A 72,089-nucleotide genomic window follows, 5' to 3' on the forward strand; every position below is an offset into this window, starting at 1 on the left:
CCTTTAATGTTCTAGTTTCTCAACATTCATATGTAAAATGCTTGAATTCCTTTTACAAACTTCTCTCTAGAACAGTGAAAAATGCCACAGTAATTTTTTCCTTATTCCAAGACTTACAGTACATTTGGCAGTTGAAAACTTTGAAGGACCAGTCATAAGAGCCTGTTCAGTTAGTCATGCAAATGATAATCTTTGCACGTAGAAGAAGATACAGTTTGACCATACCAAGGCCAGTAATCTCAATCTGGCCTAATGATGAGAGAAGCATCACAGATTTTCAAATTGTGCAAAGATTAGCATGTATGTGGGGAGCAAGTTGGAGAAGAAATCTTGATTACTAACTGAAGCAACACACATACAACTACCCTATTTAGCAGAAATCAAGTAGAGAGAAATTATGGCAGAGCCAGGGCTGAGAAGTAGCACCTTTGCTTCATGCAGCTCTCAATTGGTAACAAAAGGCAACAGGAACGGTGATCAAGGAAAGTGGCTTTACACAGTCCCCATGACCTGACACAGCAGTGAAATTTCAACAGCCTGTCCCTTTAGACTAGTGTAACTGAGCCCTTCTTGAACATTACAGCATCTATAGGAGCTCATTCTTCTTATAAACAAATTTAGCTAATTAAGGGCAGCTAGCTATTGAGTGGCTAATTCTAACATCTGTGACACTAAACAGAAGCTAGATAAGTTTGTGGCCCCATGTGTCTTGTTTTTCCTCTCTCTGGATGATCATTTGAGTTTAAAAGAAAATTACTGTTTAGTTACCTACAAAACTGCTTTGGTTTCAGTGCCTGCAGTGTTCAAGGCAGGGCAAGCTCTGAAACTCAGATGACATAGAAAAGTTAGCTGCTTACTGTGAAATATCATGGTTCATGTTGGAAGGATCATAATCTTACGAGTCCAGTAAAAATGTTCTGAAAGGATTTTAGATCAGGTTCTAAATAGTGACAAAATGTAAGTCCCATCTAGGGGGAAAAAAATCCTGCCAAGCCAAAGGGTATGTAAAATTTCAGAGTTGTAGAGACTTCAGTATTGTGCAAAGATTCACATGTATGTGGCTTTTTCTGAATTGTCTTGGCATCTGTGAAATGAGAAATTGCTTTTATATAAAATGGTGGAATTGGCTCTAGCCTGAAATACATAAAGCTCTAATTATAAAAGCAGAATATTCATATCCTTCCCTACATGTGATCCTGGGTTCCCTTTGTTCTACTACTCTATATTTTTCATCACAAAGATTGTTTAAAGAAAAATCTTTCAAGTAGAAAAATTAAATGGCCCAACCTCCTGATGGCTTTTTATGTAGGGAGTCTTTCTTATGTGAGGAAGTGCCAATAGGTCAATGAGACCTGTGTGCACAAACACCAATCAGCCATGTCATTACTCCTTGTATGTGGATTTTGAGAGATCTACATCTTCTTAAAAAAAAAAAACCAAAACCAAAAAACCAACAAAAAAAAAACCAACAGAAAAGAGCAGCTGAACTGATTCCTTGCAAACAGAAGTAACTAATGCACTTGATTACTTCAGGAAAAGTGAAGGAACCCTATGGCAAGATAAGAGGTTAAAGAGCTTTATGTTCGTTCTGAGGCAAAATTAAAAACATCCAGCCATCTCCTATCAAATTTAAATACTGATGATGTTCTTCATGTATTTTAACAAACAGTTAATGTCAAAGATCTGTTCCCTGCTTTTCCTCTGCCTGTTACAGATCACCTTATACTTACTGCCAGCTGTTTCAGCCTGTGTGATGCAAACCTGATGGATCAAATAAATCTTTGATGTAAAATTCCTAAACTGGGACATTTAGGATTGTACCAAGGATAAAATATAATTAATATTATTCTTAAATTCTTCTGGAAATTTAAAATGTGCAAAGTAGTGTTGTAATCATCAGTTATGTAAAATGCTTTGCCAAATTCACTTCAGACATTTTTACCATGTGGGTTATCAGCTTGACACCAAATCCAAATCTATCTTTCCCTAGCTTACATTACCTTGTCAATAAAACACACAGCATTCTTCTATCATTATTATCTAAGCAGTGCTTGTAAAACACCATTTTATTGTGGTTCACATTTTACGAAGCAGCATGGCTTTGCCTGAAATGAGCTGGAATATAGGTTCCAGGCTGAGCCCCACCAGTGATTGGGTTGATACAGAATGCTGTGTCACAAGAGTCTTGGTAGCCTTAATGCTTTACAGTAGGTATAGGATCACCTTATGACAGAAGGGTATTATACAAATGCAATTGCCAGACTTCTGTATGGTAGCTGGCTGTGAATGGCATGAAGCCACCAGATGCCCCCAATTTGGATGCTTCTTTACCAAATTTCTGTCCAAAAATACGAGATTTGAGTTACTGGTGTATAATATTAGCTTCACCATGGTTTATCTCCAGTGAGTCAGTGGCAATAAAGAAGTTGAGTTAATATTTACCACTTGTATTTACTAAAATCACATACCCTTTAATGGCAAATGATCCGTGAAATGGGCTGTAAAGGGGCCAGGAGGAACTGTTCTTTTTGCTAGTACAGCTGCAGCTCTTGTGCCACAGGCCCCAATAAAGGGAAGAGTTATTAATCCCCATATGTCACTGCAGGGGGAACAGTTATAATTTGTGTCCTTGCAATAGCAATGATTCAGTTGTAAGTGATCAACATATTCGCAACCTCCATGTCAGTCTGAGTTTCCTTCTGAAAAGTTACCGTGCATTGCTTCTGAAAACCTCAGTGTTGCCAAACTTGAATATAAAAACTTCATTTAAATGCAAATATACTTTCCTTGTCAGTAGCCCTGCAATCGTTGCAGGGGATTGAAGCATTCAGTTCTTTCTAAGGAGCGTAGTCAGCACTCTGTGGAGAAGCCAGAAGCAGCAGCTCTGGTTAGTCACTGGCAGGAACTCTGCTCCCCGAGAAATGCAAAAGGCATGGCAAAAATGACAGAGCAGACAAGCAGAGGTAAGAAAATGGCTAGGTACAGAGCAAGAGGACTGGGCTTCCCAGTTCTTTGAGTAACAAGAGATGTGCTCTTGTTTGTCTCAGGGGAGGATCCAAGATTGCTGATAGTACTTTCTCTACTGACTGGAGCATAAGTGGATGGTGGCTCAATGTATTATTTGGTTTGTTCTATCTGTTCCTTCAACACAGTGTTAACATGTGTTTTTCATGTTCTTCCCAGGCCCAGAAGAGCTAAATGGGACTTGCAGGGGGAAATCATGCCTTAGCTCATCCCTCCTGGCCACCCTGGCATGCCCCTGAGCCCCCCACATGTAGTAGACAAAGGCCTGGGAGTTGCAGTTGTCAGCCTCACCATGAAGGTTATCTTTGGCATGTAAGTTTTATGTGGTTCCTGCTGGTTTTGCACTGTGATGGGAATAAAGGGATTCTTTCCTAGGGTCAGAAAGCGTACTCCTGGAGTCCTGTTCTTCGTTCTGGTTTCATACTGATGTCAACAAAATAGGTGCCTTGATGGCCTGTGTGGGAATGGGAAAAAAGAGGACCGTTATTTTAAAAATAATGGACTCTATCTCAGCAGCATTTGCATTTGGGTTTTGACACTAATCTTCATTTGGGAAAAATAAAAAGTTTCAGCTTTCCATCTATATGCTTTTTCTCCTGGTCTTCATAGCCCTTCCCCATGCCTGCCATAAATACTGTGGCCTGAACAAGAAACCAGTTTGAAAGTTACCATGGGAAACTGCTGAATTTGAGTGCAACTATTACACTGTATTTGACTTCAGACCATCTTCATACCTATAATGTCATGTTCTGGTAGTTTGTATCGTCTGCTAGATATTCTGCTGGATTACTGTGTAACTATTTGGGTGGCGGTCAGCAGGGAAGATGCATTGTGATTAAAAGGAAAAGCAGCAGAAACCTTTTACTTCCATCACGGGTGCCATGAAGTCTGTCGGTTCTGTATTCCAGCCAAAATGGCAGGCCTTCAAGAACAGACTTTACCTTCCAGTAGTGCCCTGCCTCAGGTGTGACTGACAATGGAATTAATGGGGCACGGACAGTGGGAAAGGGGTAACATGAACTCATGTTTCATCTACTGCACAATGCTCTCACCTGCCAGTGCAGGATTTTCTTAGGAGCGACAGCAGCAGCAAATCTCCACCTGGCAGACATTTGCACCTGCAGTTCTGTAAGCGACTTAGTAAGTGGCTCCTAACTGTGCAGGGGGAACCTCTGAAAGAAGCAGTGGGCCAGCATTAGAATACTTAGCTTTGTAAATGACACAAAGCCGGGGAAAACAGTGAGAAAGATGCAGCTCTCAAGGACCTGCTACTGTCTGCCAGCTGGATAAAAGGGCATGCGTATTTCTCAGGGAGGGCATAGATAGACTTTACCTGAGGACTTCCAACAGGGGTGAAACTTAAATCTCCTTTAAGCTGTATTTGTGCCCACCTACTACTGGCAATTGCTCTGGCATTAGTGTATACCCAAAAGGGTACGGAGCAGTTGAGAGTGTGGGAATGTGTTGTTACTTGTGTTTGATTTGCTGGTACTAGTTGAGTGGTAAAGTGAAGCAATGCTAGGTCAGCTTTTGCCAACAGAGCATGTAGATCTCTAAAAGAGACCCTAAATTTACTGACATCTAGCATCTGTGATGATATGTAATAACTGTCCTACAGTGCAATGTAGGCCAGCTCATGACTGAGCCCTCTACATTTTTTTATAGGTATGTCATAGGGTATTAAAGCACTCTAATAGTACCAAGGAATGCTTTCACAGCAGTGTAATTTAGGAGGTGAAGAAATTAATTGTGGTCTACATTTGGTGGGGTTTGGGCACTGCTTCCTTTTGCTGTTTGGAGAAACTACCACCTCTGTGTGCATAAAGAATAAATTAACTTTCCATGTCTGACTGGTGCAATTAAATCCCATCTGTGCAGTAGGGGTGAGCATTTTGCACTTTGCGGACTAATGCCATTCCTGGTCTGTTGAAGTGGTAAATCTCTGGCCTTTTTTGTCAGATATTTTGTGTACACTTCTTAAAGGGCATTGCCCTCCTTCCAAAAGATTTTGTTCTACATAAAATGTACATTATACCTGACCTTACAGTATTTTTTGCTCCTACATTTAGAAGTTACCATTATGCTTGCAAAGGCAACACTTTTTCTGGAGCTGGGGGACTGTACTGATCCGTAAGCCAGAGAAAAGGTGAGAAAGAAGATAATGATTGAGTGTTACTAATCAGACGTTATGAAAAAGTATTCCTGCCAAAAAAAGAGCAGCCATGTAGAGGGTTGGGGGGGACCTATGTTGAAGAAAAGAAATAAGATATGAACAGCTCTCTGCCTCCACATGAAGCAAGAGAGAGCTTGTCACCTGTGCTGTCAGAAGACAGGAGTTTGCTGGGTGCTAATCATGAACCACTGAAAGAAAACTGAATGAAGCTCCACCTTTCAGGGACCCTGCCATCAGTGTTTTGTTCTCACGCCAAATTCCTGGACTATAAAAATCTGCCTATAAGCCAAGAAAAAAACACTTCCCTGGAAGGATTTTCAAGTTACCTCTTCATGGCAAGATGGAAATAAATAAGGGGAGGTCATTTTGGATCTTCTGCCTAATTTGGAGTTGTTGCAAGGGCAAAGAACCAGTTCAAATAGGTAAGAAAAAAAAACTATTTCTGAGATTATTTGTTCACACATTGCTCTGCACAGGTAATAAGTAGAGTTGTCAAATGAAAACGTGTAACATTCATGTAAGAGCCATATGTATGCTGGATGCTGTTTAACATTCCACATTTTCATCTTTAATGTCAAACCATTTAAATATTTTACTTTTATTCTTTTCACTCCTAGGTAGTTTATCAACTGTTTTATGTCCTAAATAACTACTCTTACAGAGGAGACTCCCTGGATACACTTTGCATCCTAAAAAAATGGTGTTACCATAGTGCCTGCTAGGCTTGATCGACCAGTATGAAATACTGCATTAGGAGTAATTACGGTTTTTGTGCTCTGCTGCACTGTTACCTCCTGGTTTGGTTTTGAATGTCTTACACTTTTCCCAGTTGCTTAATACACAAGCAATTGATGTGACAGTTATTGCTGTTCTAGTAATACTAACAACCCCACTTCCAAGAACAGCCAAACTTTGTCATTTACCTTCATTATTGTGTAGAAAAGTGCAAAATTACCCTACTCCACTTTAGTGTTGCCTATGGCAAATTTACCTATGGCAAATTACAGTCCCTTTAAAAAGCTGTTTCTGTAAGAACTGACACTTAAGTTTGTGTTCCGCACTTCTAACATCATGACCTGAATTTTTCAGTGTTCCCTTGGTGGTTCTTAGGTAGGAGTATTTCATAACATTTTAGAATTCCCTGACCATTTTTCACTTGATTTGCGATGAATGTTTGTGTGTTGATTTTCCTAAACATGCTACATAACACAATACGCCGGTTTTCATTTGTCAAACCTAGAAGAAATGCTAAAAGCATTTTGTAGCAAGCATATAATTTAATTCAAGGTGATTCATACTGACTTTGCACAGCTTGATGGTATGAAAGCTACCTTCTGAAATGATGTCTTCTGTGCACTTAAAGTATGTATCAATACCTTTGAAATAGGTACAATTCAGAGGTCCAAGACATGAGTTTTGGTTGAGATGAAAAACAAGTAACTCTGAGCTGATTGCTGAAGCTGGTGGCAGCCCCCATTTGCTGAGGAGTGATGCCACCTATGATATCTCCTGGAAGGGATTCAATTCAAGGCTTTGGATCAAAGTAGGATTTCAAAAGTACAAATGAGATTTAGACAGCCAGAATGGATTCCATTCATTTCACTTTAGATATCTCAGTGTAAATGTATCTCCAGATTAAATGCTTTCTATAGGCAATGGAGAGACACATGGATGCTTGGAGCATCTTTTTCATAGGTATATATGTAAGGTAGGAAAGCTGAACCTCTTCTGCTTTTCACTGTTAACTTCAAAGTAGTCTGGGCTCATTACTGGAGGTATCTGTTGTATGGACTTCTTCAAACACCCTCTTTTTGAAGAGACAAACTCCTTCCCACAAGCTAGTATCTTCCAGGGGTTAACATTTTTGCCTTTGAAAATATCTTCATTAAAATTCTTCTACCAAAAAAAAAAAAAGTAGAACACCTCATGTGGGATGATTTTCTAAGCTCCCTTCTTATGACTCTTTCTTTAGTCCAGGTGTCTACTGTCAGTAGGAGTGAATGTGCCACCTGGGGCAATTTCCACTTTCATACATTTGACCATGTTAAATTCACTTTTCCTGGAACCTGCACATATGTCTTCGCTTCACACTGTAATGACAGCTACCAGGACTTTAACATCCAAATCAGGCGCAGTGACAAAAATAGCTTCCTGATCTACTTCACTGTCACCATTGATGGAGTGATCTTGGAGGTGAAGGAGACAGGCATCACAGTGAACGGGAACAAGTGAGTAAAGACCATACTGTTGTTTTCTTGTGCAGCAGTTTTATTGTTATATACTAAGAACAGGTGGTTTATCTACAAAGAATTCTTATTCTGCAGAAGTGCAAATGGCTGTGTATGGTATGTTCATAGCACTTTGAACAGGGCATTGCAAAGAGTCTGCTCCATATTGGTGGAGGAGGGAAGAAGCACATAAACTATGTCTCCCAGTTATCAACACCAACATGTTAAGCAAAAAGCAATTCTTATGTTACCAAAAAAAAAAGTTGTAGGTTTCCTTAATGCCCCTTTGATTTGAGAGTGAAAGGTGGATGGAAGGAGGCAAACCCAGTGATTTATTTATCACTGGTTTTGATTTTGTAGAAATGATATTTCTTTCTCAAAACTTTATTTCTGTGGTACTAACCTTGCAAGCAGAGATGCATTGGTGTCAGTCAGGTGGCTAAGGTAGGATTGACACGCTCATGACCAAAATACATTGTGTTGTGGGTTAAGGTTGGTAAAAGGTCACATGCCTAATATCACTGTAGAAGGTGATCATACCCTATTTCAATGCATTGTGTGGATAAAGGCTGACCTTGAAAATAATGTTCCCATGACTTATTTAGCTCTTTTTGACTCTAGTTTTTCTTCCTCTATCCATGAGAGGATTTGATTAGTCTTTTTTCCAATGTAACCTGTTTTGTTCTTTCCTATTTCCAGGATCCCCATGCCCTTCAGCTTGAAGAGCATCCTGATTGAAGACACTTGTGCTTACTTCCAAGTCACTTCCAAGCTGGGCCTGACACTCAAGTGGAACTGGGCTGACACTCTCCTAGTATGAACAGCCAGTTAGTTGTTTTTCTTTTGGTGAACCTCATCAGTGATGAAAAGCAGAGTTGGATGCAGGAACGGTGTTGATATGAGTTTGGAGGGGAGGAGGGAAGGCGCCATTGCATCTGTAAACTGATAGGGATATGCCAAACTAGGTAATAGTTTCATGGGGTAGGGACATGGAGTCACAACCCCCAGGCATTCCAAACCAATTTTACCACTAATTTTATGTGAGGAAAGGTACCACTGTTAAACATAGAGACAGCTGCTCTGTAGTCACCTGCTTCCTGTACAGGACACTGGCAGCAGCACTGCTAGTCCTCGCAGCCCTGTCCTGTTAGTTGCTTGGGAAACTAATCTGTGTGGCCAGTTCAGACCTTGGCATCTCTGATTCCAATGCCTTCCTGTGTGGGACTTCCTCTCTATGCACTCATTCAGAAATACACTCTTCTGCAACACTGTATTTACACTTCTTGGTGTGAAAACTTTCCCTCCACAATCAGGACGGAGATTAAATATATCAAAGTTCTATGTCATGTTTTGCAGTGCAGAGGGACAGCAAGAAGGTAGAAGGTGAACAGAGTTAAAAAATATAATCCTGTGGCAATCAAATGGCCTTCAAATTCTGACCTAATGAAGTATTTGTTTCCTTCTTTCCCCTGTAATAGAGTGGACACAATTTTAGGGTGACACACTCGTAGGAAAAGCATTGCCTTTTTTTTGTGGATCTGAATAATGGCAGTACTACCCTCCAATCATGTAGGAGTGATTAGGTGCTATAGTTCTATCTAGCAAGGCAGTAGTGTGCTAACCTGACACTTTATTGCCCTGTTATGATCAACAGACCCACCCCTAGAAAGGCCATGGACTGTGAAAAGCTTTAGATATGGCTAAAAGCTCACCAGAAGCTGCTGCTTCACAGCCTACAGGATCAGACCATGGTTATCTGACCTGCCCAGAGTGAAGTTGTGGTACCTTGCAAGAGGTACAGTCTATACTGGGAGGCACTTGTCCAAGTTGTAGTCCAGTATTTGGCATGCTACAGTTAGCGGTTTTGAAGGTAGGAATAATAATTGCTAGAGGACTGTCTTTCCATTTAAATTCAGCCTGTCTTCAGCTAAGTTTATGCCAGGTTTGTAATGCAAAAGGAGACTGCTCTAAATTGATAATGAGCATTTCTGCTAATGTGCTTTTCTATTGTGAAGCGACTTTTAATATGTGCTGCTGATGGGGGGAAAATCCTTTTGAACTCTGTGTTTCTTCTTTGCTTTTGTTTTGTAGCTGGACCTGGAAGAAACGTATAAAGAAAAAATATGTGGTCTATGTGGGAACTATGATGGCAATGAGAAGAATGATTTGATTTTGGATGGTAGGCCATGAATACCGAGTATTCCACGTAGAACAGAACTGTTAGCACATGACACAAAAACTTGATACTTTTCCACTAAGCAGGGTTTCAGATTTCCAGACAGACACTCTGAAATGCATTAACATTTCTATGAACAGATGTATTTTAAGAGGTTCTGGGATCATTTGTGTTGCTCTGCTGTTTGCGAACTTGTACGAGTCTCAAACCTCTTTTACCCAAAGTAATTGACTGACTGGCTATCGTGAAGCAACATTGCTGGGTTTCCCACTAATATAGAAAATGTTAACTAACTTATAGTCTAAAATTAGGCATAAATGTATTTTTTAATCCTTCCATTTACATCACTTTACAGTCAGGCATTAAGTGTGGCTTTTTTTGCCTCTCTAATGAAATGAAAGTATCATCTCTGAGCCAGAGAGATGTCACAGAGAACCTTACAGAAGCCATGGTGCCATCCACCGCCACCTTCAGATATTGCACTGAAGTGGAAAGAAGCCAGCACAGCCAACAGCTGAGGCTACAACTCTACAGCAAGTTCTATGAATAGAAAGAAACCTGCATCCTGGGGTATTAGCTGCCAGATTGAAGCCAAAGTAATAATGTGATCCCTTCATATAATATCCAGGCTTCTTGAGTCACCAGAAAAATATTGTCATCTACCTCATCCATTCAGAAAGAATCCTGAGATTTGATTTAACATACCACTTGTAGTGGTAGATCTGGGGTTCATCTTCATATTTCATATTAAGCTTTTTGAATGCATCTCAATCAAGTAGTAGTCAGTCTGCCTGCTCATGCTATGACCCACTGTGTAAGGTCCAAAATTACTTCTCACATTCAGACTCTTTTCTCTTGAGGAAAAATTTACCAGGAAGAAAAATACCATTTCTGCATGGAGCAGCTCTTCTTGAAACTTTATTATTTACATCCTTTAATGCCAATTGAGATCCTTGGCAAATCACACGGCTCCAAGAGTTCAAGGCTTTAGAAGGGTGTCTATTTTCTGAAAAAATAGTGGTAAAGGACCTGAAAAACAGCACTATAGTGGAAATCACTCTCTCAGGTCTGCTTCTAGTTAGTGTCTGAGCCAGCACAGGAGAACAGATTTTGTCAGAAATCTGTCTATTAAATCTTTTTTTTAAAAATCCCCCAATACCAAACAAATAAACAAAACCTCAAACCACCAAGAAAAAACTCATAGAATGGCAACTTATGCATACTCCCCATAAAAGTATATAAATTTCAGACTTCATCAGAAATATTTCCCACTTTCAGGATCAAGTTTTTGGTATGCTTTGGGACAGTGCACCCCTCTGGCCAGTGTAATGGCTACGTGCATGTATCATGTGCCTCTCTTCCTGTACTTCAGGTTGTGATAGTAGAAGGCAAACTGAAATCTATGACTGTTAGACATGCAAATACAAAACTATAGAATCAAAACATCCATAATGAACTGAAGTCTTTGAAAGTGATGAGGTGCAATAGAAAGGTCAAAAGTCTTATGTGATTATAAATGCCCAGGCTGACAGCAGGCCTTGATACAAGTATGCCAAACTCCTGGCTCTAGCTCAACAGAAGTTATATCAGGCTGTCATCTCCTGTAATATGGATGCTGTGGTTAAATCTGGGTATTTGGTGAAGAATATACTGCCATAGAGCCCAAAGATGAAGTGGATCTTCATAGCCCATTAACTGATCTAAAGTATTGCAGGCAGTTACTCAGGTGTGTCTGGGGATTTTGCAGGGTATAAAATGCATCCGAGGCAGTTTGGTAACTTCCACAAAGTAGAGGATCCATCAGAAAAGTGTGCTGATGTGAGTCCAGATGACCATACTGGAAGACATCCTAGGAGGGAAGATGATAGATGCAGTAAATATGTAAGTATATGCGGCCAAGAAGTACAAACCCTCCTGAACTACAGCCCTGGAAGAGACTGTGTTGAAAAAAGTGTTAACTACAGAACATGCACTGAACTGAATTTTTCATAAGTCTACCCATAAGTCTGAGTAAACTTCTTATAGCTGAAAGAATATCCTATTATAGTGTTAAAGAAATAGATAGTGGGAGAATGATCAATTGAATGACAGCTTCCAGTCCATGAAAAAAGGACCTCATAACAGAAAGTTAGACTGGATGATGCACTGAGGTCCCTTCCACCCTGAATTATCCTGTCATTCTGGACTTTTGTCATCAAAAATTGGGATGCACATCCATAAATGTGAAAGTGGGTTAAATGTATTGTTTTTCTTTTTAACAGAAAAAAAGTTGCAAGAAACTTATGTCCCGATTCGGAAACTGTCCCAAAGTGGTTGCATTTGATGACTATGTAGAGACCTGCACTGAGGACATGTGCCACTGTGCAGTTAATTCTTCTCACTCTGATTTGGTTTCCAGCTGCATATGCAGCACACTAAACCAGTACTCTCGAGACTGTGTTCTCAGAAAGGGAGACCCTGGGGAATGGAGGACCAAAGAACTTTGCTGTAAGTAACTACTACCCTGGAGGTTTCTTTCAGGTTAGAAATATATGTGTGTATTCTGATCCCAGCAGACCAAAGTGCTGTTAACTGCAGTGAATCAATCTCTAGAAATACTTTGACTGAAACCTTGTTAATGGAAAATGTTCTACAAATTTAACTTGATTTTTCCACTTAGAACTCTTTCTTAATACTGTGTCCCCTCCCCTCTGATAGGTAAGTTTTCTCCAGTTATTTTATTTAATTTTACAATGCACAATTAACTTATAAATAGCCTTGTTTTGCTTCTGAAAGCCTAATCTAATGTGCTTGTTCTTAATTTATCCTGTGTTTTCATACTCAGTAGTCACAGTTACCAAGCAGGAAATCACTGTAAATCCAGGGAGAAGGCTACAGGTACTTCTCCAAACTGCTGGTGTGAATTGGAATAGAAAATTAATTCCAGAATGACTGATGCCTCAGGCAAAAATAAATTACTGTGACTCCATAAATGATTCAGGTGTCCTTTGCTTGTATCTGTCTTACAGATCAGGAATGCCCAAACAATATGGAGTACATGGAATGTGGAAACTCCTGTGCTGATACATGCGCTGACCCAGAAAGGAGCAAGATTTGTAAAGCCCCATGTACGGATGGCTGTTTCTGTCCTCCTGGTAAGGCAGTTTGCTTCTTCCAGTGGGAAAAATAGAAATGTTATTCCCTTTCAGGTAGTGGCAGGTTTGTGTTGGGTTTTTTTCTTTAATATTTTACATTAAAATCAATGAATAAATTGCTGCTTCTAGCATACTTTAACAACTTTCTTCTTGGAAGAGCCAGATCTCTAAAGATCTCCTGAAACTGGAGGAGGGGCAGGAAAATTTGGTGCATAAGTAGAAAGAGGAGAGGTGTTTTTAAGACAGTAAGAATGCAGGTGAAGGTATCTGGTGAAGTGCCCCTGTTACAAGGCTTGAAGTTGCATGTAATGCATTACCAGGTATGTGTATGTATAAGTTTGCACATTAAGTAGAGTCTAAGATGAGGGTCTGACCTCAGTTAGATTCACTATTAGAAATTGATGGAAATTGTCTCACATACATGCAATCTAGCACATAAGAATCCTCCTCACAGTGAAAAATTCCAGTAACATGCAGAGATATACTTTGGGTTTTGCATTGTTTTCATTTGAGCTCTAGTATGAAATGTTTCCCAGCCATTAATGACTGAAAGGGCCTGGTATGGTGTTTTCCTTAAAATATCCCATTCATTTACAGAAACACTGAATACTCCAGTTTTTTTTCCTTGTGCTAATCCTCCCTGATGGTTCATATTTCCCTCACTCGCCAAAGAAGTACTAACTAGCCCATGTGTCTGAACAGGAACTATCCTTGATGACCTCAGTGGCAAAAAATGCATCCCCAGAGACAGCTGTCCCTGTATGTTTCAAGGCAAAATCTACTCATCTGGAGGGACTTACTCCACTCCCTGCCAAAATTGGTACTGTGGTGAATTTTATTGCAGTAACAAAGCAAATGCATTTATTTCAGAACATTGTTGAGTTGCATTATGTTCTTTTCTCCTTTTTTTTCCCCTTCCCTTCTTCCTAACATTTGTCTTCAATAATAATGCAAAACCTGGTCTGAATTTCAATAGTACAGGAATACTTAGAGGTTGTCTTCAACCTCACATTGTTATCACTGCCACTTGGAAGTCCTAGCAAAAATTGAGCTGAACATTTCAGAATGCAGAACAATGAGACTCTTTTCTGGTCAGTTCAGAGGAATTGGCCAGTAAAGTGAGGCAAGACCTCACACTGTTTTAATAAGTTATATTTCTAACCACGTCTAGATCTACAAACGGCTATTTCAGGGCCTGGATCTCAAAAGTCCTGATCCTTGAGAATTATTTGATTTAGCTTGAACCTATCTCCACTCTGCACTAGTGAAAGGTGATTAAGTATATTATTCTCAAAACAGTTTTATTTTTTATTCTGATATCCATCGACTGAATGAACAGTTGTAGGTGTTATTTGAATTCCTGTTAAACAGCATCATTTCTTGATCATAGGGCTAACTTTTACTATAGAGAGGAATGAAATACACTGTGGTGCATGGTGGGGTAGGCAATCTGTTCTGCAAACCTCTTTGGACTTAGTATTTCCTGCATTTTGAGAAAATACTCCTCAAAACCTGCAGTTTTGAGGAACTGAACTTGATGACTTTGGGTAGTTCCCATCTAGTCACAACCACGTCTGGGCTGTTCTCCTGCTGTGAGCATAGCTCTGAAAATTGTAACTGCCCATCATCTCAGGTCCTCCACAATTAGTTGCTGTAATGTTGCATCAGCAACTGGCTGAACAGTTGTATCAGTAGCATAAAATGCTGTAAGATCCTGCTTGAAAAGGTTCCTTCTTTTTTTACAAGCTCAAGTAAGAAAGTAAGGTCCTGACAAGCATTTCCTGCTTGACTGACTCTGTGTATTTCTGAAGGACCTGGTTCAAAGCTCAGTGCAGGTAACTCTATCACTGAGAGGCATTCAGTCTTCACACCTTAAAGGGGTGTGTAATCCATGCAGAGTCAGATAGAAATGCTGTTTTACCTTTGCTCCTTTACCACTACGTTTATTCTAACTGCTCTTTTTTGGGTTTTGTACAGTACTTGCATAGGAGGCCACTGGAGCTGTATTTCTCTGCCTTGTTCTGGAAATTGTAATATAGATGGAGGATTCCATATAACAACATTCGATAATAAGAGATTCAATTTTCATGGCAACTGCCATTATGTCTTAGCTAAGGTATGAACAATCTTTGCTTTTACTCCTAAATCTCTTGAGTTGCATGAGGCATTAAGCTGTGCTGGAGCTTTATATGACTTAATTAAATGGCACCAATCCAGCAGAACACTTCAACACATGCTCAGTCGTCAGCCCCATAAATTTTCCCATTTGCAATGGATTATAAATAAATTGCTTGATGCTTCACATCAAGGTTTTGCAGCTTCAACATAGTTTTACAACTTTTCTTAAAAGAATTAATTTTCTTATTGGATTATTAGTGTAGATTTAAACATTTCTCCTGAAGCTTTCTTCATGTATGACTATCAAAAGGAAATGGATGAACAAAAATTCCTGCACAAAGATTTAATTCCATATGGCTGTCTGCAAATACATGGCACACAGGTTGATAGCAAGGAATCAGAGCGCAGAGGAAAGGCAGTGAACATTATTTATTTTGGCAATTAAATGAAGCAGTTTGCAGTTAGAGATTAAATACTCCACTTCTTTTATTATTCCATTTCAGCCTTTCAGAGACACCTTTTTTCTATCTAGCTCTCTTCCTATAACATGCTAACAATGTCGGCACATCCCTTTGCTCCTGTCTTTTCAGAATACTGATGACACATTTGTGGTGATTGGAGAGATTGTCCAGTGTGGGACATCAAAGACAATGACTTGCTTGAAGAATGTATTAATCACTCTTGGAAGAACTGTAAGTAACTTGCTTTAGTTAGTTTCATATAGTATGTCACTCATATTTAGGTTCAAAGGTGGGATTTCTCTAACACTGTGGACTCAAGTTGGTCTGCTGCAGTCCTGAGATGGCAAGATTAATACCAGCTGATGATGTGGTGCATGTGTTTATTGTGTATGTTCTGCAGGAGCTATGTCCTTTCAATGGCTTTTCCATTTTCTTTAGAGGCATATGGGTAAAAATTATCTTTGTTATCTTTCCTTCTTTTTCACAACTTCAATCTTTTTCTCTTTCTTTTTGAAAGCTTGAGATTTTGACGAGAAAATATCCCCTTTTACAGTAGTTTTGAGTCCTGAGGTTTTTTTCTAATGCAATGAATGAAGCTGCAGAATTTTCCAAATGAAAGCTTGAGGCTTCTCCTAGTGAAGATTATGCCAGGTTTCAAACTGAATTTAGTGGAAACTGGGTTAGGGCTGGTATTTATGCACTCCTAAAGTTATACAGATTAATTCTGCCCCTCTGGTATTTAACTGGTGCAGTCCTAACCTTCTTACAAGATCCAACATCCTAACTTCCTTCTATAGTCAAGAAAGAAATGTGTCCAAAAGACAAGTCAGCCCCCTTAGGGTATGATGTGTTCTCCTGGATGGGCCTGTCTCCCTCCATTGACTACCGAGGGAGTTTGAGTAACATAGCCTTCATTTTAGATATGTTTCATTTCCAATGAGATGGAGCCTACATGTAATGGTTCTCAAAAAGAAAACTAACCTCTTAGGTATGTGAAAGCATGCCATCAAAGCTGTTGCTTATGGAGAGGAATTTTTCATTTTTTGTTATGGCCTAGGGATTTGCTCTACACTACTGTAGTATAGGCACTGAGTTACACTGCTCCAGAAGTGATAATGTTTTGAAGACACTGCTTAATGCTTAATGAAGCTTGTCAGGTTGTTGCTGTGTCTCATGTCATATGCATTCACTACTGTGGGCTTTTTTTTTTTTTCCTGCAGACTGTAAAAATATGTTCCTGTGGCAATATCTACATGAATAATTTCATTGTGAAGCTGCCTGTAAGCAAAGGTAAGTGTCCTCCTTCACATCTTCCCTAAGTAAGTCTACATGTAATCACAGAAGGATTCCTTCTCTATCCTATGGAAAAGAACATGATCTTGCCCATTTTTAGGTCATTTGCCTTAGGTGGATACTAGGTCTATGATTCCCTGGGAATTCCTGTGTTACACTGGATGCATTGGTTACCAAAGTTCCTGTTTACTTAGCTTCATAAAGATTTGTAGGTGCATGCTTTAGTGTTACTTTTGTTTTCCTTTTTAGATGGCATCACCATCTTCAGGCCCTCTACATTTTTCGTCAAAATCTTCAGCTCGACTGGAGTACAGATTCGAGTGCAAATGAAACCTGTAATGCAGCTTTCCATAACAGTAGATCATTCTTATCAGAATCGCACATCTGGTAGGACACATGATGCTCTTTCAGTTTGCTCTTAAACTGAGTTGTAGCTGTTTGTCTATCACTTGAAGTGATGAAATTATTTTATTTTATATAGAACATTGAAAGTTTGCTAATTTGCTGAAGAAAATTAGATAATCTCTGTGTTGTTTAGTGTGTGCAGGTATTTTACACTCTGTGAAAGCAAGCCTTCATCAGAATCTTGCAAGATGCAGATTACATTCTTGATTCTGCCACCAATCTCCTGTTTACATTATTTAAGCTTTTTGTGTTTCTGTTTCCTATCTGTGTTAACGGGATTACATCCTGTCTCTCCAACCCATTTTGGTTTTCTCTGCCAGTGTTTACTAAAGCACATTTAAACAGTTTCCAATCTTCGTGCTTACCAAGTGCTACTGTAATGCAGAAAAATAATAATTACAGTCAAAAGACAGGGTTTTTTCTGATTTTTGGGAACATCAGGAAGTTTCTGAAGAAAAATGAGGTTTTATTATAAACCTGGGAGTGTTAATCTAGATGCCATTCCTTTTTCCAATCATATAATGATTTCTTTTATTTTACCTTTCTTTTTTTTTTCCTGCCACCCACACAAGGTCTTTGTGGCAATTTCAATAACATCCAGACTGATGACTTCAGAACAGTCACTGGAGCAGTGGAAGATTCTGCTTCTGCTTTTGGTAACTCATGGAAAACTAGAGCCAGCTGTTTTGATGTCGAGGACAGCTTTGAAGATCCTTGCTCAAACAGTGTGGATAAAGGTAGCAGGCCTGGTTTATCAATGCTAAATAATTTTTCATATGATGGATAACCAAAAAAGCTTTAGAAATCTCATAAACATCAAAAGCCTGCTGTCTTTGAGACTATTACTAGATGTTGGGTTTTGCAGGATTTCAAGGTGCCAGCTTTGCTTTTAAATCAAAGGACCGCAGTGCTGGAAAAAGACATCACCTTCAGTAATGATTTGTAAAACATACACAGCATAAATGAGAACAATTTAGGTTTAAGGCAGAGAATTCTTGTTTGTCAGTATTTGGGAAAGATCTTTATCCAATCTAGGTTGTTACAGCTATGCTGAAGTCAATAGGAATGAGTTATCAACAGTACTGACTTCAGTAAGCACTATACTGTACTAAGTGCACTGTCTGGCTTCTCACTTGGACTGGGTTGCCATATGAAGCTACAAGTAGCTTCTCACTTGTCCTAGGTATTGCCATATGTAGTTAAATCTGCAGCTCAGAGCCACACAGCTCACTGATTACACGCTAGATGTTATTGATTGACTATGGAAAATTGCCTGACTGTAAAGAATTAGGGAAGTTTGATGAAAAATGATGAAAATGAGGAGTTTATGCAGACGTTCTGCAAATCCAGCTGCAGTAATAATGTTAGTATTTCTTAGTATTTGGAAGGTGAATCCTTTCTTTTAGGGAGATGGCTGGTTACCCATCCAACTATGCTTATCACCATGATGTGTTAATGCCCCATGGTATTGTCTGAACATTTCAAGACATTCTAGTACGGTGTGCTCACTGATAAGAATATTGATTCAGACAGAAATGGGGTTGATGGACAATGATATTTTTTCCCACTTCAGAAAAATTTGCCCAGCATTGGTGTGCTCTTCTGTCTAATACAAGCAGTGCATTTGCTCCCTGCCATTCTGTTGTAGACGCTTCTGTGTACATCAAGGTAAGACACTGGTCTAAATGTGTGGTTTAAGCTAGTCTAGAGACTGATTGCCATGAAGCTATAGTCTGCCCTAGTTGGAATGAAATAGGTTACAGTAATGCCTCTGCAAAAAAGTTCACTGATACTGATGAGAAAAATAAAATAAGAGACCTTTTTGTTTGCAGCCCTGAAAATACTAAGTGACTGCAATCACTGGCAATTTTGTTGCATGATCCAGAAGAAAGAAAACAAAGTGTTTACTCTTCTTGAAAACGGTTTGCTTTTTGAAAATCGGTGTTTCTGTGTGGAATTGAAATGAATTTTTTCAGCCCCATGGATTCCCTCTGACTTGGTTTAAAATTCACATATAGGGGGAAAATACTATATATTCTTTCTATATACTATATTCTCTCTAATACACTATACTTATATAGTTTATCTCCCATTTATTACTGTGGAATCATGCTAGTCTCCTCATATTTAGAAGGAAAAAATTTGCCCATAGGTACTCTTGCTGTGCAGCTCTATAATGCTGTTAAGGAAGTTGGCTGAACTAGAAAGATGCCACATTTATATCAATAGTAAAGAAGTTTCTGCAAAAATGCAGAAAATTAATGTAAGGAGTGTGATGCAACTTACTGAGAAAATACCTGATCCTTAAATTTTGCCCCAAATTTAGTTTGTCTTCAGTTACCTTTGAAAATATGGCTTATGATTTACCTCTCTCAAGTTTCCCCCAGGAAATATGTCTGCTTGAGATTTCATGTTAACTCTAAATTGAATAGGAATTTGCAATTTTCTATTAAAGAAAACTAACAACAGTTTATTATGGTTATGTCAATTGCTCCTGCTCATCTCATCAGATTTTAAACTATGATTCCGGGAAACATTTTCCAAGAATGGCAGGATAAGTGTGTCTCATCTATGCAGTGTGACCCTACTGCTTTTGAGTGAGTGGCTGTATGTGGGTTCTTCTGTCCAGCTACCCAGTTAAAAGAATTAGAGATTTAAGTGCCCTCTATACTTACCTAACTAGTTCTTTAGATCACATTACATATTATTCTGTATTAAAATATCTTCTGTTATGCACATGTCAATTGGGTGTAACTGATCAACCAACAAGATTGGTATACAAGCGCCAGTCATTGCTGTGCAGTGTTTTAAGTTCTGTGTATCTTTAGATTATATATTTTGACATGTCTGAGGTTATGCACCCTCATGAAAGGCTGGTGCTTTAGTGCTTTCATGAAATACAGGTGCCCTTATCATTCTCACTATCCATCTGTACATGAATGTTAGATGTACCATCTTTGCAGATACATGGCTCTAATTGATTTTTTATTTCTTAGGTTTGCACAGTATTTCATTAGCATACATTTTCTCTTAGAGATATTACAAAATAAGTTTCATTGGTAAATGAAAAAGTAGGCTGGTTGACTACTTTTTGAACAGCTATATTTTTCCCTGTTCTTTTGTGAGCTGGGTATAATAATAGCCATGTTCTTTTCTGTACTCTAGAAATGTATGTATGACACCTGTAATGCTGAGAAGAGTGAAGTTGCATTGTGTAGTGTGCTCTCTACTTACTCCAGAGACTGTGCTGCAGCAGGCGTGTCCCTGAAGGGCTGGAGGCAGGGCATCTGTGGTATGCATCCTGAAATACCTTGGGTAGGGGTGTGGGAGAACAGCTTCAGGAGAGCCCAGTCTGTATCAATCAGTATCTTTTGTGCTTAGTCACCAAGTTAGTGGGTCTTTGAAAAAACAGAATAAGTCTGTGCTTCATAAAAAACTTCTGCTTGTCAGAACCAGTTAAAGGCCACTTCATGAAAAGGCACTTAGGATGTACGTTCCTGGTGTAAACCGTTAGGTGAATTCAGCACTCAGAGAAGCTGGAGTTGCAATTAGGTGAGTTTTGAACTGAAGGGCCTCCCTATGTATTTCAATTCTGATCCCTTTGCAGTTCATCTCAGCTCTTTTCTCTCAGACACTGACCGTAGGAGTGGTATTGCTTGCATTAACTGCATTTTTTCATGTTACAGTAAAATAGTAAATTTTTAAATAAATACATATTGTTGATCATTTTCAGCTCAGGACTGTCTAATTGCTGAATAAAATTTTCTTGGACACACACATTATCTCTAAATTCTGGGTTCAGAGTCCACATATGTATGTACTTATTACATACATATTAAAGAGATTATTATGCGATGGTGTCAGAGCTGAAAGTAAAACATACAAGTCCCAGCTCCTGAATTTTACTACAGCATTTCCATTTTCCCATTGACAAGCCACCAGTTTGAGATTTGTCTATATCAACATGAAAATAGATGTATCATTTTCTTTACTAATAACACAAGAAGTGTAACATTGCTATGTTCTTTTTAATTGTCTGACTTAGAGCCTAGCTGGAATAATTAATAGAAACAAACAACATAACTGCTTTTTGAAATGCATTTGTGATTGCAGCAGGAACAAGTTAACAAACCTGTGCTGAAATAAATCAAAGGGAACACAGTGTAGTCCACAGCAAATTATCTTAGAATCACACAGATTTTTGAACTAGATATGGTCCCTGTTTACTGAAAGCTTTGTTACTGACATAGAATTACTGACAAACTTTATGCCAAAGAAAGACTGGTTTGCAACATGGATTTAGACTGAAATCTGTGGACTCATGGCACGTTAGGTAATATTGACTCAAACAGTGCAGTAACCTTGGGAAAAATTGGTAATAGCTTAATCAGCACAATCATTTTAGACCTTATTTAAGAAGAAATAATCTTTTAGGAACATGCCTGAGATAAGATTGAAGATTGTGCTCTTCATGTGTGAAAGAATAAGTGGGCCATAACAATCCCTTTCAGTGGTCTGTCCCATTGTAGAGGTTGGAAAGGTTCTTTCAGCTCCTGCAGCTGTGTCCAACTGTGCCAGGTTGCAGGCAGCATCTAAGGCAGGTTATATCCTAAGTGGATGTCTACGTTGCTGCCAGTAGAGTGTATGAAATAAATAAACAAACCCTACTAGCTAATTGTTGGCAGTGCCTGTATGTGACACCACCTTTAGTGGAATCACAAACTATTACTTGAGTTACTGGTCACCCAGAATACCATTGGCATTAGCAGCTGATGTAAAACCTTTTTTCTTACTGGATCTCACTTTACCAAACTTGATCTTTTTTCTCTGCGAATTGTTGAAGGGAGAAAGTAAACACATTATTGCATTCATAGCTAACAATTGATATGCTCATTCAGGCAAATCTGATGTAAACTCATGTTCAACATCTTGTATCTTTATTATTTGGCCTCTTTTGATTTACAAATACCAGTTGCTGCATCTTCATGCTATGCCTCTAATGTAGGAAAATATGGCCTGCACAACTTACACATAGGATATTGTGTCTGCTCCAGCTAAGACCAGGAAACCAAATGGTTTTTGTTGCTGGAGGCAGTGGTTTTGCATGTGTACATAAACCTGGCTTACTAACTAATCTAAGAAAGTGTGCTATGGTCATGGACTGGAAAACCACGCATAGCTTTGTTTAAGCGTGGAACCTATTGCTGATATGGTGATAACATTGTTGCAAAGCTGATTAGCACAATTGCTTGTGAACAACTCCCCTGTACCTTCTAGTATATCTGTGTACATCTGAAAAACAGATGTATGGTTCAATCTGTGACGATGAATTAGAAAGAGGTCCAAGAATACTAGATCCCCAGTTCTCACCAAATTTCAGAAGAATCCGTATGTCAAACTTTCTTGAAAACCACAACCTTAATTAGTTGTATTTCCTGACAAAACTGGCAGTCATCCCTATGGATGACTACTATAGATTTTATGGCAGAGTTTAAAAGGTGTTGTTTCTTATTAGCCTGTGAAAATTAACCTGTTTTTCACTATCTTATGGGCTTTTCAGATTTTGATATTTAACTGTTTGGTCTACCCAGAGCTGATAGAAAACATTGGTTCTCATTTCCCCAGATGACAACAAAAGTTTTCCTTGAGACATCTATCAGAACTTAAAAACACTTCCTTTGTCAGCATCAAATGATCAGAAAATTCTTTGGCACTGCCCATTTAATATAAAAATATTACCCCTTATAAGATAAGTTCAATTCTTAAATTATCCCAAGCCAAAGAAACCAACAGTAAAGTACCAAAAATATTTTTTAACTGTAAGGACAAGTCAGACATTACTGGTGTCAGTTCTTGGCATAAGAAAGAATTGTAAAATGTACGAATTACAGAAATGTTCTGATTTCTTTGCCTAGTCAAGATAGACGCTGCTGAGTGTTTCAGTACTCAGTATGACACAGTTTCAGCTTTGTGAACAGACTTTCCCAAGATGGCTGGGATGCAAGGTCTTCTAGTTTGGATAAAAGAATATTTATAACTCACAACATGCAAAAAACTGCTTAAGTGATGGTTGCACAGAGAAGGCCATACATTCATTTTATTTCTCTTGCAAAGATCCCTCTGAGGAGTGTCCTGAGAGTATGGTTTATAACTATAGTGTGAAGTACTGCAACCAGTCTTGCCGTTCGCTGGATGAACCCGATCCACTGTGTAAAGTTCAGATTGCTCCTATGGAGGGCTGTGGCTGCCCTGAAGGGACCTACCTCAATGACGAGGAGGAATGTGTAACACCAGATGACTGTCCCTGCTACTACAAAGGCAAGATTGTTCAGCCTGGCAACTCCTTCCAAGAAGACAAACTGATGTGGTAAGCTCCTCTGATGACGCAAAAGCTGCATACCCGAGGGATGTCAGGGCTGGCTGGAAAATTCCCAACTCTAATCCTCAAATGGTGACACATTTCTCCAGATTGTACTAAAGCAAATATTCCCCTGGCAGGAAGTGCAGCCATAGCAAAGGTTAAAATCCTGTATTTCTGATAGCAAACAAAAAGTAATGTTTGAAATCTATCAACATGCAAAGTTCATGGTTGTGTAAAAAAATATCAATATACAGCGGGAGCAAATTTTCTAGAAGACAAGGGGCTTGGGGGAATTTCTGGCATTGAAATGAAAAAAAAAAACCAAATCCTAAAGTAAAAAACGCCCTCCAACACATCACCCTGCAGACTATTTAAAAAATAAAAACAGACTATTAAAAAACACAAAATACCAGTTTTTAAAAAGAGGAGATAGAATTTTTGGAGAGAAATACTAAAAATAAAATCACTAGTTAATTTGCATCTGTAGTGAAAAGCAGATTGTCGTTTTCTCATTTTCAACCAATCCAATGCAAACAAATACAAGGGGAAGTCTGTTTTATTCCAACAAATTATTTGTATCGTTAGATATCTACATATTCTCTATCTCTCTCTCTCTCTTCCAATTATTTTTTTTTCTGAGGATTCTAGACTATTTTTGTAAACAGAGATTAATTTAGTAATTTAGGAGGTCCCTTATTTAAGAAAGTGTTAGTCTTATCTCACGGAGTGGAACATAGATACTTAGGGAAAACACACAAGAAACTAGTGACAGAGGAGGGAAGAGTATTTAAGAACTGGGTGTCTTGATCTTCATTCTGGGCATGGTAATTTGTGTCTGTGAACCTAAGAGTTGTACCAAATATTAATTCTGATAGGAATTTGTTATTTGTGTGACTAGTGAAGCTTTGCAATGCCTTTCTTTCGAGTGAGAGAGAAATGTGCAAAGAGCTGATGTGTTTCATTTTATGGAATCTCTTTAGCAAATGCATTCAAGGAAGATTAGACTGCATTGGAGAAACTGTCCTGGTAAAAGGTGAGATTTTGTTAAATAATGGCATTATGGTGTCAGCTAGTATTTATAGCTTTTCTATAGTTTTTCGAGTTATCTCCCATTTTCTGTAGCATTTTAGTAGCCTGCACATTTTTGCCTTCTCCTTGAAACATGCTGGTTAGTGATAATAGTCACCTGTGTAAAGAACATGCTGAAAAAGACTTGCTGAATTCTTTAAAAGATGACAGTATTTCCCAAGGCTTAGAAGTTATCTGCCTCCTTCTCTCCCGACTATTGATGGGCAGAAGCAAGAGCAAATAGAAACTGTAAATGAGAGACACATGCTGCCTTCTGAAATTCTCTGCTCTGCTTTACAATTACCAACAGCATCCTTATCACTTTCAGTAAACTACCTTCCTAAAATATTTTCTTCCTCCTATAGATTGCCCAGCTCCTATGTATTACTTCAACTGCAGCTCTGCTGGTCCCACTGCAATTGGATCAGAATGTCAGAAAAGTTGCAAGACGCAGGACATGCACTGTGTAAGTTCTTCATCTCCTAGCAGGAGCATGGGACATGATTGTGCATGTATGATTGTCCTTAACAAAAGCTGATGGTAACAAGTTATGCTGTTCACTGAACAACTACATTACTGATATAACACAGTGGCTACAGCTACCCACACAGCCATGATACTCATAGTTTGATTGGCACTAACTTATAGTTACAGGATTTTTTTAAAAAGCCAAAAGTTTAGCATCCAAAGCTAGCATCTCTGCCTGTTCACTATACTTTCTGTACATTAACAAGATGCCTTGTGTCATTAACGAGGTGCCTTGTGTTGTATCTTCATATATGCAGTATGTCACGGAATGTGTTTCTGGCTGCATGTGTCCTGATGGGCTGGTACTGGATGGCAGTGGAGGATGTATTCCCAAAGATCAATGTCCATGTGTCCATGGAGGACACTTTTATAAGCCTGGAGAAACCATCAAAGTGGACTGCAATACATGGTATGCTATTCCAGGGAACCTTGTTTTATAATAAAAGTTGATAAAATTGTCAGTGTATAGTGCACCCATAAGGCAGGATGTATTTTGAAGCCTTCCTCTTCATCATTAGAGCCATCAAGCTTCTAGTAAAAATAAAAGGAGAAACAGTTTCTCTACAACAAGGTGCATGAGACTGCACTTGGGGAGAATAAGTACCAAGATTTTACATAAAATAATTTCCCTTCTTTTCTAGAAACTGCTTCCACACCATCCAAATTGTTCTGTGTCTGGTCATTCTACAAAAGGGAATTGAGTCTGTGTCTGTTGGATGCAGCTGAACTCCAGAAAAAGGGTTGGATTTAGAGGAGGGAAGAATTGCAACGATTTTCCAGTGACTCTCTGTTATTCTGGGTGCACAGTTGTCAAACAAGATAAATGAATGGTCTAGTTGCTCCAATTGCTTGTAGAACACTGCCATAGACTTTGTCTGTTATTATTGATCACGATGGGTAAAAGCAAAGGATGCTTTGAATCTTTATCTGTTATAGGAGATCTGTTATAGAGAGACTGTATAGTCCTGCCAAGGTGAAATAAAAATCAGAAACACTTTGGTCTGATAACCACTGGTACAAGCAAGCAAGTTTAACATTTGAAGCCAAACACTGATAAGCAGCTGTTGATATTGCGGAGTCCTTTGAGAGGTTTTACTGCAGTGAGGGCTTTGTTTTCTTATAGGAACAGGACATGGAAAAATCCTGCAGTCTCTGTGTCAAGGGTGTAGCAACTAAGAATTTCTGTCAGTTGTTTTCCTGAACTAGTGATAGAATTTGTCAAGGGAAAACAGGAATAGTATTGGCTCACACCACTTTAGTCAGCAACAGAAATGACCTCATAGATTAATATTCAGAAATGGTTGAAATAGTCAGTTATTTACCTTGAAATTACCCCCTAAATTCCCACTATCTGCTTCCAGGACTTAATGACTTAAAAGATATTTGAAGGAATAGAGAGAGGTATCCCTGCCCATGACAGGGGGGCTGGAACTTGAGCTTTATGGACTTTTCCAACCCAAACCATTCTGTGATTCTATGAAAATAAAATAAAAATAGAAAAATTTCAAGTATGTCTTGGTAGGAAACATGAACTTTCTGATTAGCAAGCCATCTCATGATGTGGTCTCAGAAAAGTTGAGACGGTAAGCCTGGAGGAGTGAGAGATGATTGTTTTCTTTGAGGTAGTACAAAAGACAAGCCTTTTCATTACTCTAACGCTGTTTGGGGTTAAGGAAAAAAAGCACGCTTCATGCAAAGATTGTGATTCTTTATATTTCACCTCCCAGCACCTGTAACAAAAGGAAGTGGAACTGCACAGACAATCCCTGCAAGGGAACCTGCACTTTGTATGGAAATGGGCATTACATGAGCTTTGATGGGGAGAAGTTTGATTTCCTGGGAGACTGTGACTATATCCTAGCTCAGGTATCAATTTTTTTTTCCGCTTTCTATCCAAATGCTTTTCAGAGCTTACCTTGTAGGATTTAGTCTGATTGAAAGACTATCCCATGCAAAATAGTCAACACTGACCAGCACATCCTACTGTCCTCTTGTACCTAAAGCAGGTACAGGGAGATTTTCCATATAAAAGCAAAGCTAATAACTGTCGGTGGTGACACAAGAGGGCACTGTGTGATCCTAAATTATTAACTTCTACTCTGGACTGATGTAATTCCAGCAACTGCAAGGGAAAAGAACTGATGTGGTGTTGAAAAACTAAGCATTTCTCTCATCCAAAACTGATGGTATTTTTATTTTCATGGAAGTACATAAAGCTTAAGGCGTGACCCTCATTTATAATAATTGCATATCATGAGACAGCACTGAGTGAAACATTTTGTGATCTGCAAATTACAGTTGGCTTTGATAGCCTTAAGAAAAAATATTTTAAACTTTTTGTCTGTGCAGGACTGGTGGTATGAACAGCTCATTTTTCCCTTTAGCTTTTCTCTTTGAAATTCCTGGTCAAGTATGAACCTGCCACTAGGTCAGCCACCAACAGATTCTTCTAAAATGCCCAGAGTTTTGGTGAATAAAAAAGTGACACAATAACGAAACTCTGATTGAAGCATCATTCATTTAGAGCACCTGAAAATGTTTAAGACTTGCCTGATTAACCAAAAATATCTAATACAACATTATCTATTTTTCTAAGGATTTTTGCCCCAATAACATGGATGCTGGCACATTCCGAATTGTAATCCAGAACAACGCCTGCGGGAAGTCACTCTCCATCTGCTCCCTAAAGATCACACTGATTTTTGAGGTTTGCCTAGAATTGCTTATAACTGAGCAGCTGTAGTCTTAATTTTATAGCAGTTAGTGTAGTATCCTCTTATATTCTAGCTCAGTAGCTGCTAGAGTGCCCTCTGAAATTCAGACAGCCAGAAAGGAGATGCAGACAAGCTGGGACAGGTTTAGGTGCTTGGTGTTAACAGGGCTGGACACTTCTGCAGGTGAGGGGGTAGATGCAGGGAGTCAATGACACTCCATGTATGTGCACCTGCATGTTCATTTGCATCCATCACATTAGTGGTAAAGTTTTTAGAGGAATGTGTTTCTGTATCATGGTTTGATCACAGGGCAGTTGTAATTAAAGAAGGAAGAGTTTCTTCCCTCCAGCTTAGGCTTAGCATTTCCCTAAACTACATGAAATAGGTTGCTTCCTCTTTTGTGTGGTGGTGAAAGAGGTGGTGAGGGAATGGTGAAACAAAGAACATAACAAGTGGTGTTCTAGCATGTCCAATTGCCCATGCACTCAGGAGCTGCTGTGCCAGCATATCAGATTTTATCTAGAATGAGCACAATATCTGTGGCCATGAGTTAAGTCTTGTCGTGCAAGGGCAGACATTTCCCATTGAACTCAGTGGGTCTCACCTGTGACTCACATCTGGTGATAGACCAAGATGCAGTGTAAAGACTACAGAAAAATGAGGTGAAATACAAGAGGCAGAATGCCAGTTCTGTCACACTAAGTTTTCCATTTGATTTCCTTCCATGCAATGTATCTGTTCCTTGTAGAACAGTGAAATCAGGCTCTTGGAAGGAAGAATTCAGGAGATAGCCACTGATCCAGGAGCTGAGAAGAATTACAAAGTTGATCTCAGAGGAGGTTATATTGTGATTGAAACAACTCAAGGGATGAACTTCATGTGGGACCAGAAGACTACTGTTGTTGTTCATGTGGCACCATCTTTCCAGGTAGGTATGGGAAGGACTAAGAGTTATGATTTCAAACACAGAGTTATGCATCCAGAACTGGAGACCCAGTTTGAAAAGCTGGGCTTGTAAAAGTGTTTGGTTAGGCGAAGAAGAAGCAAGCAGGTCATGTCTTGTGTTTTTATTTAATTTTTTTCAGTCAGTATGAAACACTCCAGAATATTTGGAACTAGAAGTAAAGACTTGGAGGGCTAAGAAAGTGAGCTTGTCATTGGAAGCCTATCTTTTTCTAAGCTATGTTTTGATGGCTGTTTAGAAATTCACAACTATTTAACCTTGGCCTGTTCTATAGTTTATTTCTGTAAAACAGTGGGCTGCGCTCAAAATAACCAAACCATTTACTGTTCCTACACAAATTATGCAGGGAAAAGTCTGTGGCCTTTGTGGGGACTTTGATGGCCGCTCAAGGAATGATTTTACAACCAGAGGGCAGTCCATGGAGATGAGCATCCAGGAGTTTGGAAACAGCTGGAAAATAACAAGCACCTGCTCTAATATAAACATGACAGACCTGTGTGCCAATCAGCCTTTCAAGTCTGTCCTGGGACAGAAGCACTGCAGCATTATTAAGAGTAACATCTTTGAAGCTTGTCACAGAAAGGTAAACCTGTTACCCTCAGTAGTTTCACATTAGGTATTTGTTGCTATTATGCAGCACATTTTGGCACAAATTGTTACTATTAAAGGCTATTACACAGCATCCTTGAGCACAAGGGCTACTACTCTCAAAACCTCATTTTACAGCTATGCTAGTTGAACCCTGTTGCATAGTATTGAGGAAACAGCAGTACCTGTTTTACGCAACCTCTGTTTGTAGAATCTAGAGATAAGTTAGCATAGGACTGTTTGTATGGGGAAGTTTATTCAAATTACCTAAAGAGATTAATTATTTGATTTAGTTTGGACAGAAAATGAATCAATCTAAGCAGAAATAAGACTACTAATTCTTAATGAGAATGTCTATACAAAGCTTCAGTGCCGTTTAATAAGCCACATTAAATGCAAACCTGGTTTAATTTCCTTGTTGAGCTCATGTTGGCACAGTTTAAAACACAAGTGAAGTTCTGTGGAAATAGTATTTCCTTTTATACTCACTCAATCACTATGTCTCAACTAGAGATGCATAGTTGTGCTAACCCAAACCAAGATAGTTCATTCCTGCAGAAATTACGCTCTAAACATATTTTGAGTGCAAATGCCAGTATGGCACACATGAAAACAGAAGATTTAGAGTCAAATTCTACCAGGCAGGTAAAAATAAGAACCAATCTGTTGTAAAATATCATAGCTCCTTCATGCAATTCCAGTCTGTCACAGACTCAGCCTGGTTCTGTCAAAGAAACTGCCAGTGGAAGGTAGAAATTTGGAACATGTTTCTTGTTGAAACACAGTGCGGCGGGTACATCAGTGGTAATAGGTCTGTTGATATTTTGATAGGTGAACCCAATACCATACTACGAATCCTGTATTTCTGACTTCTGTGGCTGTGACAGTGTGGGAGACTGTGAGTGCTTTTGTACTTCAGTTGCTGCTTATTCAAGAAGTTGTAGCAGAGCTGGTGTCTGTATCGACTGGAGAACACCTGCCATTTGTCGTAAGTATTGCACTGAAAACACAAACAGAGAAGCAGTTCTTTGTGTGCTCAGGCACATGGGAGCTAATGAAGAGCAGAACTCTGACATCACTATGCATGTGTGGCATAACAATCTCCTCTTTACAAGGTTTAGAAAATAACCCCTGCCTTGTGTCTGAGGGTTTTTATATTCTTTTTTTTCCCAGCTGTGTTCTGTGATTATTACAATCCACCTGACAAACATGAGTGGTTCTATAAACCCTGTGGAGCCCCTTGTCTGAAAACCTGCAGGAACCCACAAGGGAAATGTGGGAACTTGCTGTACAGTTTAGAAGGTAATTCTTGCTTGGCTTTGATGTAGTTCATGGGAATTGCAGCTGTTAGTCTGGTTTTAAATGTCTTAAACATAAAGATTGCTAAAGGGCTATTCCATTTGCCCCAGAAATGCACTGACCATATCTGTGTGGGCTAAATCCCCACGTCATGGTGCCATTCATAGCATAATTTGCTTGTTGCTTTTAAGTCTTGGTAGACATAAAAGGTCATTCGGTCTAAATTTGCAAAGAATAATTATGTGTTGATGGAGTTAATTAAAACTTTTTGAGAGAGAAGGAAAAAGAGGATATGGAAAAATAGCTGGTAGTACAAAGAAAATTCATGCTGGGATCACATTCATTTTGGGATCAAATCTGCATCTGATAGAGTTAGTTATGTGTTTTCCCTGGTTCTATATAAAACAGACTAAGAATGTTTTGTTTACTTTAACTTTTCAGGCTGTTATCCTGAGTGTAGCCCTGACAAGCCTTATTTTGATGAGGAGAGCAGGGAGTGCGTCTCCCTACCCAACTGTACTTCATGGTAAGTCACTTGATGGTTAGAGAGGTAGGATAGGACTAGAAAGGGCAAACTGGGTAACATCTGATTTATGTTCATAGACAGTGGCAGATATCATTAAATCTTCCAGGTGTGAGCTTTTATGTGAAAGTGGATTCTGTTACAGATATTCTTATTCCACATTCTGATTCAAGACAATAAAAACAAGTCTTCTCCTTTCCTCTTTATCTTCAGTGATCCTGAAGAGAAACTGTGTACTGGAGACTCTAAAGGTAACTTCTCACTACTGTCACCATTCATTAACTGATGTTAGGACTGAAACAACCCAACATCATGTGTTACTACCGATGTATTGGTAATAGGACCCCAGATAGCTAGTTCAATAGGTGCACAGCAGTACAGATATTTTTGATAAGCACAATGCAGTCTTTGACCTGAAAAGTCTAATGGATAATCACAGGATGGAATGAGAGGGGCGTGAAATGTGGAATTCATCTTATCCTGGTAAATACCACTTCACATTTACACTTCCTTCATAGTCAGTGAAGACAGAAAGTAGTCTGAAGCAGGACATTCATGGTACCAGTTTTAAAGAGCACTTTTAGAACACGGAAAATCTTGTAGAGGTGCTATTTCCTGTCCACTAATTTCATAATAAGCTTAGACAGATAGCTTATGGGAGACATGTTTGCGTGCCTTAAGGACATGCTTGCTTAAGGTATGACATCAGTTCACTCCCATATCTGAGAGAAAATACGTCCGAAAGTGCAGGTTGATCCAGTAGAACTTGAGTTCTTGAATGTGCATTCTCCAAAACCTGGAGACCTGCTCATGTCTTTGAATGAAAATGATTATCACTGCTTGTTCCTCAATACTGAATGGAAATGGCAGTGCAACATCTTCTGAGCCAATGTTTTATCACTCAGCAGGACAGTAAACCCAGTCACTTTCCTTGTCAAGAGGTAATGCACCCATGCTCCATGTTGGGTGAGGACAGTGCCATTTCTGATGCTTTCACCAGCCAGTAGTTCCTCCATGCAAGCTGACTCCAAGAAACACCACCAACAACAAAATCCAACCCACTTTAAATAAATGAGGTAGAATCCCAGTGCAACTTCTCAAGTAGAGACTAAGAAAGTGTTTCAGACAGGTAATTAGCGTTTAACGATATGAGCTACAGAATGGTAAATCCAGAATTTGGTTTTCTTGTCATTTGTATTTATATTACAAGTGCCCCCTGTTACCATCACATTTGTTCTTTTGGTGCCTCAGATTGCCTTTGCTGCTACAATGGAAAGACTTACACTTTAAATGAAACTGTATACAGCCATATATATGGGACCGAATGCGGTGATGCTGTCTGCGGCCCTAATGGAGTGATCATTAAAACACTCATTCCTTGCAGAACACCATCCACACCAGCAAAAGGTATTAGATTTGTAAGACATTTGGTGGTCACTTTATTGAAGTCTGTAATGGTAATACGATTCCTCCATCTCAGAAAAAGACTCCTACTGCATGTCAAGGGGAAGCACAAAATTTAGGGCAGTTGAAGTTTCAGGAATGAGGAGTCAGAATTTGTGGATCTCATAGTGGAGACCAAAAGTATAATTTTTATAGATTCTTACTGTCAATTGGGTAGAGAGGGAATTGAGAGATTTGGCCATTTTTCAGTACAGTTTTTACCTTGGGCATATTACAGTTGACACTCTTGTGTTGTTAGTCTCAACATCTCACACTTTTAAGCCTTGTTTTTCTCATTCACATCACCTATATCACACTATGGTTCTTCTTGTGCCGTTTTCTTCTTTGGAATAAGTCAGTCTCAAATGGGTCATTGGAGCAAGAAAATAAAGCTGCCTGATTTGCCAGTTTGCTCCCTTCCCAAAATAAAGTTGCAGGGTGAAGGGGATGTGAATGAACAGAAAATATGAAGTAAAAAGAAATAAAGAAAAGGTTGAATTTTGTCACATGATTATAGTGAACAAAAACAAGTGGCTAAAGAATGTGTATTATCCTGGTAGCAAATACAAAAGGGACAAAGAAAATTAAAAGTTAGCTTCTTTACTCAAGGAATAGAAGAGCTAAAGACTTGGTGGTAAACCTGTGTGCTCAGTATTTACTAAATATGTTAACAAGTGGAATATGAAGTATAATGGAGTAATAGCTAGGAAAGGAAGGACTATTGAGTGGAGAGTAAGTTACATAATAAAATGTCTAAATGATCTGGATTTAAATGTCTGTATTTAAACCAACAGATTCTTTGCAACAAGGCATTGTAAGGCAAAATGGAGTGCCACTGGAAATCACCTCTCCAAAGTCAGGTGAAGTCCTGCAGGATTAGAACGTTCAAAAAAACCTTAAATTGGAATGAATAATTGAGAGCAGAAGGGTTGTTTATTATACTCCATATGTATATTAAAAAAATACTTCAATGTGGATTGTGTATCATTCTAACAGCATACAGTATAACAGAGATGTATATAAATACAGGGAGGATGGTTTTAGTGTGTACCTGTACACACCTGTACAGAATGTGGTGGGGGCATAAAAATGAGGATTTTTTTCCCCTTTTTGTGATTGTAGAGAATGTAATAGATGTAATAGAGCTTGAGTGAATATTAATTGATTTAATTTCCTGCAGAACCACATATGCAGCTTGCAACATCTGCACCTTCATCATCAATGGTAACCACTCCTTGCTTCTGCAATGACAATGGACAATTGATACAAATGGGTGAGAAACCAGTATTTTTTTTTTCCTGCATCATTAGTAGAACCATCAATTTTTTTGGTTGGAAAAGACCAATAACATAGCACTGCCAAGTCCAAACACTAAACCATGTCCCTAAGCATCACATCTACATGGATTTTAAATGCCTCCAGGGATGGTGACTGAATGACTTCCCAGGGCAGCCTGTTCCAGTGATTGATAAATCTTTCAGAAAAGATATTTTTTCATGACTGATCTGTGGTGCACCGGTCTTGAGAGTTACAAATTTCATGCACAGTCCAGAGCTAACAGTCGGGTTTTGGCTTTGCAGGAGAAAACGTTTCTCTGCCAGTGAATATATCAGGTCATTGTGCCTACTCCATTTGTAATGCATCATGTCAGATTGAATTAATTTGGGCAGAATGTAAAATTGGTCATACTGAGGCCCTCAAGATCTGTGATCCAGGCTCTGAAGCCTGTTCACCAGCGTCTGCTCCCAGTGCACCAACCCAAGTTCCTGCTTCCATGGGGACCCCTGTGAGAGATTGTCTTGGGCTCATTCCTCCCAGAAAGGTGAGAGACTTGAAAGAAAATAAAAAAAAAATTTCTTCAGTGATAGTATTGCCTGCACTCAATATTTGTCATTCTCCTCCGATGCTGGGCTGTAGATGTGGTTGAATTAGAAAATTTAGAAGTATACCAGAAGTCCCCAAATTATTGAAGGAGTGAGGTGAAGAATCTGTATTCTGTTTGTGTTATATGTATTCTGTTCACCTGAAACATGTAAATGATTGTACATGGGCAGAGTTACCTAAGCTGAACAAAGGGTAGGGAACCACATCTGGCACTGTCCCATCATCAGAAGTGGTCAGGAGTGAGTCCTGTGGACCTTAATAGTGAGGCCTATGCAAAATGTAGAATAGAAGTAGGTATCAAGGCTCTGTTGATTGCTATATGTTCACATTGCCTGGTTTCTAGAGAAAGAGTAGATAGCAAATAATGCCATGAATGGAGCAAAGCTTCTATGTGTGACCTTTACAATTTTGTTACATTACAATGTTATGTATGTCTCCTTTTTAAATCCATCAATAGTTTAATGAAACATGGAACTTTGGAAACTGCCAGATTGCCACTTGCTTGGGAGAAGAAAACAATATTAAACTATCCAGCATGACTTGCCCCCCTCAGCAACTGAAACTCTGTGTCAATGGATTCCCATTCACTAAACACTATGATGAAACTGGTTGCTGTGAAGTCTTTGAGTGTCAGTGTAAGTACTACGCCAGGAGAATTCCTGAAGTTTGCATTATGTTTAGCTGGGCTCCAAGAAAGATAAGTCTATGTGGTGAACACCTATATGATGTTTATATTAATTCAGTAGGAAGTAATGGAGCAGAAGTTTAATGTAAAATGTTGGCTGTTAAGAGCAGGTAAGATTGTCCATGCCTTGTATCAAAATGGTTGGTTTAGCTCTCACTGAAAATGAATAAAGGGGTTAAAAACCAGCTTATACTTGTGGGATGCTCAGAAGCCAACGTTGAAGTCTGTCACTCTGTCTTCCAGGTATTTGCAGTGGATGGGGAAATGAACATTATGTGACTTTTGATGGAACATATTATCATTTTAAAGAAAATTGTACCTATGTCCTTGTTAAGTCAATTCATCCTGACTCTCACAACTTTTGGATTCACATAGACAACTACTACTGTGGTGTCACTGATGGAGCAATTTGTTCAATGTCCCTTCTCATTTTTCACTCCAACTCTGTTGTTATTCTGACACAAGCAATGGAACATGGAAAACAAGCAAACTTGGTAATGTATTATGTTAAAATTAATTTTCAGTGTTTTTTTGCTGTAGTTCTATTACTGTACTGCCAAATGTCCTGTCACAAAGCATGAATCTTGAAAAGGACAGGTAGGAAATTCAATTTTGTTGCTTTCTTTCTGCTTATTTTTCTTTTGTGTCAACAAAAATCTGTATATTCTAAATTTGGGGAAATAATCACATAATTAGGAGTTGTTGGTTTCTTCCTGGCATGTGTATTCAAATTTAAATTTCAACATGTTAAAAACAAGTCATAGAGAACTGTTTGAATTACTGCCTTGGATATAGTTCCATTTGGTGCACTCAGGGACTGAATTTGTACTGCTCTACTATTGAGTTGCACAAAATGTATACCTTACTCACTATAAGAATGTCAATAGAGACCTTTTGTTTATCTTTTTATTTTTAGATTCTGTTTAATGACAAGAAAGTTGTTCCAGACATTTCCAAGAATGGTTTCAGAATAACAAGTTCTGGCCTTTATGTCATAGTTGAAATACCTGAATTAGAAATTTATGTATCCTACAGCCGACTTGCATTTTATATAAAACTCCCTTTTGGAAAGTTTTATAACAATACCATGGGACTGTGTGGTGAGTGTCTTCATTAGCTGACTAATAAATGCAGTAAGTTTTCCTCCCTCTTTCTCTCATCCACACATAAACATCTCTAAGTGCTTGCAACTCCACTGATTTCTGTTTCTCACAGGTTTTAATAACTTTATCTCCATTTAGTGGAAAAGACACATCAGCTGACATTTTTAAGTCACTTCATTCTTTTCACAGTGTTGCTGGATGGAATTTGGCTCTTTCTAAGCCCTTTCTCTCTATCATATTTACTTAATATAGGAATGTCTGAGATCTGGAGAGTCCTGTACTATACAGAGAAATCTTGGTTGCCTTAGCCACCAAAACAAATGCATCAAGCAACATGTCAACTCTGGTTTTTCTTAATACCTGGCAAATTATCTCTTCTAGCCTCTCTTCCAACAAACAGTTCCTGTGAATTCATCCAGGACCCCACATGTTGTTACCTACCCACTAGGAGACCTTCCCTCAGGTTTTCTCTAAAAGCAGCTTCATCAGCATCAACTGTCCTCAAACTCTCAGTTTGCTTTTATATTACTACTAGGTACTTGCACCAACCAGAAGTCAGATGATGGTATGAAGAGGAATGGTGAGGTTATTGAGTCCTTGAAAGAGATGGCATTAGATTGGAAAGTCCCAGATGCTACCAACAGATACTGTAATCCAGGTGTCTTAGAACCAGATGAGATTGAATATCATCAGCACTGTGAGCCTTCCAATGTGTGTAAAATCATCTGGTAAGACACCTCCCAAAAGTTCCAGAAAAAATAAGCCCACAAGATAGTTTTCTGCTTCGTTACATGACTTATGTGAAGTGCTTATTTGACATAATGAAAATAAGAAGTCTAGCAAACTTTGCCAAGCTGAGCAGTGAACTGTGTGAGTGGTCCTGAATTTGGCAGATATTTTTCAGTTGCATAATCAAAATCAGTCCTCCCTTAATGGTGCCTGCTGCTTGACACTCCTTCTATACGACAGTTTTGGAGAAGCCTACCATAATCTAGCTATAATTTGGCATTAGAAATCTCTGGACAAAAAGGAACATGGGATATAATACAAAAAAGCCCGTGTCTGTTTTTAAAATAATTTTGATGTTTAAAACAGGATTGTCAAACATGCTGACATAAAATTGTCAGCATATAGAATTATAGCTGTAAGCTGTGCAGGAGACTTCTCTCTGAGGTATCAGTCCAACATGAAATTGCTTCTTTTCAAAGCATTATAAAGAGTTGGAGGCAAAGCTCATTCTTAATTATGCTGTGTGGGTGTGTTGCCTATCACAGCAATTTGTAGTTTTATCTTTATCTTGAGGCTTTCGCTGGGTGGGGATGGGTTTGGTTGAATTTTTCCTTGGAAGTAGCTCAAGGAAGTCAAATGTCCCTGTCTCCTCCCTGTCTCCTTTCTTTGCAAAGGAACCTGACCGAGTGCCACAGCGTGGTCCCCCCGCAGCCTTACTATGAGGCCTGTGTGGCCAGTGGGTGCTCAGAACAGCACGCCAGCACCGAGTGCCAGAGCATGCAGACATACGCAGCCTTGTGTGGGCTCCATGGGGTCTGCGTGGACTGGAGGAGGCTGGCGAATGGGCAGTGCGGTAAGCCTGGGAAAGGACTGCTGGTGGTGAAACAACTCTAGTCTGCTCTTTTCTCACCTGCGTGCCTGTTTGTCATCAAACTTCAATCTCTCCTGAGATGCTCTGGACCTGAGAATAAACAGAAACAAAACAAAGAGGTTGTTCCAGTCCAGAACTGCTACACAAGTGTGAAACGGGCCCATAGTCTGTCCTGAGCAGCTCAGCTGAGGAGCCCTGTCAGCTCTATCACTAGATGGCAACACATAACTTCTGTGTGCTTTGCTCTGCTCAGGGGACCAAGTGATTCAGGGGTACTAGTATTACCTTGTGGAATCCATTGTTCCTCTCTTGCTGAAGATGCAGGGACCCCCTCGCAGGGCAGGAGCCTGGACTATGCAGACAGTGGGATGGGCTGTGTTAATGCATGCAGTTCCTTTGTTGTGCATTGTAGGGTTCACATGGGTTTGAGCTTTCTAACCTGTATGTTGTGCTGCTCCACAGAGGCCAGCTGTGCTCGGGATCAGATATACAAGCCATGTGGGAAGGCAAAAAGAAACACTTGCTTCAGCAGGTGGGTCAGTTCTGAAGGTACTTTTCAAGTCTATAAATTGAAAATTGCCAAGAAAAACAGGAAGTTCATATTTCCCTGGTATTAATTTGTCTGATTGCCCAAGGGCACATTTCTGCCTCTCATTTGTTGCTGTTAATATTCTAATTGTGCAGAGAAGTCGTTATGGACACTCTTCATTTCCAAAATAACACACCAGTGTTTGTTGAGGGATGCTACTGTCCTGAGGGAAAAATTCTGCTGAATGATCATGATGGCATTTGTGTTTCTGTCTGTGGTAAGAAATAATGTAAATGGTGAGATGGGAAGGTGGGATAAGACCCTGACTAGAAGTGCACATTAAGGGGGATAATCTGGATACAGAGGAAATGGGGGAGTCATTGATACTGAGCCTTTCTAGTTAGACTGGAAGCATTTCAGATTGAAAGTTTCTGCCTGCTCTTATGCAGAAAGTGCAACTTTCAAAAGAGCAAAGAGTAGGCTTTTTAAGATGTTTTGGGTACACAGATTCTATCTCCTTCTCTTTGCAGCTGTTTCTCAGATTTCAAGACCTTCCTTCTATTCCTGTCCTCCTGCTTCTGTTGTTTTCCCTGGTTCAGTTATCATTAAATGAATCTGTAATTCATTTTATAGGTTGCACTGCGCAAGACGGGTCAGTGAAACAGGTAAGAAAAAAAAATGCTATCATTATACTACATTATACTATAGCTGGGTTCTGTGACTTCCTTAGAAATGTTTGCTTTTAATTCTAAGCTTAAATACCAGGGAATTGCAATGACAGTAGGAAAGATAACAGCAGATTTTATTAACTCCAGAACTGTATTAGTCACTTGGAGTGCAGTCTCAGAAACAGCAGTTTGTGGAAATTACTGTTTGCTGCTTGAACTACCATGCAGATAATAGCATTTGTTCTTCCTGGTCCCTTCTTCTACCTCTGGGATTTGAACTCTGATTTTTCTTCATAATACATTAGGGCAACCCAGCCCGACACGATCTTGCAGTAGGCAGTCATTAACATACTGTTTCAAGTTTTTGCTGTCTGAACTACTACCCCTATTGTTTTCACAGCCTAGAGAGGCTTGGGAGCATGACTGTCAATACTGTGCTTGTGATGAAGCAACATTGAATATCTCTTGCTTCCCTCGCCCTTGTATTAAATCTCCACCTATCAACTGCACAAAAGAGGGTTTTGTAAGTAAAATAAAAACACGTCTGGATGACCCATGTTGCACAGAGACAGTCTGTGGTGAGTAGATGATTCAGATGTCACAATGCAGCATCATTTGCCTTTAGCAGCAACCCTCAAGTGAGATCTGGTACCCCACAGGTGTAAGATTCAAATAAACATACTGGAGTTGTCATTTCTTCCAACTACATGCCAGGAGCTCTTGCCATCAGCAGAGACCTCCTCTGGTCCAGCCTGTATTCTAAACTAGTCCCATGACCCACCAGATACTAGAAAATCCCCACAGACCATTGGGACCACTAGTTGTTTCACTGGATCCTCTGCATCTTGTCCCATCTGAGATGAGTGATCCTCACACAGAGATCTATTCAGTAAGGGAGGATGTACTCATCTTCCAGGATCCCCCAAGGCTTTCTGTGAAGGTTCTTGATATATGTTTGCCATCACTTCTTGGTCCCCAAATGCCCTCCACAGCATAGTACCTCCTCATCAGTCTGCTCCTGATCCTGGCCATTTCCATCACCTATAGGAAGATGCAGGAGAGAGGATCCTGACAATGATGTTTCTCTGATCCTCATGCCTTCATGCTGGCAGGCAGAGGTCCCTTAGGCCCCTTGGATGCTGTGAAGGGGCAGTGGGTACTGCCAGGGTGCTTCACCTTGCATGTCCTAACCTTTACATTTTTGGTGCTCATCCACTGCCTCTCTGAGTCATTACCCCAACTTGTTTCTCTGTCCCTTCTCTGAGATGAGGGTGTTCAGGTTTTTGAGAGATGACATCCAGTGGGAAAAGAGAAGCAGAAACAACAGCCAGAAGTACATGTCCAGGAAGAGCTTTGCAGTACAGCAAGCTTAGAGATACTTCATCTGAACATGTCCTAAACCCAAAACAAGTGTGGTTCAAGAATCATCTATTTCTACTCAATCTCTTTGATCTTCAGGCTTTCACTGAAAGTAACACTGCTGAGTAAAGTCTTACTTTACTTCTGTTGTCTATTGCAGAATGTGATATAAAAACCTGCATTATTAACAAAACAGCATGTGATTTAGGCTTCCAACCTGTGGTTGCTATATCTGAGGGTGGTTGTTGTCCTATCTTCTCCTGCAGTAAGTACCATGTTTTCTTAAGGTGTTTAATTTACCCCTTGAACAATTTAATTTTGTCTAAATGAGATAAAATCGTAAGCAGTAGTCTCTCCTCTTCCCACTCTGCTCTTTTTTTTGGAGGTGGAATAATTGGTGCAGTATTCAGCGAGTGTAAGTTATTGATCAGATATTGAATGTCAGTTACATGGAACTAATGCAGAAGCCAATTTATATTTCCAGATTCACATACCTGACCCAGTTCTCCACTAGCTCTCTTACCAGTGAGGTGGTTAACAATAAACAAAAGCTCAACTAATTTCAAGCATAGGTTAAAAAAAACAAGATAAACAGATTTCTCCACATAGAAAATGCCAGGATATAGAATTATCCCCCCCCACTTGATGCATAATATCTGAGCAAATGTTACATGTAGGCTTCCAAACAACAACTGGCACCATGTGCTACTTGCTTTTTCCCATGACTTTGTGCAGGTTGTTAAGGCTAGTGAATCTGCACTTGGTCTCCTCTAAATCGCTTACAATTCAGAGATAAATACAGTAGCTGCTTCCACTATTCATTGCACATCCTTTTCATTTCATTTTCTTCTTCCAGTACCAAAAGGTGTGTGTGTTTCTGAAGGAGTTGAATTTAAGGTAGGTCGCCTTCCATACACTTCTTTCCACAGGTTACTGTTACTGTCAACACTCACATAAAAAGCAGGATCAGAACAGCCTTTTTAGCCTTATTTTCCTTCTTAGTCTTACACACAATTGGAAATGTTTCTGAACAGGTAACACTAGATGAGATCTTACCTGCGTTTTGGAGTCAAGAAGTCAGAATTGTGATCTCATACAAATTTTAAATCTCATTAGACATCGTAAGTTTAATTAGGTCAAAGTGGGTGAAAACTGGTGCATGGAATTTATGAGATAACATAATAACTCATTTCATGTCATTAATGCACTTGGGAGTATCAGCCCTGTGTTCATTTTATGATACTAACAGTGTGAGGTTTTAGAGAGTTGGAGGTATTAACTTCAGGAAGTTCTTCCAAAAGTAAATTCCAATCACTTTGATAGTCAAAGAGATGTATGTTTATTCTAGAACCCACTGAATTCTTGTCATGGCCTGTTTCCTCTCTTGTCTATATTTCCAGCCTGGGGCAATGGTGCCTAGAAGCTCTTGTGAAGACTGTGTGTGCACAGATGAGCAGGACATTGTGACACAGACCAACCACATCCGGTGTGTTCCAGTGAAATGTGACACCACCTGCCAGCAGGTCAGCACCGCGTGCTCAGCCTCTCCGACAACCAACTGTGACTGTTGAGGGGATATACTGTACAGATGGGACAAGTGCACAACTGTTTTCTCACTGAAAGATAGCAGGACACTGTATTCTATTAGATTTTTTGTAAAGCCCTTTTTAGGGTGCTGGTTATTTTTTCCTCTAGCAAATTTAAGAGGTCAGCCTTGAGATGCCTCGAGGGAGAACAATTGCAAAGCTGTTAGAGAAGTCTGACTGCTGAAAGACATTTATGCCATCCTGTTGATGTTACCCACTGTCAGATCAAAAATTATTATTGTGAAGAAACTACACAGTAGTTTGAATGTTTCCAGACGCTTCTCAGCACTCCTGAGCTGAGAGTCTGAACTCAAACTCTTCAGCCTATTACTGAATGTAAGAAAAGAGTGGTTTCTTTTCCATCTTTGCCCAGATAAGGCCAGACCCACTACCAATCCTAAAAAAACATTATCCTTTATCCTGAAGCCAGCCACACCCACTGCTGTCCAAAGACAAATGGTTACCTAAAATACAGGGAAGGAAATAAACTGACTCATTGTCTTCATGTGTCTGACAGCAGCAAAACTTGTGGATAATCATATCAGACCAAGCACTGGATTGTGCAAGTAAATATATGCTGAATTAATTCATTTGGCCTGACATGCGTTAGCCCAAAGAAGAATAGACAATGACAGGGTCTTCATGGTAATTGAAGTGCCCTAAAGTCACTATTAAATAAGGGAAAGAAGTTTTCAGCTTTGATTGTTGGGCTTAAAGTGGTTCCAATGGGTTTCTAAAGACAATAGAAATGAAACCAGAAGTTTGGCTCATTTCCTCTGCCATCTCTAGTGTGGCTTTGATCCTAAGGTGCTTCATGAACAAGACATCAGGTAAAATGGCTAAATCTAAACTTTATTCCTACAGGGTTTCCGCTATGTGGAAGAGGAGGGTCAGTGCTGCAGCCAGTGCCAGCAAGTGGCATGTGTGGCAAATTTTCCATTTGGCAATGTGACCATTGAGGTAATCACTCCCTTGCTGTACGTACAAGGCTGAATTATGACAAAGACCTCAGCAGTTTTTGAACCAGTGTTATACATTTGGGAAGTTCTCTAGGAGATTTTAAAATGTCTGTACTTCCAAAGTAAATGCAGATGTTTGTACAGCTGCTTTCTGCTGTGTATATCTCACAGGCACCATTGTGTTCAAAATTATGCACCTCTAGTAGGAATGGAAATCATGTTACCCTCCCCTTTTCCTGACATGCAACAGAGAGAAAGTATTGTGTAACAGTACTTTTGCAGAGATACATGAGCTAGCTTCATATCATTTTGCTCTGATCTGGAATTGGTGTCATTATCTTGCCCTGGAGATACAGAGCTAAATAGTGTGAGTGAGCTGGTATAGTTGTACTACCCCTAGTTCTGAATTTGCTGAGGTAGGAATCAAAAGTAGCATAGCTGCTGTGGCATAGTGTGACTTGGTAACACACTTAGATAATTCATCATGTCTTGTGAGTATAGTGTTGTGTAGACATGGGCTGAGCCTCAGGCTAGTTATTTGGTTTTATTGCATGCTGCTCCTCCTGTGAATGGTTAACAACACTGTTTCAACTAGTGACTCTTGTCTTTCATACTTTTGCTTCTCTGGTAGCTCTTGTGTTCTGCATTTTTTCTACTTCATCCTTTTATTCCTTGGTAATTTCTCTTGCAAGCTAGCTTCTTCTGTACCAATATCCGTTTTTTATTTTTCCATGAGGAGGCTTTGAATTTATCCATTAACCTCTATTCTGAAGACTTATCTTTTCTTTCACATTTTTTTCTGTTTTCCCCATCTATTAAAAAAGAAACTGATGAAATCCCTTTCTAATAATAATTTTCTTTCGCGTTTATTTCATTCCACATACAGTAACACACCTACCCTCTGGTATTTCTGTTCATACCTCTGTGCTCATTCTGCCACCAGCTCTTTCCATCTAGGTGGCCACAGAGGGATTTTGCATAGGTTGGTAGTGGGTGAGCTTGGTACATAATTTACTGATGTGAGTTCCAGACAATCTGTTTTTATTGCTGTATTGTATTGTTTTGGTTTGGGTTTTTTTTTCTCTTTTTGTTCAGGTTGGGAAGAGTTATAAAGCACCATATGATAACTGTACTCAGTACACATGCACTGAATCAGCGGGACAGTTTTCCTTGACTAGTACTGTAAAGGTCTGCCTACCATTTGAAGAATCAAACTGTGTCCCTGTAAGTATTTTAGAGCCAAAAAAAAAGCCTTCTGGAATGACCCCTGCTGCTGCTCCGGAGTTCTTTTTACTGTTTTGAATGATACACTTCAGTACTTCTTGAAACTTCTGAAATGATCATAATTTTTTGAAGAAAATGTATTTTTTCAGCCCTGAATGGAGTGTCCCATGGAAGTAAACTAAAACTATTTTCAAACAGCCCCCAGACTTTACTTATTGTGGGATAAGCACTGGAACTTGAGAGAGTATTGGGGCAGTAGCAAGGTGGGATATTTTATCACTAAACGTCAATGTTAAGAAATACAACTGAGCGAATGGTAACTCACCATGGACCCTTGAGAAACCAATGAACAGTGTCTTCTGATACTAAGCAAAGAAGAGGTACATGAGTGAGCAAGGGGTATCATTCATGCCCTGGCTTTCAGCAATTAGTGGTTTCCAGTAACTTTCAGAGGCATTGTGTGAAAAACAAAGCATGGAAACAGACAGCCATTGACTTGAACTAGCTTTGGGGTAGGTTCTGCAGGTCAGACTGTTCAATTCCAGGAGCAGATGTCATTCTCTGGGGGTGTTTTTTTTTGTGAGGGGTTGTTTTTTGGTTTGGGTTTTGGTTTTTTTGCTTCAGTAGGACCTGCATAAGGTCAGGCATGTGTTACAGGACATCTTACCTGGCTCTTGAGAGGATATATTGTTTTAATATTCACTCCCTTTGCTCGATTTTTTTTTACAGTTTTATATATAACTGGCACATAAATGGGTCTGATGAAGATTATGTGTTAGTGAGAGATGAGGGAATATACCTGAATTCTCATCGTTTCTACTAGCTGCTTAGCAGTATGTGTATCTGAACTAATTATATTTACTTTCAATACAGGGGACAGTTGATGTGACTTCAGATGGCTGTTGCAAGACATGTGAGTGCATTAAATCACTGATTCCCTGTTCCAGTAGTGTTAAGTTCTCCCCTACTTGTAGTTGTGTTTATGCATGCACTGAGAGTCTGCAGTTTCCACAGTCTGGAAGACTTCTTAGAGAAGTAGAGCTGTTTTGCACCTCAGAGCTGAGGCTAAAAATCCGCTTGCAGCTGAAGCTAAAAATCTGCCTCATCCTTCCAATGGGGACACTAAAATTCTTTGATCTCTGTGGTTTTAAATAACAGAAATACAGCTAGTTTGAACCATAAAAAAAAAAAATTGTAGAAAATGTGCTCTGTGCTCTGTATTTTACCATCTTCTGCAACAATATGTGGAAGAACTTTTTCACAGTAAGGGTGACAGAACACTGGGACAGGCTGTCCAGGGGGGTTGTGGAGTCTCCTTCTCTGGAGATGTTCAAGACCCATCTGGATGCCTACCTGTGTGGTCTGTCCTAGGGAACCTGCTTTGGCAGGGGGGTTGGACTCAATGATCTCTCGAGGTCCCTTCCAACCCCTATGATTCTGTGATCTGGAAACTGCATGGAAAAAAGGGTCTTTTTTTTTTTTTCCCTGCAGCACCCACCCAGAAATCATACGTTGTTACAGTTGAAAATGTCATTTATAGCAATTTTTTAAAAAACCCAAAACATTCATGTTTCCTTTTGGTCTTGGTTCAACAGTTTCTTTACACAAACTTATACCTAAGTCTTCATGTAAGCTAGTCAACAAATGAAAAAGTACCTTGACCCTCAGCTAATGGCTTTGCTGAATTTGTGCCTCTTTGCGTTCTAACTTGGGTTTTTTTTTTTGGTTATGTATGTGAACTTTAAAGAGTTTTATTGGGGTGATCTGCCTTATCTTAGCAGATGCCTTTCAAAGCATTTACTCCCCAGTCTGAAGAAGTCTAACAGAAGTGTTCTTCTGCATAGGTGTTGACCTGCCACATAAATGCAAACGTAATGTGAAAGAGCAGTATATCATCCACAACAACTGCAAATCAGCTGCTCCAGTCCCAGTGCCCTTTTGTGAAGGGACGTGCAGTACCTATTCTGTGTAAGTAGGAAACATTTCTCTGTCCTCTCCCATGTCTGGTCTTCCTGCATTCTTATCACCAATGGGCTGTTTATCCCCTTCCTGTTGTTTACAAGGACCTGGTTGGGAAAGTTGGGCGTGCAGAACAGCAGTCATTAGCACTAAATGTCTTCAGTGTGACCACTGTGTGCTATCTTGATTAGGAAAATAAGTCCTTTTGAAAAGACATCAGATGGGTTTATTAACTATCTGTTCTTAACCATGCCCTTACGTGTTTGTTCAACTGCTCTGGTGTTTAGTGGAGTTACTTCCTGCTTCTTAGCCTCCACATGAATTGTTCCTTTCCGACTTGTCAGAATAGGCCTAATCCAAAACCCACTGACATTGCTGGGATGTTCCCCATTGGTGTCAAAGCATCTGGCCCTGCAAGTCTAGTGGTGTCCTGAGGAAAGACTGTTATGAATAAGCAGAAAAATAGATAGGAAATTTTTCTTCTCTGTGTCTTAAACATACCTCCATTTGGAGCAGCAAATATGAATCATTTTGGGAAAAAAACAGGCAGCAGACTGATGTGCAAATCTCATTTCTATAGGTATTCCTTTGAGGCCAGTGAAATGGAACACAAATGCATTTGCTGCCATGAAAAAAGAAGTCACGAAGTGAAGGTGGAACTGGTTTGCTCTAAGCATAAGACAGTCCAATTCACGTATGTGCATGTAGATGAATGTGGATGTGTAGAAACAAAATGCCCAGTGAGAAGACGAGCATAGACTAATGGAAATAATTCAGTTCCCATTTAATGCTTCCCTAGCAAGTGAGTAGTTTAGAAAACAGCTATGAGTAATCTTGAAAAGACCATACTTCTCTCATGCTTTTTTCCTTAAGGTATTATCTGCAGTTATGGCAATTAGCTAAAGATTTTGCTCAAAATGTTCATAGAATAAACCGCATTTCAAAGAGGACTTGTTCTCCTGTTTCAGTGATGCTGCTAATGGGGCAAGGTGGCTAATGTCTTTAATCCTGTAATGTATAAATCAACGTTTTTACAAGACATTCTAGATACAGATGATGCTTTTCAGAAGTCCAGCCTGAAGAAAATGCACACTATAAAACCATGACCACATGCACCACTTAGTTTTCCATAGAAGAGAAACAGCAGTCGCCTCCAGAGCTATGAGTGGTTCAGTCAGAGAGGCAGGACTCTGCTCAGGGGCAAGTTTTCTCCCTTCTCCCCGGTGGTCCTGTACTTACTTTGACTATGACTCTGGGTCACTAGAGGAAAGCAAAGTGCTTTTTTTCCTTCTTCACAGTGAGCATAAAAACATGTTTTACATATACACTACCAAATTGCTATACTTACATCCTTGTTATGGGTCCTTATCTCACTGGTGTTGTGTTCTTTATTATTTGTCAACATCAAAGTGAGCTGTGTATCAGGTGAGAGAGTGGTATTCAATCTCCCTGCTGGTTACATGGCTATAGTTTGGGTGATAAACAATTGACTCCCAGCTAGCATGTCCAGTGGTACCGGTGATGGTATCTTATGTGGGCAGGGATCAAAATGGTCCAACAATACCTTTGGAGTACACAAGAAAGGCAGATGCTTCTGCTACTTGAACAATTTAGTCTTTCGTGACCCGAAAGAGAACTGAGGACTGTGACTTTCTTAGTGTAGTGTCCTCAGCTTACTGTGTGTGGGCTTTTAGGAATTGTTTTAAAGGGAATGCTTTTGAACTGACCAAATAGCTATGAAGTGCATTAAACTTTAGCTTTCCATTTTTAAATGCTGCAGCTGTTGACCCACAAGTAATCTTTAAATTAATTATTTTTCATAATAAATAATTTCAGCTGATGTCATGTTACTTTCCTGTGTTGTTTCATTATGGTGTTAATGATATTAAAATTTTGGGAATCCTTGGCTTTGAATAGGCATAGGAGTTGGATGATACAATTTTTTTTTTTGCTCTCACATGAGTCCCATGCTTATTAGATCATCACTGTGATGCAACAGAGCAGTTTTTGTTATGCCACTGCAGGGTTCAGCTCAGATTGATTTAACTAACCTCTTCTCCAGCCCATTTCTGGAATGATTTATCTCAGCCTAAGACTGATGCTTTAGAACTCTTGGGATGTTATCAGTTTCTTGGCACTGGATATTTTGAGAGCCAGGGTAGCTGGCTTACACAGCTGAAGTCAGAAGAGGTGAATTTCATACTTTGATTTTTATTCTGTTTTCTTCTAAACACTAAAAGAGATGCTGGGTGTACCTAACAATCACGATAGATGCTTGCAGTGAGTCTATTTCTTTAGGAAAAATTAACACCACAGTCCCACAGTCCAAGAAGTTGCTTATGCTGAAGTAATGGATTATAGAACATCTCAAATTGGAAGGGACTCATGATGATCATAAGATTGAGCCTAATGTTCCCATTCCCAGCCTCTGCATTAGTCAGTGGGCCAGTTTTCTTCATTATAAATTATACAAATCTCCAAATAATTCTGTTAACTGTCAGTACAGTGCAACTCCCTGGTAAAGTATGTGTTGCAAATACTTGATAGTGAGGCTCATGTATAAATTTCACATTAGCCAAGAAAATATTCTTACTGATACAAATCAACTGCATGCATGCTTTTACAATGCAAAGAATAGCAGCAAAAGGACATTCCTTTCTTTCTTATTCCCTTTCCCTGAGGGGGAAAGAAATCGTTCTGGAGTGCTTTTGTCATCTGAAGAGTAAACTAACTCTGTAAATAGTCAGATATACACTCATCTAAACCCTGTAAATCGGTATTTCTCAGCCGGATAGCTTAGCAAGAGCATGATCAGAAACCTTTGCCATGCCTGCATTATTTCCAGGTGGAAGAAGGGTATAAAACACAATCTAATCTTTCCAATCTAGTATTCTATGATTCTATTATAATCTTACCAGGTATAATTAAATTTCTGGTCTCCTGTGTGCTTCAGTGATGATGAGACTTTGTATAGAAACTGAGAATGGCATTAATTTAAAGGTAAACTTTGCTGTTCATTACTGGCACACATTCTGCTTTTCAGACAAGTGAAATGATGGAACCAAAGGTGTATTCCCATCTCCAGAGTGCTTTTGAACAAAGATTATATCAAAACTCAGATACTCCTTCTCCATTCCCTGTTACACCTGACACTTCATTTACTGTCTAAGTTCAGCATCTAACTGGCATGTGCAATGCTATTTGCAGCTCCAATGGCTGGGTATTACAGTGAATTTATTGGTCTTCTGTTCACAGATGCAGAATCCTTTTTATTTAAGATGCAGCCAGCAAGACAAAGCCTCCTTAATGAGAACTTTCAGCTTCCTCAGCTCAGAGACAATGGGTCAAACATGATTCCTTCCTCCCCACCCCCACCCCCACCCCCCCCCAGAAATGCACATAAAACAAAATCCATCCTGAAAGCTGTCCTTTAGACTGTTGTCACTTGGCCCCACCGGAACTGGAGAAGTTGAACAAAGGTGGCTTTTCCTGGAAAAGCTTCCCTGTGAGCACTTGACTTGACCATGATCCTGCTGCCGCAGCTGTGTGGCTTCTTCTCACGTGTGTACGGTCAAGCCCTCATGTGTAGCCCCAGGCCATCTCTTTCCAGTTAGTGATTAGTCTCTGCAAGTCAAACATTTCCTTGGCGCAACTCGAGAAAAATCAGTGGCATTGCTCCAAGTACTCTTTCTTCCTTTTGTGTGAATTCTTTACACGGGCATCCACTTCAATAGGGTAACTCCAGGAGAAACAGCCTTCAGCTGAGCCAGTTGGGCCAGGGCTCAGCTGGTTTAAGCCTGTAGCCATTCTTTTCTTATCATGGGAGGATGGTACTCCCACTCACAGAGCAGTTCTGAAGCAACACACCAGGAAGTACTGTCCCATATTGCTAAAATAAATATTTGCCAGACACATTGCCTTGTGTTGGGTGAACAAGTCCTAAGACACTTTATCATGTCACTGGTGTGCACTGAGCATGGGTTACCATTATGAGATGAACTCTGACTTGCCTGTTGATTTGTGGCTTGGAAAGGTCAGTTCCCAAAACTACTTTGACGTAGTTTAGCTAAATTTTTGTTTGGCTTTTGTTACCAATTATTGGTATTTGTAATGAGGAAAAGAAAATTAAAGGTGTGCCCTGGATTTTTATTCGGGGAGAGGCACTGTTCTTTTAAAAACTTTTCCACTGAGTGGATCTCCTGGCTGTGGAATCAGACCACTACTGTTATCTATGGTCTGCTGTATTGATATCAATCTATTTTGGTATCTAGAATCTCCAACTGAAAACAAAGACTGTGAACTGTAAATGCCCTCTAATACAGAAGGGATTGTTTAAAAGAATGCTGCTCCTATTTTGTTTCAGTGTATCAGCTTAACAGTTAGAATGAAAAAGTTACTATATAAGCATGAAGAAATTTGTCTAAATATCACTCAGGAAAGTTATCTGATTAGTAGTGAACCAGAAAAGAAAATAACCTGGCAAATTCGATGGATCGTCGTCTTGCATGTAAAGGGATAGACCACATATGGGGTGATCAAGAGCTGTGCCTGACTCTTCTATAAATTCCTATGCTCAAATACGTGTTCTTGGCCTTGTTTATGTTTCTCTTCTGATCTAAGATAAGAATAAAGGTAGGCCTTTGCTTCATAAAGCCTTTTTGCAGTAGTATGTAACATGCTATTTGCAAACCTGAAGTGGCTACACTCACTTTTGTCAGGCATCCCAAATATCCTTCAGGAGAAAGAACTGTGACAATTTTCCAAAGACACCAAAACAAAGGTATCAGTTGTGAAAATCTTTCAGGTCTTTACACTTCAAAGGATCTGATTATTCAGTGTCTTTACGGCAACAATGGAGTCTCAGTTTACGTATTCAAGGCCATTCTCACACCCATTTAATTCTTTGACAACAGCAATCCCTCTCTCAGGAAAGCAACCCCATCGGCAGCCTGCCCAGGGAATTGGCTTTGTGTCAAAAGTAAGCCAGGGTTTGATCATAAAGATACAGAGAAGTTGTAATTTTTTATGCACTTTACATTTCTCTCGGCCTTAAGAGCCACTTTTTATCAGTTGTCTAAGGCCGTTTAGTTGATACTCGCTGGCTTTAACTGAATGATTTGTTAAATGCAAAGGGAATCTGTCCAGTGGCTCCTTGTAACTGCAGGTTGATGCCTCTATTTATAGATATCCCAGTTTCACTCAAACTCTCTTTCTGTGAAGGCCTGTTTTTTCAACATCCTCTTTGTTTGAATGAAAATTGTTTAACTAATGATCCTCCAGAAGATCCAGTCCAGTGAGTTTTCACATTGATATGAGCGAAGAAATCAAGGAGGACTGCGTGGGTAGGCTCTGGTTCATCACATATACCCAGAACTAGAGGCACTGTAATTTTTCTGTGACATTATTGAAACATGCTATGCATCTCACCTAGCACTCAACTGTCTTCTAGAAATGCACCTCCTCCTCTTTTGACTTCAAAGGCAGTCTAAGGTAAGTACAGCCCTATCTCATCTAAATTCTTTAAAGCAATATAAGAAGTTGATCCCAAATGCCAGTTTCGTGTATCTGCCAACCCTATGGCCTGCCTTGAACATCTCAACTATGCTTAGAACTTTCAGAGCAAGAGAGTTTCACCCTGATTTCTAAAAAGAATTATGCTGAGAACAGTTTCATTATTTTTGATAGGTTCTTCGGTGAGGGCTTCTTACTTTTAACATTTGTAGGGGTCATGTGAATTTTCCCATTTCTCCCTTACGGTTTTTCAAATGTGGTCTTTAGTAACTGATCTCATTCTCAACCCTGACACAAAGTCGAGTTGTATTTTGACTTACACCAATGTTCCTTAGCATTGGACCAACTTTGCAGGCAGGGAGTTTGCAGCCATGCCTGTGAATTTTTTATGTAAATCAGCTTGAATTTCTGAAAAGCACTGGAAAAATGTATAAACCCTTTTGTGTTCCAGTTCTGAAATGCTTTTTCCATGTCACAACCTCTCCCTACACTGGTATCCAAAGATAGTTATTAGGCAAGTCTATTGACACTCCTTTGCAGCATCTTGCCTTTACTTCTTCACAGGTCCAGACATTTTTCTGTATTAACTGATCCACTTCCTGCCATGCCATAAAAGTCTGGCTTAAAACCAGAGTTTAATCTGACCCTCAGTGAGCATTGTTCTTTAAACAAAAGGCTACCGAAGTGCAATGTAGCCATACCAGCTGCTATTTTATGGCCTGGAATTAGCTTTTGCCCCTTGCTATTTCTCTCAAGGAGCACAGCAGACACCTTTACATACCTAAACAGCCCAGCTTCTAATGTGCCAGTTTACACTTTCTGTTTGCTCTTGATAATTTTCAGATGCAGTAATTTCAGGTTAGGCATGGAAAAGATTTCCTGGATATGCATTATATGCTATAAATTCATCTGTCTGTTACCCCAGGAAAATTTTCAAAAGCTTCTACAATTCATCACACCCTTCCTAAACAGCTACTTTGGGAAATCCTTACAATCATTTTTATAGCTTGCAATGCTATAATTGCTCTGTATGGTGAAGTATGTGTGTCTGGAGGCTGTTTACTCAAAACCAGAGTGGCCCCTGAGGCATCAGTGTGGATGCTTGCTCTTCTCCATCACCGAATAAATTTGACTGGACATCTTCCTAAAAACACCTGTGCCTTTCCAGCAGAAAGTAGTTGATAGGGTAACATTTTTGTATCCTGTGTTGTGCTGCTCAGACTAGATTAATAATGACCCTTATAGCCTTCGTAAAAGGACAAGCAGTTTCAGGCATATTCTCACCCTACATCAACACTTTCATAATTGGATAATTAGCTATTCAATTACTGGTCATGTGAAGATTTGTGGCAGAAACAGAAGCTGTGCCTATTAATTCACTTTCCCCCCAGCTCAATGACTTGAAAAACATCTGAAAAACACCAACCCAAACCAAACCCACTGGAAATAACTAAACAAACAAAGTTTTCCCAGCAGTCTCATATTTTGCTTTCAAAGGAATGCTTGAGAGTGTGCTCAACCTCCCTGACGTCTTTTTATTAATAACTAATGAATTAAGTTTCTTGCTTTTGATGTTGATTTTTCACTGCAGCGTAAAACTCAGTGAAAGGAGTTTCTTCACACCCTGGATATGAATATTACCACTGTGTCTTAGGTCTACCTGACATATTTGTCCTGGGATAGCATGGCACTTCTGATAAAAAATCTGTCTGTTCCATAAAAACCCTAAAGAAATTAGCCATCAATTAATTTGATGACAAGTTCTACATAACTGTATTTTCACCCTTGCTCACAGATACTGTGTGGATTTCATAATTTAGTTATATCTCGCTGACACTGTGAATTCACTTTGAATTCTTTGAATTCTAATATTTTGGCCCTGATTCTCTTCTAGTTTCTAGTTTCTAAATCTCGAGTAATTCAGGTATCTTTTTTTTAATCAGAGTTTTTACCAAAGCTTAAAAATGGAACTGCATCTTTAGATTTTTATTTCCCTTGTAAGGTGGTCTTCTTGCCTAAGAAAGATTCTCCTACCAATACAATAAATAGCAAAGTTTTTCATTATCATCAGCAAAGATGAATACTTTGTACGTGGCATTTGTAAAACACTGCAGGCTCCAACTATTTGAACAGAATAGTCTGTTAATAATGCATGCAAGGGATTATTTGTAATTAAGAACTGTTTCTCCTTGTTCCCACAGTCAAAACAACGGGGCAAACATTGAAATATGTAATCTTTGTTGCTAAATGGATTCTAACTGGACTAGCAGGTCCTGCTTAATTTGCACAGCTTTCTCTGAAGGAAGTACACATTAGGTATGTGTTCTGTCTGCACTACAGATGGAGACAAGAGATGGGTCAGTACTGTCCTGTGAGTGAAATATATACTTACATAAGCAAAAACTGAAAGAAAAGCCTTTCCTCTCTGTGAAAAACCCAACGTGTCATTTGATACAAACTGACATTGAAAGTGGTGTTATGATATGACAGGTATGACAGGATACCTAGCCAGCCAGTTCACTGAAGTGGAATGTAGTTTAAGTAAAAAGGGTTCTCCCACGCCAAAAAAATACCAGATACTACCAGTCTCTACAGCTGGATTTTAGTATGCAAAATAGTAATCCACAACAGGGTGACTCTCAGCAGGCGAACTAGAGAGCTGTTGGGTGAATATGATTTTAAAAGGTTTAATTAAATAGGTCCCCTGGCAGCTGTGTTTGTGAAGAGTGGGTTTTGCTGTCAGGATGCCAACATGTGGGTTGCCACGTCTCTTCAGGGCAGAAAGCCCCTGCTCCTTTCCTTGTCTGTATTCCTGTTGCAGGCTCATCCCATATGCTTTTACACCCTGTCTAGATCCATTTGCCCTCCTAGATTTCCCAGCGAAGTCTGTGCAATTAGTCTCAGGAAAGGAGCCACCTCCCCTTCATCACCCTCTCTTCCAGAGGGTCTACTTCAGGCTGCAACATGTATTGGGCAGCCCCCAATATCAGAGCAGGCCGGGTGATGAATTGATTGAAAGCAGCCCTGCAGAGAATGACTTGAGGATACTGGTGGATGTAAAATCAGACATAACCTAGCAAACTGCGCTTACAGCCCCGAAAGCTAACCATATCCTGGGCTGCTTGAGAAAAAGGGTGGCCAATATGCTGAGGGAGGTAATTCTGTCCCTGTACTCTGCTCTTGTGAGACCCCCACCTGGAGTACTAAGTCCAGCTCTGGGGCTGCCAGCACAAAAAAGACATGTTAGGCTCAGTGGGCTTGAGTACCTCTTCTATGAAGAAAGACTGAAAGTTGGGTTGTCCAGCAGAGTGAAGAGAAGGCTCTGGGAAGAATATACAGTGGTCTTCCAATGTAAGGAGGCTTGTAAGAAAGATACAGAAACACTTTTTACCAGGCCCTATAGTGATGTTGAGGTAAAACAGTTTTTGACTGAAAGAGGTAGGTTTCATTTGGGTATAAGGAAGATTTCTTGGGTTTTGGTTTTTGGTTTTTTTTATGGTGATGGTGGTGGGACACTTTAACAGGTTGCTCAGAGAAGTTGCGAGTGCCCCATCATTAGCAGTGTTCAAAGTCAGGTTGGACAGGGCTTTGATCAACCTCATTTAGTGAAAGATGCCCCTGCCCATGGCAGGGCAGGTCAACTGGATGATCTTTAAGGTAGCTTCCAACCCAAACTACTCTATGAATCGATGATTCTAAGCATTCTCTACAGAGACACACATTTTAGCAGAACGTGCAACAAACAGCAGTTACTTTCACCAAATTGAAAATCAGTAATGGTTACTTTGGGAGCATTTATTTTTAATATATGCAAAGACCAAGGAAATGCATGGCAGTTGTATTCATCTCTCTTAGGCAAAGGAAATCAGTAGCTCTTATGACTATCAAAAAACTCTCATTGCTTGTTCTCTGGGCCTCTCTCTCCAACATGTCAGGACACAACATGTGTCTAGTTATTTCTTGCAGCCTTTTTGCAGGCTTTTGTCCCACAAAAATGTTAGCAAAGTAACCATAAGTTGTAGTGATTTCTGCTGTTGAAAAATTTCATGCATAATTGCATCACTGGATCAGAAACCTCTTGCAAATCTGCCTGTCCCCCTCAGTGACATTGTTACTCCTGGGCTCGCTGTGAATACTAACGATGGCATTTTATTTATTTTACATCAATCCTGGTTTTCTTAGACCAAAGATTTTCAATGCTGTGTCAGAATATTACCTTGGTCTGAACCTTTTGCAGTATTTTTAAGTGTGTCATATTGCCAAGGTGAAAAAAATCCAGAAGTGAATTTTTTAAAAACTGTTTGACTTAGATTAGATTACTATACTGCTATACTAATAATATTATTTGTGTTCTGGCTTTTAAGTCATACCAGTCCTATTGTAGGCATTCCATAAATGAAACTTTATTATAAAGTGCCAGCTCATTCACTCTGGTGGGCCTTGATCTTTCCTTTACAATATCTAGAGAGTACAATTAACACAATGAAGCTGTTAAAGGAACAAATTAAAAGCTAAAAGTCTACGTTAGACCTAAAAGTATTGAGATGCTTTCTCATGTTTTGATGGAGGACTAGACTAAGTTGCATCATCAAAGGTGAAATTTTAAGAAAGAACAGACACCATTTGACCATGTATCAATCCTATGTAAAGATTTTTTTGATTTACTGGAAAATAGTTTTGGATTTAAGGGAAACATTGAAAAAAATTCTTTTGAAAGCAGTTCTGGAAATAAATTTATTGATGACCTTCCATTTCATTAAATATTTAGTATGATGAGAAATTTACTTATAACTCTTATGCCTATACTTACCTATTCTTAAATATTTTTTCATTTTTCAACATATAATTTATTATTTTCTGCTATGTATTTTGATAGTGTATTTTTTTTTCCTGCTTGGACCAAGGTCTATTACAGTCATATTGCTAATACTCTCAACACATTTACATTTTTAGTTATGGAATATCTTATTATGGATGACTTTACATCAGTTTTAGCATACCGTATAGATGTATAGAGAAAATATTAAGTAGTGCTGATTGTGTTACCCTTGAAACAATCCTATGTCGCTATTGCAGGTATTACTGTTTTTATTTAGGCCTGTACAAGCCAGAACTTTATTGAGACAATAAAGAAATGGTGTGAAGAGAGAGTTACTCTTTTGTTTATAGTAAAGCATTGTATTTATTAGTACTACATCCATTTGATTGTATGCCAATCCTTTTATTTCATGTATCCCTTATTATAGTTCTCCTAATTCCTACATACAACCATAATCCTTCTGTCTGTAAATATGTGTGTGTGTTGAGAACCAATAAGATCTGATGCAGACAGAGCTTTTTCAAGTGAAGGATAAAGAGCTAATTTCCATATTTTGGTGCATACACCTTCTGCACCCAGAAAGTCAATACTAGAAGGGTGGAATAATCAACCAGTTTTATAGCAGTATTTGCTTTTTTCTTCCTTAATCTGAAATCAGATATAGTTTGTAAGCCATCAAAAGTGAAAGGCCCTGTAACAATTTTTCTTAGGGAATGGCAAAGGCAGAAGAACTATTTGGTTTAAGATAGAGACCAGTATATTTATGACAGATTAACTGATATGATTCCTTCTAGATACAAGAAGGGAATCTGGTTACCTGAGAACTCTCATTCTCTTCAAGGTTCTCAACAAATTTCATGGATACACCAAGAACATTACTTCTAGAAGCACACGTTAAGAGGCCCATGTTGATGCTTTTAGTGCACATTAAATTCTATACTGCCTGTTTGAACAATATGTTCCTGACCGTTGACATATTTCTGCACAGGGCGCCAAGTCAAACTTCATCCTTTTGCTTTCAGTACATGATTTGACATAAATCATGGCTGCAATGGTATGTTCAGGACCTTTGCCAGATGGAGCATGTAATGTATCTTACATACTGAGCTAGCTAGTGTTCCTTACCCTGCTCTCACACTGGGTTTTTAACACTATCTTTATAATTTATATCATAATTGCAGTAGCGTCACTGAATTTCATCTTATTTTACCTGTGATCCTTTCTTCACTGTGAGTGTGCTGATCTCAAAGAGGGAAGTTAAATCAAATGACCTAGCTTTTTTTTGCTGTGCCTGTCAGGGAGATGTGGAGGCCTGTTTCACAATTCAGATGTTTAAAATTCACTGTCAAATTCAGACTCTGTTGGGTGTTCATACTGCAAAAAACGTCTCCTACTTCAGACGTATTTTCTTTTTAGGATGGCATATCCTGTGAGACCAAGTGTTACTCCAGGGTTATTCTGCCATGCTTTGGGAGGTCCTAAAAGAGCATTATTGAAGCAAACTGTTGTGTATCACTAGTGGCGTTCTTGCACTGGACAATGTTTGTTTTTCAAAACCTGTGTTCAATAGAGGCAATAAATCATTTAATTGCTTTCCACATGTCTGCTGTGGCACAGTTAACCTCCTGCTTAACTGGCCAGGCAGACTTCGGTAAACACTTGTACACAGGAGAATTGAAAAGGGGCCCAAACGTAAAGTCAGGAGAAAATTTGTTTCTGTGTTGGCAAAAGCAACTATTTCTCCCTAAATCAATTGCCAGCACAATAGAATCACCCCAAAATACAGTGTATTGTGTTGCTCTTAGGTTTTTGTATGGGAGACTGTGCCCTCTTTGTTCTTTTCAGTATACCTGTAAGCATTAGTGTTTACTGTACAATTTCCATGGGTTCAGCTTTTCTGCTTGGTTAATTACAAGGAAGCAGCTACAATTTAAAGTCCTTGCATTTCTGAAAACAGGACAAAGTGCTACCAGACAAAACTTTAATGTTCTCTGATTGAATAAGTGCTTTTGAACAGCTTTTAAGGCACTATGGACTTCATTCTTTCTATCCATGAGTTGTCTTCACCATGTACCAGTGAGCTCCCCGTCAAAGGTGAACAGATTTAGGAGTTTAGTAAATTTGCAATGTCAGTGACAGGAGCTACCTGGGGAGCAGCAGATGATTCATATGGGGATCCACATGGATAGGTCCTGTGGTGGTGAACGCTGATAAAACAGTATTGATGCAAAAGGCTTTTGATGCGCTCATTGGAGGTGTTAGTAAAGCAATAATGGCACAACACCAGGTCTGCTGGAAAAGGACAGCTGTTTTCCTGTAAAAATGAACTAGACATAAAGAAGCAACTTAGTTGCTAAGACGGCAGACCCATCTCATCCCTTTTAAACTGCACCTCATATTCACAATCTGAAAATGCTCCTATGCCACAAACTTCCCAAGAAACAGGCTAAAACTGGGTACCTTCAAGTTTTTTTCCCAAACATGTTATTAAAGATTCCTTATTTTTTTAGAAGTATTTGGTTTCTTTTCATGACCCACTAAGGGTGAGTGTCTGCAGAGCCAAATTTTAGGATAGTCACTGGAGGGTTTGCCTCTAAGCTTGTCAGATGAATTGCACATCACTCAATGTCCTTAATGGTTCAAGTATACATTAAAACCACTCCCAGTGACACCCATGGCTTTAGAAAAGCTGCTGCCTAGTGAGGTTTTCACTTTTCCTTTCCTTTGTATTCAGCCCATCCTTTTCACTGGTTGTTTATAATTTTACAACACTTTTATGTCTTGGTTCTCAGTTTATTTTTTTGACCAAGTATATCAGCAAATGGTGGCTTGTTAAAAAAGAAGTGTTTCTGGTGGAAACCAGTATCAAAATACTTCTTTCATTTTACCTTTGACTTAAATGTAAATCCTGGAAAAGTAAGTAGTGAAACCACACCTCTCGTTCTGCTTTCTTCACTTATACTGGTTGATTAGTAAACTTACTGAAAGCTTATCTCCTTACGGAAGTGAATTTGGATTAAGGGTGTGTGTATGAATTTAAACTGTGCTGCTTGTCATTGATTGGCTTCCTGGGTGATTGCTTTTATCTGGGAATTAAGAGTGGCCACTTCAGAATAAAACTCTTTCCAGTTTCAGAAAGCTGCACTTTTTTGTGTGTGTCCCTTTTTTTTTTTTTTTTCTGCATTACCTTCATATACAAGGTACATATATTCTGGGATAACAGGGTGACATGGGCAGTGAGTGTAAGTCTTAGTGTCAGATGCTCAAAAGAGGCAAGACGCATTGGAAGATGAGATCTGTACCATTCACCCTATAAATCATCAAACACAAACACACCACCTTTTCCATAACTAGCAAAGAGCTGAAAACACTTCAAAGAAAAGTCGTGTGTTTGCTGCTACTAAGTCTCTATATGCCCTCTGTGAAAAATCTGGAATCCTAGACAACATTTGCAATTCTTTCTTGTTTGTGGGCAATAGAGTATTTATAGTATTTTTCATAGAGGTAGAGGTGTTAACTACCTCCCATCCTGGATATATTCCAGCATGTGTACTTACATTTTAGTTACTCATGTTAGCCCTGTAGTTTCAGCTCCTTTTGTTCTAAACTGGCAAATAATAGCCATGTTGTCAGTCTGTTGACTTACAGGGCAGGGCATTCCTACAGCTTGAGCTATTATTACATCTCTCTGATAAAGAAAGCTCACTATTTCACCCATGCACAAAGCATTTTAGCTAACACCATGTTTCACTTAGTCTTTTAGCTGTTCAATTACTTAAGGAATAGACATTTTCCATTCTTAGCCAATAAGAGATTTCTGTTTGATTTAGCTTTACCTTGCTTTCGTTCTATTGGCAAAAGTTTCCAGACTTTGTTTTTCAGAAATGCAGTTTGACTTCTTCCTCTGACATTATTTTCATCATGAGTGTTTGCAATTCATTCTCTTTTCCTTATTTGCTGATTATTAAGTATGATTCAAAGGGCCAATAAATAGAATTAGCATATTAACTCTAAGATCACAAATTAAAATTACACCAAAAGGAATAGAGACTGATTAAATCTTGACACTGGACTTGTAAGCAGTGCCAATGTTGACTAATTCTATTATCTACATTGGCTAATGACAATAATAATATTCTTGCAGGTTGCAAGAGAAAAAAAATTCACAACATTCACAGAAAGCAGCATAGATTCTGTGCTCTTATCTCCATCACTCAGAGATGTTGAGGCAGTGAAAACAGTGATGGGATGCTATTTACAATGACTATGTGCCATACATGATGGAAAGCATTTCACTGTCCAGTTTCTAACAAATTCATCCAAAGCATCTGTGATTAACCCTTGTAAGAGAATGAGGAATCTTTCATATTAAGTTCTTATTGGAAAGTTTTTACTTTTGGATTTAAAGAAATACCTGCATCCCTTAAACACTTATCCTTGTGGTTTAGTTTCTGATGTGGACTGTCACAGTTTTGCCCCAGACAGCAGCTAAGCAACACACAACTGCTTGCTCACTCACCCCCAGTGGGATGTGGGACAGAATTGGAAAAGTGAGAAAACTCCTGCATGGAGATAAAGACAGTTTAATAGGGTAAAGCAAAAGTCATGTGTACAAGCAAACAAAACAAGGAATTCATCACCATTTCCCATTGGCAGGCAGGTGTTCAGTCATCTCCAGGAAAGCAGGACTCCATCATGCGTAACAGTTACTTGGGAAGACAAACGCCATCACTCCAAACATCCTCCTTTTCCTATTTCTTCCCCCAGCTTTCTACGTTGAGCATGATGTGATATGGTACAGAATACCCTTTTGATCAGTTGTAGTCAACTGTCCCCACTGTGTCCCCTCCCAGCTTCTTGTGCATCCTCAGCCTGCTCACTGGTTGGGTGGTGTGAGGAGCAGAAATGGCCTTAACTCTCTGTAAGTACTGCTCAACAATAACAAAACCATCTCTATATTTTTTACACTGTTCTCAGCACAAATTGAAAATTTATCCCTGTACTAGCTAGCATGAAGTAAATTAACTATCCCAGCCAAAACCAGCACATTCTCCACCCCTTACCATTTACATCATGCTCACGTACCCCACCATCTAACACAACCTCATTAATTGCCACCCCCCTTCCCATCCTTTGATATAATACACAGGTATCATTCCTTTAGTCTGTGGACCATCCTGTGAAATGTCTGTAAAAGGTCCATGAATGTAAAGAAATGTACAGAAATGTCCACAAAATGTCCACTGAGTTCACTTAGTCCATGACTTTGGGCTCCGTCTGTTATGGTGGCCAGTCAGGACAGGAGAGGTGGTATGTTGCGTGGAGTTACTGTGCACGAAATTGAGCACTCCAGCTCAGGTCAGGTCCACTTCTGCTCTTGCACTGCTTCTTGTAAGGCTTGTTCTCCATTGATTCAGGTGGATCCTGCTATAGTAATTCCTATAACATGCAACTCAAATCATGGATTACAACAATTTAAAGGTATTTCCATTACAATCTCCACCCCTGGTCCCTTTATGCCAGACCATCAGGTTTAACATTGCAATTAACTCCTCCCCTTGCTCCTAGCCCAGCTCGCAACAATGGGTTCCTGCTGTAGTAATTTCCATAGCATGCAATTCAAATCCCACGTTGCAACTAAACAAAACTACATGAGCCTTGTGAGCCTGTCTGTGTTTACTGAACCAAGAAGTAAGAGATTTGTTAGTTCATCTACATAAAGAAGTAGGGATTGTTTGTTTCTTTTAAATTGCAGTACCTAGCCTAAATTGCTAAAATGTATAGTGTAATGGCATTAAGCAGCATGAGGTACAAGAGTGTTTTTCCCAGGGTTAAAGGGTTAACCTCACATACCTTTCTTTAGTAAAAACAGCATACACCTTCCTGCTTCACTCAAGACTAGGCAATGAGGGCTTACCTCATTTTTCTGCACACCCAGAGTGTCAACAGTAACGGCTGAATGGAACTGTTGAAATACTAATATTGTTCATTAAGGAGCTTTTTTTCCACCACTGAATGTCTTGGCTCTAAAAAAAAGTAAAAATCAAGGGAAATCAAACTTCACTGAAAAGAAATTAAGAGTTCCCCCAGGAAAAATGCCTAATGATGCAGTTTTCTTACATGTATATTTTGGAGGAAAGCATTATATAAGCTTGTGGAACAATAAGCAGAGGCATATTCAACTATTAAAAAGGCACTGAAAAACCAATGGATTGGTAGGAAACTTAACCTACTTATGTTTTAAAGCATTATTTACAGGCAGAGCTGCGGTGTCGGATATGTTTTCAGTTAAGATAGCATACACACAGTACAAGCACTTTATTTCATAACAGCATTAGGATTCGTGGTGAAGAAAGGCGCTATTATAAATGCAACACATTATTATAATTATTAATATGTTAATAATTGTAAGAATTATTGCAAAGGAAGTGAGCTATTTATTCAAACAATATGATTTTATCATCAATTCCAATCTATGTACAATATAAATGGGATTGACTCCAGCCCACAAAAATGTCAAAGTCCAACTGAATTTCACTTACAGTGCATTAAGCAGGAAAGAAAGATAATTTGGGAAGTGTGGGATGTTTGGACTTAGCTTACTTTGGCAAGACCTATTCCTATATAATACATTCCTGGCTCTCCCATTTTTGTAGTCAACATCTATTTTTTTTTTAGTGCCAGGAGATCTGTGTGCTTCTTACAAAACAAGTTTACATAATGCTCCTAGTACATGTGAGCAGAGGGGAAAACCCCTGTCTTCCATGTGCTATGGACTTTTAAAGCTAGTGTTAGCTACATGCGGTTGTTTTAGGATAATTTTTTTTTTTTTAATTTGCTGTAAGTAAAAAAACCCAACAGCCCAGTGTTTTGAAAGAGTGCATCTGTCACAGAACTAGATGGTCCCCAGCCTGATGCATTTGGGTCCTACAGTGAGCTCGTTCGGCTCACTATAGGTGAGGCTCAGGTAGATTGCAATTTTACTAATCTTTTCCCTTTGTCCCACAATTACATGTTCTTGCCACTGTCTCTCTTTGAGAAGGAATGAATTATTTCACATTTCCATGCTATTATTTTCATCATCATTATTTGCTCCACAGGATCTCCAGTCCAGTGGGTGCTCTGGATTCACATCAACCCCAGCCAGACTTTGCTAAAACTTGTCAACACATTTCCTCTTTAAATAGCACAAAAAGCTACGGGGGGGGGGGGGGGGGGGGGGAGAGGGGAGTGAGGGGTGAAGGGGAGGGCATTGGGGAGGATCACAGAATCACAAGGTTGGAAAAGACCTTTGAAGACCTTTGAAGAGTCCAACCATTCCCATCCTATGCTAAACCATATCCCTAAGTACCTCATCAACCCTTTTTTTAAACACATCCAGGGCAGATGACTCAACCACCTCCCTGGGCAGCCTGTTCCAGGCCTCAACAACTCTTTCAGTAAAAATTTTTTTCTAATATCTAATCTGGGCCTGCCCTGGTGCAGCTTCTTGCCATTTCCCCTTGTCCTATCTCCTGTTACATGGCTGAAGAGACCATCGCCCACCTCTCTACAACCTCCCTTCAGGTAGTTGTAGGTGGTGATAAGGTCTCCCCTCAGCCTCCTCTTCTCCATACTAAACTTGCCCAGCTCCCACAGCTGCTCCTCATATGATTTGCCCTCCAGCCCCTTCCCCAGCCTGGTTGCCCTTCTCTGGACTTGCTTGAGGACCTCAATGTCCTTCTTATGTTGAGGAGCCCAGAACTGGACACAGTACTTGAGGTGCAGTCTCACCAATGAGGAGTACAGGGGCACAATCACCTCCCTAGACCTGGCCACACTGTTTTTGATACAAGCCAGGATGCCATTGGCTTTCCTGGCCACCTGGGCACACTGCTGACTCATATTCAGCCTGCAGTCAACCAACATCCCCAGGTCCCCCTGACAGCACTGTAGCGCTGCATGGGGTTGTTATGTCCCATATGCAGCACTCTACACTTAAACTTCATCCCACTGGTCTCAGCCCATCAGTCCAGTCTGTTCAGATCTCTCTGAAGAGCCTCCCTACCCTCAGGCAGATCAACACTTCCTTCCAGTTTAGTGCCATCTGCAAACTTAATGAAGGAACATTCGATCCTTTCATCGAGGTCATTGATAAAGATGTTGAACGAAACTGGACCCTGAGCCTTGGGGGATGCCACTCATGACCAGCCTCCAGCTGGATTTTGTTCCATTCACCACTACACTTGGGCCTGGACATCCAGCCAGTTTTTAACCCAGCTGAAGGTCCACCTGTCAAGGCCAGTGGCAGCCAGTTTCTCAATCAGAATGCTGTGAGAAACCGTGTCAAAGGCTTTACTGAAGTCCAGGTAGACCACATCCACAGTCTTCCCCTTGTCCATTAAGCGGGTCACCTTGTCATAGAAGGTGATCAGGTTAGTTTGACAGGATTTACTTTTTGTAAACCCATGTTGACTGGGCCTGATAACCTGGCCATCACACATGCTGCATGATAGCTCCCAAGATGATCCTCTCCATGATCTTTCCCTGGACTGAGGTCAGACTGACAGGCCTGTAGTTCCCAAGATCCCCCTGCAGACCCTTCTTATATATGGGTGTAACATCTGCCAGCCTTCAGTCAAGTGGAACTTCACCAGTCTGCCAGGATTGCTGAAAGATCATGGAAAGGGGTTTGGCAAGCACATCTGCCAGCTCTCTCAGTACCCTTGGGTGGATCCCATCTGGCCCCATTGATTTGTAAGTGTTTAACTGGCCAAGTAGGTCACTAATAATTTCCTCCTGAACAATGGGAGCTTTGTTCTGCTTTCCCTCCCTGTCAGCTAGTTACTGTGGATGAGTACTCAGGGAATGACCAATTTTACTATTAAAGACTGAAGAAGGAATTAAGGACCTCAGCCTTGTCCTTATCCCTTGTCACTAATTTTCCCCCTGTCTCCAATAAGGGAGACAGTAACTGGTAACTCCAGGTGCAAGTAATGCAAGCCACTACCTGGAGGTTTGACCTTCTGGCAGTTCCTATAGGCCATCTCTACCACTCACCAAAGTACATGTAACTACGAACTTGACAGCATGCGCCCAAATGGAGACTTCCTCCCTTCCCCACCTGTCTTTAATTTTGGTACTTCGTATGTCCCCCAGACAAGGCGCTGCAGAGAGAAATTGCTGTGGAACAGCTGAAGCCTCGTCTATGCACTTGCTGTCTGTACACTGGTTCACATCTTGTTAGACTCCTGGCCACTGGGAAATTGGTGAAATTGCTCCTTTCTAAACTACTGTCCTCTTCCCTAGGGAGGTGCGGGTCATGTAACATGAAAAGGGAGGAGTAAGAAGAGTGAAGAGACAGGGAGTTGCTACTCCTGTTTGAGAATGCACATGTGCAGTGGGATACTGTGGGCCTTGTGCAGCCTGTGGCTGATTACATTTTTGCTGATACCATATCAGCAATATCTAGTGTTTGATGGATCGTGTTTGTCCTGTCAATGTATAGGCTTTATAGATCTGAAAGCTGTGTATATTTTTGCCAAAAATGTATTTTTTCTTTTAAAAATTTATTTACTGCACTTCTAGCCTATCCCCTTGTGATTGATTTATGGTCAAGAGTCATGGAGGGTTGGTCTTAAATAAATATCGCAATTATTTATTACGTCAAAGTCATGTTCACTCCATTGTGTCTAATGCCAAAGGTATTGAGGAAATTCCATCAATAAAATAATTTTCCAGTCTCCCTCTGCTCATTGCCAGGAACAGCATCAGCACAGCTGATAACCAGAGTTGCTACTGGTCTGTAACATTCTTTTCAAAGGAAAACCAGAGCAAAAAGATCAGTCACTGGGATATAATATTAATGGAGAAAAAAAGCTTAAAACATCACTTTTTGGTCCTCAGTTGAGCAGGACTTTATGTGAAGTCAGTGTAACTTAGGGCTAAAATGAAATAGATGTTGAAATGTGCATCTTAAAGACCTTGACTTGGTTGGGACCTGTCCATCTTGGGTGGAAATAGGCTATTTCAAGGATGTTCAAAACTATGCTATAAGTGAAAAGTTTCTCAGGTTGCAGTGCCCTTCCCAACTTATTTTATGCATGATTGTTACCCTTACATGATGTGAGACACCACCACTACACCTCCCCATATAATTACTGTTGTCTAGTGACCAAACCTATTGATGTTCCATTTTGCAGAAGAATAAGGAGACTGGAATGAGATAAATAATTTTCCTTTGTATCATCTGGGATTTCTCTCCAGAAAGTGAAAGAGAAGATTTAAAACTCAAAGTTCTAAGTGAGAGTAATTACGATAGCTTTCACTATGCACCATCTTCAATTACAAAATAAACAGAGGCCCCCTGTCTACATACATTGTTCCTTGTGCCTAAGGCCAGAATCTAATCTCTCCCTAGAGCAAACCAGAAAGACTTCAGGTGTTTTTCAAACCAGATCCTGGAGCCAAAACCAATAAAACTTTAAGGTGTTGGAATTCTGCATTCTGATACTCCATATGGGACCATTCCTAATTTCACAGTTCCTCTAAATGAGAAAATACGAGGATGTGGCTTTGCATTTCAGAGGTTAAGTGCCTTTTAAATTCCCTCTCCCACTGCTTATCTTCATTCCTCTACTCATTCTTTCCTGTATCATATGCCTGTGATGCAATTGCAGGAGAAGCATGTGGCCTTACAGCCCATGCTCACAGAAGAAATGTTATAGCTCCAGGATTACTGCATTTGTGGAGCAGAAGAGTTAATGAAAACTAAATGGCAGCAGGCAACTTGAGAGGAGTGAGAGATGTTAAGAATTGAGGCATTGTTTTCTGGATTAATGGTTTGTACACATAGAGTAAAGTCAAAACTTTTCCTGTTATAGGCAGTTGGGATTAGTAGAGTCTGGTCACACCTCTAGAAAAAATATCTGAGCAATGTACTCCAAACAATTCTAAGTAAGCTGCAACTTTTGAGGTTGTTTAGTCGTCTTCTGGATGTATCATTCGGTGAAGGTTTAACACATGTGATCAGAGCTGTAGTGTTTAACATCTATGACTGGAGTGGCAGCAATGGGAAGGGAGAAGTGTGCTGGATGGGTATATGTAAGACTGAATCATCCAGCTAAGATAACCATGTAGGACAGTAGGAGAGGACTGACCAAAGCTTAAAGGGGTCAGTGTTTAGAAGGATAACAAAATCACCATAAGTTACACATAGAATGATCAATTTTAACCATGAACAGCTAAAAATGGCAATCTATTGTACTAACACCCTCTTAAATTCATCTTCTAAGCATAGCATCATAGAATATCATAGAATGATCTGGGTTGGAAGGGACCCCAAGGATCATAGAGTTCCAAACCGGCTGCCACAGGCAGGGCCAACAACCTCCAGGCCTGGATCTACACAAGGTTGCCCGGGGCCCTATCCAACCTGGCCTTGAACACCTCCAGGGATGGAGCATCCACCACTTCTCTGGGCAGCCCCTTCCAGCACCTCATCACTCTCTCTGGAAAGAACTTCCTCCTAATATCAAGTCTAAACTTTCCCTCCTTTAGCTTAAATCTATTCACCCTTGTCCTGTCATTATCTATCCTTTTAAAAAGTTGATTCCCCTCCTGTTTGTATGCTCTCTTCAGGTACTGGAAGGCTGCAATGAGGTCCCCCCACAGCATTCTCTTCTCTAGGTTGAACAAGCCCAGCACCCTCAGCCTGGCTTCATAGGGCAGGTGCTCCAGCCCTCTAATCATCTCCGTGGCCCTCCTCTGAATCCTCTCCAACAGTTTTACATCTTTCTTGTACTGGGACCCCCAGATCTGGACACAGTACTCCAGGTGGGGCCTCAGGAGGGTAGAGTAGAGAGGGACAATCGCCTCCCTAAAAAAGATCACAGAATCACAGAATCACAGAATCGTAGCGGTTGGAAGGGACCTTGAGAGATCATTGGGTCCAACCCCCCTGCCAAAACAGGCTCCCTATCTCATATTACATAGATAGGCATCCAGACAGGTCTTGAATATCTCCAGTGAAGGAGACTCCACCACCTCCCTGGGCAGCCTGTCCCAGGGCTCTGTCACCCTCACTGTGAAAAAGTTCTTCCGCATGTCGGTGCAGAATTTCCTATGCTCCAGTTTACAGCCATTGCCCCTAGTCCTGTCCCCACAGACCACTGAAAAGGGGCTGGCCAATTCCCCCTGCATCCCATGTCTAAAATATTTATAAACACTAATTAGGTCCCCCCTAAGTCTTCTTTTCTCGAGACTAAACAGTCCCAGCTCACTCAGCCTATCCTCATAGGGGAGATGTTCCAGGCCCCTAATCATCTTCATAGCCCTTCTCTGGACTTTCTTCAGGAGGTCCCTGTCTTTTTTATACCAGGGAGCCCAGAACTGGACACAGTACTCCAGGTGGGGCCTGACCAAGGCAGAGTAGAGGGGGAGGATAACCTCCTTCGACCTGCTGGACACACTCTTCCTAATGCATCCCAGGATCCCATTGGCTCTCTTAGCCACCAGTTCACACTGCTGGCTCATAGCCAACCTGTCATCAACCAGGACCCCGAGGTCCTTCTGCACAGAGCTCTTCTGTGGAGATGTTACCCAGTTGGTCAACACAATGATAGCTGCTATGCAGAACTAACTGTAAAAGCAAATTTATCACTAGAAAAAGAAATGATCACATGTAGAAGAAATATCTCCAAGAAAAAGTGTTATGCAGATTCCCCAGTGCCAAAAAATACATGACAGTGTCTATACTTATTTGTTGACCATTAGATTTAATTTTTGGTCTGTTTTCTCTCCCACAACATGCCTTGTCTTTTCCTAGATGACTGCTTCTTCCCAAGGTAACCAAGATAATTTTTAAGTACTTTCATGCTTCATGAAAGTTCTCAGCACTTCATTTCCATAGGAATAGTGGGTTAAGCTCATTTAATGAGAAAATGCAAGATGCTGCTTGACCTACCCTGCATAATTGTAGGTTGACATAATACGAACATTGGTGACAAATTTTATGGAGCCTAATGTACAGTAACATGTATGTCCTTGCTCCATCTGTTCCTGTGTTTACGTGAGCCAGGTGCCTAAGAAGAAGAGCTGGAGTAGAAGTTTGCTTGGTGGATAATAATGGATATATTGTATCATAGCGTGATGGAAACACATGCTGTATGTAAAACAAGACATCTATTATATGTATTATAACAATGCTCTGGCATGAAAGAAAATCCTAGAAACTCAGCTGTCAGGTCTTAGGTGGTAGTTTACAGCTACAGACCTCGGGGAGACTTCCCTAGTTCAATGGGACTTCATATAAGTATAATTTTTCTGAATGACAGGGGTTCATCAAATTAGATTTTGGTTACTATGATCCTTTTCAGGTTTTAATCTGTGCAGAATTGGCCAGACCCTGATTACCACACATGCTACCTTGGATTTTTACTACCTAATTTAATCTGTTTAAGTGGGTTAGTGAGTTAAGACCCTTAGATGCCAACCAAGTAAATACCTCATTATGGTAGTTCAGCCCATTAGAGATACAAATCTCATTGTGTTATTCTCCATTGACTCAGGTCCTAATTTAAGTGCCTCAGTTAAGTGCCCAGGTCAAATTGAGTGCATTTAGGGCTCTTGTATTTTATTGGCAGGTTAGCTGTTCATAAGCATTAAAAATAGAATTTGCAGTGAGTAATCATTTAAAGATACACATCAGGGCTCCAAACTTGACTTACCAAGCACAAAGTGTTTCTTAGTCTCCTTACCTATAGCCCATCAAATGACTGTGGTTTGGAATTGAGAGAGATCCCATCAGGAATAGGTCTCAAATCTGACCTTCCATTCTTTTGCTACCATTTATTGTCCAGATACATTGCAGCTCCTTCTGTGTGCTCCTTGGAGGAGCTGAATGCTTTGTAAACTTTCTTGTCCACAAAGTTCACAGTCTAACATGCATTTATATTTAATTATACAAGAGCAGACAAAACAAATCCTGAGATGGGCCTGCTTGGAGATTACAGTCAGTCAAGATTGGAAAAACAACATAAAAATGGCGGTAACTTTATAACCAAGGAAGTTTTCCAGAACTTTGGGGAAGCAGAGTTCAGTTGTGCTGCCAGCAAATCTCAAGTTAAATATAACTTTGATTTCCAAAGGCAGTCACCTCTTAGTCCTGCAAGGCTGCCCAATCCTAGTATCACCCTCATCATGTGTGCTCTTGTGATCAGTATAATTTTCATAGAAGTCAACTCAAGTCAGCAGACAGTGAGCTTCCAGGAAGGACCATTTTTCTGGGGACTGTTTCAGCATCGTAAAGCTGAGTGTGTTTCATAGTAAGCATAAGATCTCAAAGGTAGAAAAATCAAGGAGAAAATCCTCACTGACTACAGCTGAGTTTGTATCCCCTATTTAATTTTGAGAAATGTCAGGGGTCTCCACCTTTATTAGCATCAGTTCATCTAGCCTCCTTGTATCCCGTGAGAACTTTGCATTATGAATTTCCCTCCCAGCTCACTTTCTTTATCCCATCTATCACAGCATGCTTACACTTACTGGGTTACTTTGTTGGTATTATCAAGTTACTAAGGAATATCATACAGTATTGCATGCTACTCTATGAAGTGCCACATAATATTTTAAACTATAGGACCCACCTGCTGAATTCAGCCGCTGGATTTTTATCCTACTTCTGGCCCCTACCTGTTTCCAACCTTCCACAAAGCCTCTAAGTAAAATGGCAGGGACAATCAACATTAAAAGAGCCAGGAATATGAAACCATTTTTAGGTTTTCCTGTCAATTCTGGGAAATAATAGTGTAGGGCACTGTTAAATTGTTGGATTTATAATACAGCATTGTTAATCCACCAATTTTAAGTGTTAGGATTTTGTTGTTTCATCAGCCACAGGTTCAGAACACTTATTTCTTGTTTGTTCTTATATTAAAAATATCCTGTTTAAATAGAATTTTAAAAAATATATTCCTATTATTTTACATGATGACTGAATTGTTATGCAAAACTAAATGTAAATTAAAAACACTGATGAATGTTAACCACTTCCCGTTGTGGGGAGATGAAGTCATAGGTAAATAAAAGGGAATAGTTAGATAACATTTCCTCAATAATGAAATAATGGTTGTATGTTTGCATAGCTGTACTCAGACCAAAAGATTTCCTTTGTTGGGACACTGTTGTGTGTTTAAAAACAAACTTGCTAGTCTTTGCTAAATAGTCTGCTTTGACTGACTGGGTGAAGCAGAGACAGAGAAACCCCCAAAGTGATGGTCTGGGTTGCTCAGTTGAGACCTAACCAGTTCTTATGACTGATCAAGGAGGTGGAGGTTTAGTAAGGTCTGCTTTACCACTTCGAGTCCTTTCCCTATCCTACCTTCTCTAACCTGGAAACAATACCCCCCATCCTGCTTTTAATGAAGAATTGGTGAACATCAAGAACAAGGGAGAAGTTACTGAACTGTAATTACCAGGGTTCTCTTAGCAGTGATTATAGATGATATATAGAATTATTTTCATATTAGGCATGTCCTTAATTCTTGAGATCACATTTATGCTACCAATGGGGAGCACTATACAATTTACTAAATGGACATTCAAAACCAGATCATTTCTAGCAGCAGGTGAAAGTTGGAAATCCTACTGATACCGGGACTGAAGAAGGTTTAAGTAACATCAGCAAAGGGCAATATGGAACTCAATGTGGGACACTTCTTCCAGG

At 39.7% G+C, this 72,089-nt stretch overlaps 1 protein-coding gene across 1 annotated transcript; it reads left to right on the top strand.

Moving 5' to 3' along the window:
- Window positions 1-5,537: 5,537 nt before the first annotated feature.
- LOC311191027 (mucin-5B) lies at window positions 5,538-46,814 on the top strand (the record flags this gene model as incomplete). Its single annotated transcript, XM_084263123.1, has 48 exons — window positions 5,538-5,619; window positions 7,170-7,425; window positions 8,125-8,239; window positions 9,517-9,604; window positions 11,349-11,482; window positions 11,863-12,088; window positions 12,610-12,735; window positions 13,438-13,555; window positions 14,713-14,851; window positions 15,444-15,545; window positions 16,535-16,604; window positions 16,857-16,994; window positions 17,585-17,749; window positions 18,586-18,680; window positions 20,178-20,304; window positions 23,127-23,379; window positions 24,354-24,406; window positions 24,807-24,907; window positions 25,227-25,378; window positions 26,697-26,835; window positions 27,566-27,676; window positions 28,432-28,611; window positions 28,994-29,230; window positions 30,067-30,223; window positions 30,409-30,537; window positions 30,976-31,060; window positions 31,271-31,308; window positions 32,309-32,464; window positions 33,295-33,360; window positions 33,681-33,773; window positions 34,081-34,322; window positions 34,842-35,019; window positions 35,313-35,563; window positions 35,986-36,169; window positions 36,708-36,900; window positions 37,576-37,754; window positions 38,235-38,304; window positions 38,457-38,578; window positions 38,935-38,966; window positions 39,370-39,547; window positions 40,489-40,593; window positions 41,185-41,225; window positions 41,729-41,851; window positions 42,779-42,874; window positions 43,969-44,097; window positions 44,971-45,010; window positions 45,942-46,065; window positions 46,637-46,814. 48 exons carry the CDS (start codon window positions 5,538-5,540, stop codon window positions 46,812-46,814), a joined length of 6,396 nt encoding a protein of 2,131 aa, XP_084119249.1.
- Between the last annotated feature and the right edge of the window lie 25,275 nt (window positions 46,815-72,089).

Source organism: Gallinula chloropus (genome assembly GCF_964237585.1).
Source record: "Gallinula chloropus genome assembly, chromosome: 4".
NCBI classification, from domain to species: domain Eukaryota; kingdom Metazoa; phylum Chordata; class Aves; order Gruiformes; family Rallidae; genus Gallinula; species Gallinula chloropus.